Genomic DNA, 72,089 nt, shown 5'->3' with positions numbered 1-72,089 from the left:
ATAATTTATCAGAGGATTACCCCCACTCTATTCCCAAAGAGGAGGAAGGTCAAAAATAAAGCAAAACACGTGTAGTAGAGTTTTCTGGCAGTACTACCTAGGTATGTTCTGATTGGTCACATTATAGTTTCACATGCAAGCCTAACCTTACCCTGGCGCTGGTTCGGAGCCGCAGCAGTCACATGTCAACCATCCATTCAACCTCGTTTTCTTGATCGGGCTTGGGGGAAATCTCACAAACCTCTCCTTGATCCATCTTTCTCTTGTTGGATTTGAGGTCGTCCCCTGGCTTTGTTATCTATTCAACAGCATCCGCTTGTTGCCCTCCCATACTGAGATCCGAATTGTAAAGTTGTGCGTGTGTGGCCGTTGCACAACTCGCTCCCTCTGCCGACGTGATTAACCCCCCAGGCTTCTGCTTGTTGATATCATTGATATCACAACGGCGAATTCTACTTGTCAATGACACTACCGCCTCTCTGGCTTGGATCTAGTTTTCATATGAGGGACAGAAATTTCGAAGGCATTTACGATTTGACAATAATAGCCCAACCGGGCTGGGCATAATAAGCCCATCGCCGTCCTCATAACCCAATTGGCAACCATCCGATCGCAATCACATTCCCAAGCGGCTTTCACGTGCTAGAGAGAGGAATCGGGCTTGTCAAGGGAACCTATCAGGGGGACCTATTAACTACGCCACGATTGCTAGCCGAATATGACATCGCAAACGGAGGATTCGCCTCTTCCTCAGCTTCCTCCGTATCCTGATCGCACTGTTCAGCCTACATCTACAAATACTACTGCGGCCACTTCTTCCGGATTGTTGACTGCGACTCTCTCAACTCCTGCCAGAATGGTAGTTTCTGGTGGCCCTACTCAAAGGAAGATGGATAACGAGCAACGCAGCCGCCGGGCGACTAGTGCACTTTCGATGGATGACATTGAGGCGGCCCAGGCGCTGGAAGGCCTTCGATCAGGTCAGTTCACGGCATTGATTCAATTCATGAAACCAACGAAAATATTTAATTCTGACTCTGCCTTGATTTTCATAGATTTTGTTCACTCTCCAGCATCGTCTCGTGGTATGGACCCGTCCTCCCAGCCAACAATACCTCCGCCTGGACAGCAGCGACAACAACCTCCATCTCCGGAGCCATTACTATCACTCCTCACATCATCTCACCCCCTTCTTTCTTCCGCCATAAACAGCTCCGTTTCTGTCTATACGTCATCCAAGTCTTACTCTCCAAGGTTCAAATACGGAGCTGAATTTTTGGAGCGAAACATCGGATCTCCTGTGGTGAAAAAAGTTGGCTCCGTCGGCAAGAAGACTGGTGTCGAAGGGGGCATTCGTTGGGCACTGCAAAGGCGTCGGGCTGGTGACGACACTGCTGCCGATTCAGAGATTCCCGACAAACGGCGGAAGATTCGAAATACCAGCACAGACATGATAGACGTAGAGAGAGGGATGGCAGAGCTAACCCCATCCCACACAAGGAGATCGTCCACTGCAGAATCCCTCCCGCCATATGACGATCTTTCATCTCCGAATTATGAAGAGCTGGCCCGGTTGGATAAAAAAGCTTCAAACAACAACCAATCTACGTGGCAAAGCCGACTTATGATCTCTACCTCTGGTCTTGGCGTTGCCATGAGCGAAGAATCCCTACGCAGCTTAACTTATTGTCTAAGCTGGCTTCGATGGGCGAACGGTCGTCTGGGTAATTCAATAGTATCCCTGAAAAAGGTTCTTGAAGAGTACGACTCTTCAAAGAAGGATCAGTCGTTGGACGACGCTGCGAATGCCGAGGATAGATCACGTAATTCCACACGCCTTTTAGAGCAGATACAACAAGTGAAAGGAGATATATTACGCACCCTCAGACAAGTGGTGGATGTGGTTTCTAAATATGCGGGTGGCGCACTTCCCGAAAATGCTCGACATCTTGTCCGCAGACATCTCACATCCCTCCCCCAACGCTTTCGGCTTGCATCCACCATAACCACACCCGCAGATGGCTCTGGCACAGAAGCAGATATGACGACTAGTGCACAGCGTGTTCTAGTTCTCGCAGAGGAGGGATTGGATATGATGGCTCAGGTTAGTGGCGTGGTCAATGATACACTCGTCAGCGCAGAAAGTTGGTGCGAAAAGTTGCGCCGCCCCAAGCCCTCAAGAAATGAACCGACGTCTGCATCTGATCAAGCTCCGATGGCGTTAGATAGCAAAACACCCGTTCCTGGGTCTTCGCCACCGAAGGACGTTGAAATGACCGGTGTGACGGAGAAGTGTTGAGTCATTTGGCGATCGACTTGTTGGCGTACACAAAAATACCTTCCAACCTCAAACCACCTAACCCCGACACCAACAAAAGAACTACATACGCTGAATCCAGCTAGGCTGACGTTCTTCGCGACTCCTCTTCATCATCTAATACCCATCTTACCACATTTATTATGCTCCAAGCTCCGCCCGCAATAAAAACAAGCCTCGATACAATGCTAGACCCATTTTAATCCCCACAAATATTTACCACTCCATCATCCCTACAAATTTCGCGGATGGCGCATAAAATATCCCCATTGCCGCCTCAATTCAAATAAAGCCTCCTACTTTTATCCCCGCTTTTTAACCAAACCGAACCTACCCCAGGCATCGTGACGTTTCACTTCATTCTATGTTGCGCAATTCTGTTTAACCATGTGGCAAATGGGCGAATTCTTCTTTTTATATATATTTTCCGTTTTACTTCATTTTACAGTATCGACTATTCGTGGATTTCGGTTTTTTTTTTTTTTTTTTTTTTTTTTTTTTTTGGCGATTGTGATTCCAAACGAATATCTGGGGCCCTATACACTCATTTCTTTTCTCCACCGTCCTTCCGGATTATGCACACTCTGCTATTCGTTGTGGTCAGCCTCCCGCTCATGCTTTCTCATTTCCTTACATATATGATAAATATTCGTTTTGCCTAAAAAAAAAAAAAAAAGAAAAAAAAAAAAAAAAAAAGAGAGAGATAAGGATACAGGTATGTATGCTGTTTGCTACAATATGGGATGATGTAAGAGTGTTGACTCTCTGGATACTTAGAATGGTTCTTCAAATGACAGATTTACACGAACTCGCAGTGCATACCTACCTGACCGCCAGCTTTTAATAACGTAATCATATTCTTCGTTATAGAAAAGAAGAGAAAGAATTGCAAAGAGAAAAAATCTTTCAAATCTCAAGAATAGAAGACTTATTATTAAAGTCTTAAACAGAGAGATTCAGCAGATATAAAAGCTGAACTCAAATCTTATTTTCAAAAGTAGAAATAAAATTAATCAGCAATTCTTCACTCAGCTAATAGTGATATTTAAACTGGCCGTCAGGACCATGAATTTCATGTTTAATCTCATTTAATCTGATCTCATACATTTCTTAGCATGAATTCTGCTGAGACTAGTTATTAAAAAAACATATAAAGTGACTATATATCAAATCTCAAAATGAAATCATAACTTGAAAAAAATGAGAAAGTGATCTTATTTAATTTCATTTAGTCTCATTCTTAGTGTAAAGTTATAATTTTTAGATATTTTAAGGTTTTTTTTAGACTATTTTAAATTTTTTAGAAAGTAACACTTTTTGATAACACTTAAATAAGATTTAAAGTCATTTAAAGTCATAAAAATAATTTAAATTGAGAAGTGAAAATTATAATCTTATTTGAAAAATATAATAAGAGTAGATAGTAAGTCTTACTGAGATAGTATAAGACTACTATTTAATATTAAAATCATGTAATAAGATTAGTTGAATTGATAATAAAACTATTAAAAATTCTGGTTCTAGTCTCAGACACAGTCACAGAGTCAGTTTAGTAATATTAAAGTTTAAAAATCAGTTGTAATTTCAATTGAATTTTATTTCTTTAATCAATGCTTCTATATACATTTTTCAAATATCAGTTATTATATTTCTGCCTTTAACTTCAGCAGTTTCAACTTCAGCAGTTTTAACTTTATCAAGTATGTAGTATTTTTAAGTGAGATAATCAATGTAAATAATGATGAAATATATAATGAAAAAAATAAAAGAACTGAATACATAATTTTATTATTATTTACATTCAAACTTGCTTGTAAATTTTATTCTAAATTCACTGTTAAATTCTTTATTGATTTTACTGTTTAATTTTCTATTAATTTCACTATTAAATTGTTCATTAATTTTATTATTAAATTCTTCAGTAATTTCACTATTTAATTTTTTCTTAATTCTGCCATTGAATTTTTCATCAAATTACTGTTGAAATTTTTATTGAATCTGCTATTAAATTCTTGATTTATTTCACTGTTAAATTTTTTATTCATCTGCTGCTAAATTCTTCATTAATTTCACTATTAGATATTTTATTAAATTCATCATTGAATTCTTTATCAATTTTAATGTTAAATTTTTCATTAAATCTACTATTAAATACTTTATTAAATTCTGTCAGATTCTCTCTCTACAGGCTGAGTGCTTTTGTATAAGTGAGGTGTTCACTGATCACTTAGCAAATACCTACATATATAAAAAATAGCATAATAGATAGATCTTGATAATATAATTAACTACTATATAATATCATCTTTATCAGATTATATCTCTTTTATATATAAGAATTTACTCTAATTTGCTATATTCTTATACTTTATGCTTTTAAATTGAAGACTTAATTACAATTCTGAAATGCTGTATTAGTGATTCTGTAATCACTCATTACAAATTAAAAAGAACTCTGTTAATTTCAAAATTAATTAATATACTACAGACTTCTATAACAAGTCTGCAAGTAATCTCTGTATTCTCATATAATGTAAGAATAAGTACTCGCAGGCGATTATTCAGGTGTTTGCAGCTTGGCATGATATGTACTATTAACTACTAGAAGTATTCATAAAAGAAAGATAAAAATGTAGAAGTTAAATGTATAATAGTGTTCAAGCTGAGTTGTGAATAGTATTCATGAACTTCAGTCTATATAGTTGTGTGTAGTCAAGGGGCTGCTAACCCTATTAATTATATTGTGATTCAAAGGTTGCTTGAGCCAGCGTACGATTACAGGCGTACGCCGGCTTCTTATATACATTATCTAAATTAATTAGTGGCCGCTATGACCCCTTTACATTCATAAGCAAGTTTGAAAGTGGCTGTGTTATTATCTGACAGTCATACATTCTTCTGTACCACATTCTCTCTCACCAGATTCAGTCACACTCACATGATCATGACATAGACCCTAGCTTCATGCAGATTAGTGCATTACTAGCATTCATGATTATATAATCTATGTCTGATTCAGCTAGTATTCTGTGTACATTCTCACAAAGAAACTTTTACTATATTATATTACTTATTCACTAACTTTTATCATTCTCTAATCATCTTCTTCATTATTGTCATCATTGAATATTATTATCTCATTCAAGATTTCTGCTTCTTCTTCTGTTCAACATCTTCTATCTGTTTATTTATTACATTATACACATTTCTGATAATGACTCTCTGTTCTTATAATAAGTATTATCATAGTACTTATACTGAGCAGTTTATTAGCAGTAAGTGTGATACATTGTGAAACATGACTGAGACTTGTTTATCTTCTAATAATTATTAGAATATATTATTATAAATGATACATCTTCTTCATCTTCTTATACACTCTTAATTATTTTTCTTCTTAGTAGACTTCTGATCATATCTTCTGACATAATTTTATATAAATACAGATACTGATATATTTATTTTTATTCACATAGAATATTCATACATTGACAGATCTGCATCTGCTAATGATAGTGAATGTCTCAATGTTGAATTATTACTTAAAAACTTGAAGAATGTGATAATGAAGAAATTACTTATATAATATATAACTGAGTCTTCTGTATCTCTCTCTATCTCTTCTACTGCTGTTTCTCTCTCTGTCACTCTCTCTCAATCTTCTATTCTTATCTCTGTTTTCAGTTCTCTCACTTTCACTATCTCTGTTCTTACAATTCTCACTCTTACTACTTCTGCTTTCTCTGCTTCTACTGTCTCTGCTTTTATTATCAGCTCTCTCTGTTTCAAGAAGATATTGTATAGACTTAATAAATCATATTTCTCAGTGTGTATACTCTTACTCTTCTTCCTGATCTCTAGAATAATCTATTGCATGAAGACTGTGTATAACACAACTATTTAAAGCTCAGTCACAAATGCTGATTATTACATTTATCTCAAATATTTGTGATGAGACAATTATTTATTCATATTAAAGAATCACTTCTCTTCTCAACAGTGTTAAGATTATAAGTTTTTTCTTTTTTCTCTTCTCTTCTAACACTAATTTTTCTAGAGAAAATCATTATAAGTTTTATTGTATATGAAGTCATGATATTCACAGACATTAAGAAACTTTTTACAACTATTAGATTTAATATTATAAGTACATTCACTCTGATAAATATTATCAGAATAATCAACTCATATCAGTCTATTCTCTGATATTTATTATCTGACTTCATGATACAGGTAAATAATGTTCATGATTTCAGAAACAGAAATGTGAATATTATACTCTTTTACACCTGTAAGTGTGAGACTTGTATATCTTATCTGAGATGTTATTATGAGAATGAGCTATTTATATACTGCATTCTGCTTTCTGTATTTTCTTATATCTCTCTCTCTCTTTCTGAGAAGTCTCATGTGTGTTATAATTACATGTATAATTCTAAGATCAGTAGATGTTCATTCAGTAACTATTATCTCTACTTTTACAGTTTTATACTCTAATAATAGTTCTTAGTTACTTCAGCATCAGAGATTATTTTAATCAAAGACAATAACACTGCTGAGACTATTCTCTCTTATTCTTAAGCTTCTCTCATCACTTTCTCTTTCTTCTCTGCAGAAAAGATTGTGCATACATCAGATTATAAGTGTTTAGTCTCAGATGACTCTCATCATTATTTATCTGATTCTGTGTTCTCTTCTTCTTTCATTTCTTTCATCTCTGTTCTTTCTGTCTTGACTTCTGATTCTGTAAGTTCTGTGCTCTTCTTTCATTTTTCTACACATATGTGTACATATTTCTATATTGGCATTTCAGTCAATCTTGTGATAAATGATATTAATGTCATACACAGAGCAGTAGAGAAATCAGAGACATGCACAGTGTTATTATAAGAGTAGCTTACAGCTCTTGAATCTCTTACAGATCTCAAGTTTTGAGATTTCCTTTGTTTTTAGCATTTTTCAGGTGATATGATGTTGGAAATAGATTAAATATGTGACATATGAAAATGAATAAAGTGTGTATGATAATATTTGTCTTTTACAGCTGACTCTTACAGTTGATAATTAATTCATTATCTCTTCTCTTTTCTTACACTTTTTCTTTGTCTGCTAGTCACTACTCTTACATAATCTCTATATAATACAGCATTCAGTAACTATATTCAGCAGCTTTTATTTCTTATAATTTTGTCTCATATATTATACTATCTCTCTTCACTCACTTAGACTACTACAGTGAATAGCTTATTAACACTAATCTCACTCAATCTCTGAGTATCTTCAGAAGTTGAGATGACTTAGTCTCACATATCTACAGATGTTTCAGATGATTCATTCTCTGTAATCTTTACAATTGAACTGATATAAACAGTTGAATTCAACTCTGAATCTCTTTTTCTTCTGTGATTTGACTTATATATAAGTCTGCTACTTTAAGACTGCTCTTTATCATGTTGCATCTACTATCTACAGTGTGTTATCATACAATCAGCTACAGTCTCATTACTTATTAAAGCATGATGTTCATCTGATTTCTTCATTTCTTCTCATTCTTTTCATATAATTGTGAAAAGATCAGAATAAGTAAGATTATCTGATTTATAAACATCTATGATTTCTCTTACTTTATATAACTTTTTAATTATAAGCTTCTTCTTTTTCAACACTGATGATAGTGCTGTAGATAATTATAATTCACTCAAGTTCTACATCTTCATCTTCATAAAATGTGAATCATTTATCAAGTTATATAAGACTCATATCTCTGATTTCTTCAATGTGTAAGTTCTCAGCAGATGTGATTTGAGTATTTTATAGAGCTTAAATCACCTAGATTGAAACTTCTCAGAACTCTCATTACATACAAGAACTCATATTCTTATCTTGAGACTTGATTTCTTAACTAGTGAGTCTCATATTCTTTTTGATTGAATTGCTTGCTTCAGAAGTAACTTATTAGCTTTTGCATATATGTAGCTGATCTCTTTTGATCTTGATTCTATGTCTGCAACTGTTGCATCTGCAACTGCTGTTTTCTCTCTCACCTCTTCTGAAACATTCTCTGGAATGCGCGCCTGCAATTCATACAATAGGTAGAATGATGAACACTTGAAGACTGTATACTGTCAAATTTGTGTGGCTAATAGTGCCTGACTGAGATATTCATCTCATAATTGCATCAGCTTACTCACTAGATATTTTATCAGCATGTTGCTCAAGATTTCATTCAAGTGATTCATCTTCTCATTTATCTATGAATGATATGACATTGTTCTACAATGTCTTGTCTGTAACTGACTCATGAAATGCCTTACTACTTCTTTTACAAGATTCACACTGTTATCAGTTAGAATCTCATGTGACATTTAATAGTTAATATAGATCTCATTATGTAGAAACTTCATCATCATCTTCTCTGTCATCTCTGAAACTGCTTTCACAACTGATCAGTCAGTAGCATAATCAATCTCAGTGATTATTCATCAATTTTCATTTGATGTTCACAGCAGTATGTCTATGAGGTTCATCTCTAATTATTTAAACAGTTACATTATACATTTTATCTGATGTTGTACTTTCTCATGTTCTAACCCTTTCTTAGATTCTTTTGTAACCTGGTAATTCAGACACTTGTGAGCATACATCTGAATATTCTTGATCATACTTGATCAGTATACTCTTGATTTGAGTACACTTATGAGTTCAGAGCTTTCTAAGTGACTGAATTCCTTGTGCATGTGAGTCATGAAGTCACATCTAAATGAATATTATTGTTTAAAAGATGACAGGTGCATTTATCAGACTGAATAATATTATCAGGAATTTGAACTTCTCTCATTGTGTATTAAACATAGTTCACAGTACTGACAGTTTATCTACACAGATCTGTCAGTATTTTGAGAGAAGATTAATCTTTAATAGATATTAGGTGTTTTCAACTGTATTCAACTGTTGTTGAATTCATGACAGTGAATATTCATTTTTGATTGTGAGCTTGTTCAGTGCTCAATAATTAATGCACATTCATCACTTCTCATCTGCCTTTTTCATAAATAGAACTGGGAAACCTCACACGCTTGATAAGAGTGATATGAGACCATATTCTAGAAGGTCTGTGATCTGACACTTCTGTTCTTTGAGATGCATTTGTGACAGGGAGTATGCATTCTGATTCACTCGTTTCATGTCCCTCATGTCAATCTCATGTATGAATCCTAATTTCAGCAGCAATTTCAGTGAAAGATCTGTTTGAAAGACTCTTTCATACTTCTTCAGAAACTTCTTCATATGCTTATCCTTCTGCATATTCTTTATCTTGGTTTTCTCCACTTCTGAGTCTCATATAACATACAGAATACTTTCAGATGAGGTCTTACAAATCATTCTCTTTGCTTGTTAATGTATAAGCAGATTTAATCCTTCTATATCAGAGGTGTGAAATGTTCTTCTCATATTAGTTAGTAGAATTGTATGAACTGTTTTCTTCTTATCAGTCAATTACATATAATATATATGTCATTGAATCTGCAGATTGAACCTTTGAAATCAATTAAGTCTGAGAATAAGATTGTATTTCATGTTCTGCAGCTCTCACACTCAAAAATAGCAAGATCATTCTCTGAAGTGCAAGGAAACTCTTACTCTTGCAGATGATATTAAATATTGATTATCAGATAATCTTATGCATTAAGAATTCTCTACTCAGCAGATCTCTTGCAGTTTTTGAATTATATAATTACTAATATATTGTGTAGACACTTCTGTGTCTGCTAATACTTTTGCAGCTATATTTTGATTCTTACTCAAGTGTTCTTTATACATTAACATTTCAGGTCTCAAGATATTGAGGTGAGTATTCACTTTATCCTCACTCACATCTCAGTCAGAAGCCTGCTTTCTCTTGATATTCACACAGATTTCAGAGAGTCATCTAATATGAACATCTCTTTCACTTTGAAGACTTTTTATAGAATATCAGTGTAAGGGGCCTATGCCGAATAGATCGGTATAATATATAGGTCTTATATAACAAAGAGAAAAATGTTAGAGAAGGAAAGGAAAGAGAAAGTGTGAGAATCAGTGATCAAAGTGAATATTTATACATGTATGTGGTGGCCGAGAATCGGTGATCAAGAATGACTGAGAATCAGAGCATATATATTCATAGCAGCCGAGGATCAGCAATCAAGAATGACTGAGAATCAGAGTGTATGTATTTGAGAATGAAGCAGTTGAAATCTGTGAAGTGTAACAGAATAGTCTATATAATTGATTAGATGCAGCTCATCACATTAGTCTCTCTCTTTCAGAAGCAGTTCTCATCAGTCAAGAGTCACTGTTTCAGATAACACAGAACTCAGAGTTCAGATCAGTTGATTATAGCTGACTCATTTCACAAGATATTATTGACTGCAGTCACAGAGTCTCTTATCAAGAATATTCTCAATCTCTTACTCAAGCTCATTATCTTCTTCTATGATGCCTGGTGACTGTCAGTTGAAAGTCAGTTGAGAAGAGAACAGGTCAGTGACAGCACAGTGAAGCAAGCTTGTGTGAAAGACATCATGAATTTCTGATAATATATCAAGACAGTAGTTATGACTATCTAGAACTTCTATCACTTTATATCTGATGTGATGATAATCTAGTGTACAAGATGAACATGTGATTCATATGTTCTTGAGATTCAATTATATAAGGTCTTCTATCTTATACTGCTCTGTGAGATCTCATCAGATGTTGATTTAATCTTCTTGATCTTGTTTCACAATCATCATGAAGGCCTCTGCTCAGTCATAGATATCTCAGTGCTTTGTTACTATATTATCAGTGATTTGAATCAGACTGCAGAGGTTCAGTGTGAACTGTATAATCTCTAGAAGATTCAACACTTTTATATGATATCTGTGTGTAAGAAAGAACAGACTTATATCTGTTAAAACAGCATCTCAACTGTTGATAGCAATCTCTGCATGTAGAAGAAGATTATGTTAATCATTTTATAAGTAATTGTAGAACTTATGAAGATAATTCTTCACAGTCTGAATTATTGATTCTGATGCATTATCAGTCTTGAAGTGATAGATAGTTGACAGACAGTATATAATCTTGAGAACTTGACAGATTCTTATTCAGAGAGTGCTTATGAATTAATAGTTCTGATCTGATACTATCAATCTCAGTAACTCATGCATTCAATAGAATGAACTTTATAAAAAGACTTTGATAACTTGTTTAGTATTTATTTTATCACAAGATTTCAATATTACACTCTTACTTAGTCAGTCAACAATAATCAGAATGTTTCTACAATCTTTACTCTCAGATAGATCAACAGCAAAGTCAATTACTACATCTTATCAGATTCTATCAGAGATATTGAGTGATTTCAGTAGATCTTTTCTACAGTTCTTTTATAAGATAATGAAAGAACAGTGATTGCAGTTTCAGACAAAGTATCTAATGCTGTTTAATATCTCAGATTAATAGAACTCTCAGAAGATCATTCTATACAGTTGTTCACAGGCTGAATAATCAGTCATATATGAATCATGCATCTCTTGCATTATTCAGATGTATAAGAGATCAGAGTGAGAAACTCAGCATCATTCATGAAATTATAGAGTATTATTATCATCAATTGAATATTCTGAGATGTTAATTCTTACACATAGTTCTGCAGAAAATCAGAGTGCTTCTTATCATACTGCTTTAGTAAGTGCTTAGAGAAGTTTATCTGTTTGAGCTGCTGTATATCATAGCTTATCTAATGTAGATTCAGAAGAAGTTGAGATATCAGTAACAGTTCTAACTGAAGAAGTATATATAGTTCTAATCAGAGAAGCATATATAGTGTCATGAGCTGTTCTATCTTAATCAACTAGTATCTTCAGATTCAAGAGTCAGTACTCTCAGTTCATTCAGTAAGTATCTGTTACATCAGATAACATATCTTGCTCTCATTATGAGAGAGCATCTGTCATCGAGTTCTGACTGCTAGAACAAAGTGTATTATAAAATGAAAGTGACTTAAGAACTCAGATCATTACATCTGTCATTCAGTGAGTTTACAGATAGTTATGAAGTATTTGAGATTCTTATAATCTGTGATTATTTCAAATTCAGAGACATTTCAAAGTTCAGAGTTTCATTCTTCTAAACAGTATATGATTATGAGAAGTTTCTTATCATAGATCTCATAATTGCATTCAGCAAAACTCAGTTTCTTAGATATGAAGACATATAATTATAGAACATCTTTATCATCATATTACAATATCACTTCTTCTGTTATATAGTCAGAGAAATCAGTCTTAACAACTGTCTTATAATCAGAATCAAAAATTATCAGTAGAGAAGTATTAATGAATATCTTCTTTATCTGTGTAAATGCAGCTTCAGCATTCACTGATTATTGAAATACTGAGTCTTTCTTAGTAAGATCTGTAAGTGGTCTCATGATATCTGAGAAGTTTCATATAAATTGCTGATAGAAGTTAGTCAATTCAATGAAGTATTGTACATCTTTCACAGTATATGAAGCTTCTCATTTGAGAATGACAGAGATCTTCTCAGAATTCATTCAAATTCCCTTGCCAGCTTCTATGATGAAATCTAAGTATTTAGTACTCTTAACTTTGAAATCATACTTGTTAATATCAATTGATAGTTCTGCTTCTTATAGTTATTATAATACTCTTCATATATACTCTTGATGTTCTTTTCTGAATTCATCAGTGAAGATGAGAATGTTATCTAGATAAGTAGATATAAACTTATCAAGAAAATCTTGAAGTGCTCAGTTGATATACTTCTGAAATATACTGAGAATGTTAGTCAGTTCAAAGAGTGTGACTATTCATTCAAAGAGATTATAACATGTTCAGAATACTGTAAGTCATTCATCTTCTTCAGTGATACAAATCTTATGAAATGTAGTAATAATATCTAGCTTTGTAAATCATTAAGCTCATCTGATTCATACTAGGGTTTCATTGATAAGAGATAAGAAATATCAATCTTTCTTTATCAATCTGTTCAGATCTCAGTAGTTCACACAGAATCAGAGTTCTTTATCTGACTTCTTTACAAAGAGAATAGAAGCTGCATTAGAAGAGTTACTAATATGTATAAATTTCTTATCTAACAGATTATTGAGTGTCTTCTGAAGAAGAAGAAGTTCATCTTGAGACATATTATAAAGAGAGTCTCACAGTGACTCAGAGTTCTTATCATTTTTCTTTTCTAACTTGATACTGTGATTCACTTCTGAGTCTTGTAAAGAAGGTATATTTATAATATTATCTTGTTAAAAGATATCTAGATAATCATGATATTATTGAGAAAGTTTCATACAAGAATCTGTTATTATAACACAGAATAACTTTTCTAGAGTCTTCTTAATATCAGTCAGACTGACAGAATAGATTGATACATGATTCTACTGTCAGTGATCTTGTCAGTGACTTCTTTTTCACAGTATTTCATAAGTATTAACAGAGATCTGTGTAAGATTCATAGTCTTATGAATATTATCTTCATGAATCCTATCATTGTTAGAGAATATCAAGCTCCTGTTTTAATCATTTAATAAGATGCCTTGTTCAGGTAGACAGACAAGTCTCAATATAAGATTATAATCAAGATTGTCAACTTCATATATATAGACATCTTCACATTAATGTTCTTTCACATCTATGTTTAGTTTCATCATATAACAGATACAAACATCTTTTGAGTTATTAAATTCTGTAAGAAGTCAGGGTTTTAATAAGAGAATACACTGAAGGTTATAATATCTTACAACTGAAGATTTTATCATTGTATAGTAATATAGATCACTGTCTATCATGACTTTCATATTATACATGTGATCAATCACAGTAGTGTGGTTCGGAAGAACGTAAGACCGTCGGATAATAACGCGGCCGCTTCCGAACTACTAGCGTACGCGTATGAATGTAAAGGGGCCATAGCGGCTGCTAATTAAATTAGTGTACAATATTACAATATATAAGAAGCCAGTGTACGCCTGTAATCATACACTGGCTTAAGCAACCTTTGAATGACATCTGATAGCATGTCTAAAAACTGGTGAGAAGCACAGGCTTCTTCAGAGCATGATAATTCTGCCTATGAAGTGATTTGTAGTTATCATGCCAGTGTGATCCTAGAACACCTCAAAAAAGATAGCATATGAAGAACAGTAAGTGAAAGAGCATCTGATTGATACTGCTTCACTTGTTGAGGGAAAACTCCACGCTCAGGTGAATGCCATGTATGTGAATGAATGAGATGTGAGAAAAGAGATGAGAGTGATAAACCAGATTCAAAGAAGATCACTCTTCACTCAAAGAAATAAAAGAAGGAAGTGGTCACCACCAGAGTCATACAATGATAACAGAAATCATATAATGATATAGTAATAGAATGATATAGTGATATAATAATACAGTGATATAGTAATATAACAATACAGTAATATAATGATAGACATTATACAATTAATAAGAAACTACTGAAATGAATATCTCTTCTAGTTAATACAAATAACATCCTTCTCTGCTATCTGAACTGAAAGATATGCAGAACCTCTCAGAGGGTTTACTCAAAGCAGTAAGAAAAGCAGTCAAGATCACTGAATCAGAATCAAAGCTCTGTATGCATATAAGAATTCTAAATGAGATTGAGGTCTTGCATACACAGTGACAGGCTAAGATGAAAGCTAAATAACAATTGACATTCACTGCAGATCAAGTATTCACTATAAAGAGCTTCATCAACACAATCATCATCATCAATAAGAATAGAGAAAATCAGATCTTAGGCCTGCAGCAGAAGATCAAATGTTTACACAGACAGATAACTACACTGAATCTGAAGATCTCATCATGATTATTCACAACCTCTTCAGAAGTATATATATTATCAGAGATCACTGCACAGGATGAGAATCTGAGCATGAAATATATCAAGTCAGAAGATCTGCTGAAGTTATTAAGCTTTAATAGCAACTGAAAAAATGATGCTGCAATCAGCTGACTAAGTCAGATATAATCATATTATCAGATTGAACATGAACTCACAGACAGACAGTTAATGAAATTTCAACAAGTCTTAAGATCTGCTGTGTTTCTACACAGAAAAGTGAAGTCATTATAAATAGCTGATGAAAAGATGAACCTTGCAGACCTGAAGTGATATTCATTCTCATAAATATGAAATGAGGTTTTCAAATGAATCTTGCACAACTTTGAGAAAGTGAATATATAAGACAAGTGTTATGAATACTTCACTGAGTGTAGACAAGTGAGCAATCTTATATTATACTTCATATACTTCAGTTTATACTATCTCATATTGAATGAAGAGCTTTCAATATCTTTCTGTTTACAGATCTTCATTCATGATCTTACACCTGAGTTGAGAGTGGAATGAAAATGCTTAACCTCACAGCCAGACACAGTGAAGAAAGCATATAACATTCTCATTATACAGAAACAAGCAAGTCAATTGCAACAGAAAATACTGCAATTGAGTATATCTTAACAGAGAACAGATAATCAGACTTCTATAACACAAGTCACACACCTGAATGTGATGAATCTAGATCTGAATATCATTGCTAAAGTACTGAATTCTCTGAAAAAGGAATTCCCTGGGTGAAAACCTTGATATTGTGAGCATCAAGCTTGCTTCAACTGCAGATGTCAAAATCATGATGCAAAAGATTGCACTCAGCATGCACAGTCAAGAGAAGTAAGGAAGTTAAAAAACTAGCAGAATCAGTGAGCTCAGAGACACTCACTGATATTCTATGAAAAGTCTTCAAAGTGAAAGAGATGCTCATGTTAGATAACTCTCTGAATTCTGTGAATACAAAGAAGAAGCAGACTTCTGAATAAGATATAGACAAGAATGATGAAGTGAACACTCATCTCAATGTCTTGAGACCTGAAATGTTAATGTATAGAGAGCACTTGAATAAGAATTGAGAGATGGCTACAAAAGTGTTAGCAGACACAGAAGCTTCTACATAATATATTGATAATTATATGATCTGAAGATTGAAAGAGATTCACTGAGTGAAGAATTCTCAATGCATAAGATTATCTGATAACTGATATTTAATATCACCTGCAAGAGTAAGAGTTCCCTTGCACTTCAGAGAATGATCTTGCTATATTTGAGCATAAGAGCTGCAGAACATGAAATACAACCTTATTCTTAAACTTGATTGATTTCAAAGGTTCAATCTGCAGATTTAATAGCATACATGTCATATGCAGTTGACTGATAGGAAGAAAATGATTCATACAATTCTATCAACTGATATGAGAAGGACATTTCACATCTCTGATATAGAAGGGTTAAATCTGCTTACATATTAATAAGCAAAGAGAATGATTTGCAAGATCTCATCTGAAAGCATCCTGTATGTCATACAGGACTCAGAAGTGAAGGAAACTAAGATAAAAGATATGTGAGAGAACAAGTGTATGAAGAAGCTTCTGAAGAAGTATAAGAAGGTCTTCTGAACAGATCTTTCATCAGAATTATCACTGAAACAAGGATTTGTACATGAGATTGACACAGAAGACACAAAACCAGTCAACCAGAATATGTACCCTCTGTCACAAATGCACCTTGAAGAACAGAAGCATCAGATCACAGACCTTCTAGAACATAGTCTCATATAACCCTCATCAAGTGTGTGAGGCTTTCCAGTTCTATTCATGAAAAAGGCAGGTGAGAAGTGACAGATATGTATCAATTATCAAGCACTCAACAAGCTTATGATCAAGAATGAATATTCACTGTCATGAATTCAATAACAGTTGAATACAGTTGAAAACACTCAATATCTATCAAAGATCAATCTTCTCTCAGAATACTGGCAGATCTGTGTAGATAAACTGTTAGTCTCACACACTGTGTTTAATATACAATGAGAGAAGTTCAAATTCCTGGCAATGTCATTCAGTCTGACAAATGCGTCCATCATCTTTCAAACAATGATGAATACAATTCTTCATAAACAGAATGAAATCTCATATCTTATATATCTCAATGACATTCTAGTCTTTTCAAACTCATACAATGAACATCTGAAGCATCTCAATGAAGTGCTTACAACTCTGACAGAGTATAAGCTCTACATCAAATCAATCAAGTGTGTATTTAAAACAGAAGAGTTGAAGTTTGTAGAATATATAGTGAGTAGTGACTGTATACACCTCATTCTGAAGAAATTGAATGTCATAGTGAATTGACTGTGACTGAGAAATATACATTATATACAACAGTTTCTTGAGTTGATCTCATACTACTGCAGATTCATCAAGAATTTCACATAAATATCTGCATCACTCTCAGATCTCTTAAGAGAAACAGATACAAATCTGCAAAAGAAGAAGTTTTATTCCATTATCTGAAATACTGTGTATGAAGAGGCTTTTCTCACACTGAGAAAATGTGTAACAACATTCTCAGTGCTTATTCAATCAGATTGTGATAAACCTTTCTACATAGAGACAGATGCATCTGAATGAGCTATCAGAGATACTCTTCTACAGATGAGCAAGAACAGCAAGCTGCACTCAGTGATATATGATGATAGAAAACTATCAGATGTCAAGCTCAATTACTCAGTGTATGAAAAGAAATTGCTAGTAATCAAGCATGTGCTGGTGTTGTGAAATAGATATATTAATAACAGGTATATAATAACAGTGATCACAGATTATAAAAGTCTTATCTATCTACAATTAATAACAAAACCTTTCAAACACTTAGTACATTGAATCTCAGAGTTCTAAGTGTACAATCTTCATATCAAATACTGAAAGAGATTGAATATTGTGATGTCTGATACAATCAGTTGCAGACTCAATTTCATGAGTGAGAGTTCTGCAAATCAGGCACAAGGGACATTTGTGTTAAACATGCTGAGAGAATACAAGGAATCAGAATGAGTGAACATCATAATCTCTCACTTGAAGAATGATAAGATGTCAGATAACAAGTGTCTTGTGAGAGTAGTAGAAGAGATGCTTTCAAACTTCAAGCTGAGAAAATTAAGAAATGAAAACAACATTGTGCTTTATCATGATCTGGGATACATAGAAGCTCTCTATCTAGAATCTTCATTTAGACATGACTTGATGACTTGCATGCACAAGGAATTCAGTCACTTAGAAAGCTCTAAACTTATAAGTGTACTCAAATCAAGAGCATACTGGCCAAGCATGGCTGAGGACATTCAGGCATATACTCACAAGTGCCTGAATTGCCAGGTTGTGAAAGGATCTAAGAAAGGGTTAGAATATGAAGAAGTATAATATCAGGTGAAGTGTACTATACAATCATTCAAACAATGAGAGATGAACCTCATAGACATATTATCACAAATGTTAAATGAAAATTGATGAATAATCACTGCTATTGATTACACTACTGACTGGCCAGTCATGAAAGCAGTTTCAGAGGTGATAGAGAAGGTGATAGCAAAGTTTCTACATAATGAGATCTATGTCAACTATGAAATACTGTGTAAGATTCTAACTGATAACAGTGTGAACCTCATAAGAGAAGTGATGAGGCATTTTATGAGCCAGTTACAGACAAGACATCATAGAATAACATTATATCATCTGTGAATGAATGAAAAGATGAAACACTTAAATGAAATCTTGAATAACATGCTGACAAAATATCTAGTGAACAAGTCTACAAGACTATGAGATGAATATCTTGAGCAGGCGCTATTGACCACACGGATTTGACAGCATGCAGTCTTCAAGCATTCATCATTCTACCTGTTGTATGAATTGCATCCGCGCATCTCAGAGAATGCTTCAGAAAAGGTGAGAAAGAAAGCAGTTGCAGACGCAGCAGGAACAGCAGTTGCAGATGCAGCAGGAACAGCAGTTACAGATGCAGTAGTCACAGACACAGAATCAAGATTGAAAGAGATCAGCCACATACATGCAAAAGTTAATAAGTTACTTCTGAATCAAGCAATTCAATCAAAAAGAATACAAGACTCACTTGTTAAGAAATTAAGTCTCAAGATAAGAACATGAGTTCTTGTATACAATGAGAGTTCTGAGAAGTTTCAATCTAGATGATTTGAGCTATATAAGATACTCAAATCACATTCTCTGAGAATGTACACATTGAAAGAACCAGAGAGACAGATCTTATACAACTTAATAAATGATTCATAACTTATGAAAGTAAAGATGCAAGATCTGAGCAGATTATGATTATCTACAGCACTATTATCAGTGTTGAAAAAGAAGAGACTTATAATTGAAAAGTCTTATGAAGTAAGAGAAATTATAGATGCTTACAAATCAGATGATCTCACTTATTCTGATCTTTTCACAATTATAAGAAAAGAATGAGAAGAAATGAAGAAATCAGATAAATATCACACTTCAATAAGTGATAAGACTGTAGCTGATTGTATGATAATACATCACAGACAGTGAGTGTAATGCAGTAAAGAGCAGTCTCAAAGCAGCAGACTTACACATGAGTCAGATCACAGAAGAAAAAGAAATTCAGAGTTGAATTTAACTGTTTACACCAGTTCAATTGTGAAGATCACAGAGAATGAACTATCTGAAACATCTGTGAATATGTGAAATCAAGTCATCTCAACCTCTGAGAACACTCAGAGATCAGGTGAGATTAGTTTTAATGAGCTGTTCACTGTAGTGATCTGAGCAGGTGAAGAGAGACAGTATAATACACAAGACAGAATCATAAAAGATGAAAGCTGTCAAACCTAGTCACTGAACACTGTATTATATAGTGGTTGCATAAGAGTAGTGACTAGCAGATAAAGGAAAAGTGTAAGAAAAGAGATAATAAATTGATCATCAATTGTAAGAATCAGCTGCAAAAGCTAAATATTATTATACACACTTTATTCATTTTCATGTCACACATTTAATCTATTTCCAACACCACATCACCTGAAAAGTGTCAAAAACACAGGAAATCTCAAAACTCAAGATCTGCAAGGAATTCAAGAATTGCAAGTCACTCTTATAATAATATCATGCATGTCTCTGATTTCTCTATCACTCTGTGTATGACATTAATGTCATTTATCACAAGATTGGCTGGAATGCCAATATAGAAATGCACATGTGTATATATAGAGAAATTAAAGAAGAGTGCAGAACCTGCAGAATCAGAAGTCAGAGCAGAGAAAACAGAGACAGAAGAAACAGAAGAAGAAGAAGACACAGAACTAGATAAATAACAGAAGCCACTCAGAGCTGAACACTTATGACTCAGTGTGCACACAACCTTTCTTACAGAGAAGAGAGAGAAAGTGATAAGAGAAGCTTAGAGATAGAAGAGAGTAGTCTCAGCAGTGTTATTATCTTTAATCAGAATAATCTCTGATGCTGAAGCAACTAAGAATCATTGTTAGTATATGAAAATCACAAAATCAGAGATGAAAACAGTTATTAAATGAACACTCACTGACCTTAGAGTTGTACATGTAATTACAACACATACAAGACTCCTCAGAAAGAGAGAGAGAAACACAGGAAAATACAGAAAGCAGAATGCAGTGTGCGAACAGCTCATTCCCACAACAACATCTCAGACAAGATATACAAGCCTCATGCCCGCGGGTGTAAAAGAGTACAACATCTGTGTTTCTGTTTCTGAAAACACAGATATCTTTTGCCTGCATCACAAAGTCAGACAACAGATATCAGAGAATAGACTGATACAGATTTATCATTCTGAAGAAATTCATCAGAGTGAATATTCTTACAATGTTGAATTTTACAGTTGTAAAAAACTTCTTGATATCTGTGAATACTATAACTTTGTGCACAGTAAAACTCATAACAATTTTCTCTAAGAACAGAAAAATCAGTATCAGATTGAAAAGATGAAAAGAAAAAGACTTATAATCTCAATACTGTTGAGAAGAGAGATGATTCTCTGATATGAATGAATAATTATCTTATCATAAATATTTAAAATGAATATAATAATCAGTGTTTATAACTGAGCTTTAGATAGTCATGTCATACACAGTCTTCATATAATAAATTATTCTGAGAGTTGATAAGAAGAGTAGAAGTATACATACTGAGAGATATAATTCATTAAGTCTACACAATATCTTCTTGAAATGAGGAGAGCTGGTAACAAAAGCAGAGACAGTAAAACCAGGAGTGGCAGAAGTGAGGGTTGCGGGAACAGAGGTAGCAGGAGTGGGAGAACCAGACACAGGGACAGATGTAGAAGATTGAGAGAGAGCAGCAGAGAAAGAAACAGAGAGAGCAGAGAGAAATGTAAGAGATTCAGTCATACATGACATGAGCAATTTCTTCATTATTGTATTCTTCAAGTTCTTGATCAATAATTCAACATTGAATTCACTATTATCAGCAGACATAGATCTGTCAACATGTGAAGATTCTACATGAATAAAAACAAACATATCAGCATCTGTGTCCATGCAAAATCATGTCAGAAAACACAATCAGAAACTCACTGAGAAGAGAAACAGTTAAGAATGTACAAGAAGATGAAGAGAGTGTATAAGAAGATAAAGAAAATGTGTCATTCATGATAATACATTCTGACAATTGTTAGAAGATAAACAAGTCCTGATCATGTATGTTTCACAACATATTACACTTACTGCTAACAAACTGCTCAGTATGAGCACTATGATGATACTTGTTATGAGAATGAGAGGCCATTGTCAGAAACACATATAATGTGATAGATGAACAGATGAAAAGAGTTGAATAGAAGAAGAGGTAGAAATCTTGAATAAGATAGTAGCATTTAATAATGATAATGATGAAGAAGATAGTTGAAGAATGAGAAAAGTTAGTGAATGAGTGATGTAATATAGTAAAAGTTTCTTTGTAAGAGTATACACAGAATGCTAGCTGAATCAGAGATAGGTCACACAACTGTGAAACACTAGTAGTGAGCTAATCCGCATGAAGCTAGGATGTACAATATGATCACATGAGTGTGACCAAATCTGGTGGGGGAGGATGTGGTTCGGAAGAATGTACAACCGTCGGATAATAACGCGGCCGCTTCCGAACTACTAGTGTACGCGTACAAATGTAAAGGGGCCATAGCGGCCGCTAATTAAATTAGCGTATGATATTACAATATATAAGAAGCCGGCGTACGCCTGTAATCGTACGCTGGCTTAAGCAACCTTTGAATGACAGTAGATACAAGAATTGCATTCATTATCATTTTCTCTTTAAATCATTATCATCTAATCTTTTCAAGCTTCTGTTTACAAATTTGAATAGAAGCTAATCTTTTCCCTGTTTCATCAGAGTATTTTTATAGTTATCTTCTGAATCTTTCTTCACTGCAATGTGATTAATGCAGACAGGTATTGATTTATCTTTCAAATAAGAAGACACTGATCTTTCTCTTGATTGAGAAGATACATAGGTCAATTGACAGTTGAAAGCAATGTGCTCTGATCAGTTACAGTTGATACATACTTCTTATTATCATCAATTAGTGACTTCTTCAGAAGTAATCTCAGAAACTCAGAAGCCTGTTCAGACAGTGAAGACTCTTGCTTATATATAGATATTCAAGTCTACTCAATTCATGACATCTGTATTATTATTATTTCTCAGTATGAGTGTATGAGTTATTGAAGTATAACATCTTCTATCACTGTTCTATATACTCTTGAGCTTGATAAGACAGTTATTCAATATTCAGAGCTGTGTATAGAAGTCTTCATAAGTCTGATCTTTCACTACACTTACAAGGGCCTGTAAGAGTTTGAAAGTTAATGTCTTCTTAAGTATACTAATCTTTATTCAATTCTCTCAAGATTGATTATCTGCTTCTAAGATCTTGATGTTGAAGTCAGAAATGAATGTTGTAAGAGAAATATTCCTCTGTCAGATACTCTGTAATCAATCTAACATCTTCTATTACATGACAGTGTCTTCAAACAGAATATCAAGATATTTCATAATATTATCAGGCATTTACAACACTGATTTGTATGCTTTCATTCAGAGATGAAACTTCTGTTTCATGCAATTCTTTAGTCATTCATTGATATATCAATCTTGATTGATTAATGAACTGATGACATCTTCATCTACACTCAGTTTCATAAGCATTTTCATTCTTCATGATGAGTAGAGAGTGAGATCAGAAGTATTGAAATATATAAGAGTATCTAAACATTCTTTCAGTGCTTTTGTATTCAATTCTGTAGAGATTGAAATTACATGAGTTTCTTGTTATGATAATCATTGAATCTCTTCATATTAGCATTGTTGAGTTGTATACATATCAGCTATTTATTATTGTTATAGTTTTAACATTGCTCAGAGTCACTGTGACACTGTGTCTATACTTGTGTTCAGAGGTTCTTTCATATTATCATTAGACATAATTATATCATTTATCAGATGTATAATATCTGTGAAATCTGAAGAAGTGTAATTATATGAATATCTCATATATCTGAGTGTCAGAACTCTCAGGTCTTTCACTGACATTCTCTTTGTAAAATCTTATTGCAGGGCCAGAGTGACTGGCAAGCAAGCTTCTATCTGAGAACTCAGTATTCACTTAACTATTTAACTGTTTCTCTATTTCTTACATGTTATTACATGTTCAGATATCTCTTAATAAATAATTGTTTCTGCTGAGAAGATGATGCATGAATAATTATTTTCTAATTAGAAGACAATGAACATTTTTCTAGTGTAAGAGGTCTACACTGAATAGATCAGTATAATATATAGATCTTATATAATAAAGAGAAAAACATTAGAGAAGAAAAGGAAAGAGAAAGTGTGAGAATCAGTGATTAAAGTGAATATTTATACATGTATGTAATGACTGAGAATCAGTGATTGAGAATGGCTGAGAATTGGAGCATACGCGTTCGTGGCGGCTGAGGATCAGTGATTGAGAATGGCTGAGAATCAGAGCATACGCGTTCAAGAATGAAGCGGTTGGAATCTGTGAAGTGTAATGAAATAGTCTATATGATTGATCGGGCGCAGCCCGCCACAATCAGTGACTGTCTCTAAGCTCACTGATTCTGCTAGTTTTTTAACTCTCTTACTTCTTTTGACTGCATACACTGTGTGTAATCTTTTATATCATGATTTTGACATCTGCAGTTGAAGCAAGCTCAATACTCATAATATCAAGGTTTTCACTTAGAGAATCTCTTTTTCAGAGAATTCAGTGCTTTAATAATAGTATTCACATCTAGATTTGTTACATTCAGATGTGTGACTTGTGTTATAGAAGTCTGATTATCTGTTCTTCACTGAGATATACTTGATTACAGTATTTTCTATCACAGTTGACTTACTTGTTCTCATACAATGAGAATGTTATATGCTTTCTTCACTGTGTCTGACTGTGAGATTAAGCATTTTCATTCTATTCTTAACTCAGGTATAAGATCATGAATGAAGATCTATAAATAGAAAGATGTTAAAAGCTCTTTATTAAATAAGAGAGAATATAAGCTGAAGTGTGTGAAGTATGATATAAGATTGTTCACTTATCTACACTCAGTGAAGTATTCATAATACTTATCTTATACATTCACTTTCTCAAAGTTATACAAGATTTATTTAAAAAACTCATTTTATGTTTATGAAAATGAATATCATTTCAGGTCTGTGAGATTTATCTTTTTATCAGTTATTATTCACAATGACTTCACTTTTCTGTGTAGAAATATAACAGATCTTAAGACTTGTTGAAATTCTGTTGACTGTCTGTCTGTGAGTTTATATTTAATCTGATAATATGATTGTATCTGACTTAGCCAGCTGATTACAGTATTATTTTTTCAGTTATTATTGAAGCTTGATGACTTCAGCAGATCTTTTAGCTTGATATATTTCATGCTTATATTCTCATTCTGTGCAGCAGTCTCAGATAATGTGTACACTTCTGATGAGATTGTGAACAATTGTGATAAGATCTTCAGATTCAGTGTAATTATCTGTCTGTATAAACATTCAATCTCTCACTGCAGGTCTATAACCTGAGTTTCTCTATGCTTATTAATGATGATAATTGCATCAATGAAGCTCTTCATAGTGAATACTTGATTCACAGTGAATATCAATTATTGCTTAACTTCTGTCTCAGCCTCTCATCATGTACACAAGGCTTCAATCTCATTTAGAATTCTTATATATGTACAGAGCTTCAATTTCAGTTCAGTGATCTCAGCTGCTTTTCTTACTACTTTGAGTAAATTCTCTGAGAGCTTCTGCATATCTTCTAGTTCAGGTAGCAGAGAAGAGTGTTCATATTAACTAGAGAAGATATTTATTTCAGTGATTTCTTATTAATTATATAATGTCTATTATTATATTACTATATTGTTATCTTACTATATTATTATATTACTATATTATTATATGATTTCTGTTATTATTATACAACTTCAGTGATAATCATCTCTCTTTTATTCTTCTAAGTAGAGAACAGTCTTCTTTGAATCTGATTCACTGCTCTCATCTCTTTTCTCATATCTCATTCATTCACATACATAATATTCACCTGAGTGTGAAGTTTTTCTTCAACAAGTAGAGCAGTATTAATCAGATGCTCTTTCACTCATCACTCTTCATACACTATCTTTTGAGACATTTTAGAATCACACTGACATGATAACTATAAATTGCTTTATAGATAGAATTATCACACTCTGAAGAAGTCTGCACTTCTCACTGATTTTTAGACATGCTATCAGATGTGATTCAAAGATTGCTTGAGTCAGTGTACGATTACAGGTGTACACCGGCTTCTTATATATATTATCTAAATTAATTAGTGGCCGCTATGGCCCCTTTACATTCGTAAGCAAGTTCGGAAGCGGCCGTGTTATTATCCGACGGTCGTACGTTCTTCCGAACCACAATATGAGAGATAGAAATAGAGGTAAAGAATTCATGAGAAGTGAGATTTCTTACATATCTCTTTCTCTCTAAGACTTTATTCATGAAGTCTTTCACTGAGTGATTTCATATAATCAGGCTCAGTACTGCAGTGATACTCACTAAAAACCCCTTATATCTATATAAAAAAAAACCTCAGTGAGGAAAAAATCCCTTATTATTATAAAAAGAAAAGAGTCTGTTACTCAGTTTCTTATTCTATGAGATTCTTTATAATCTGCAGATGTTTCTCTGACTATTATACAGATTTATCTTGCATCTTCTATACAGAAGGGTTCTGATTGACTCTTAATCATTTTCACAAGATTCTTGTATAATTATCACACAGATTCATTCTACATCTTTCAATCTGAAGAATTTCAGTTGATCTTCAATTATTTCTTCATGAGATTCTTGTGTGATCATCACACAGATTCATCTCACAGATGAATTACTTTCTGTGAGATCACTCTCATCAAAGAGAAGTATTTACAAGTTAATCTTTTACTCATTTTTATAAATCATCATTCTTTAACACTGTAGAATTGTGAGGAACTTTTCATTCTTTTATTAACTTTGTAGAATTGTAGAATCAAGATGTCTGTGATCTGCAATCACTCTTTATAATTATATAGAAAGATTCAGATCTGTAATTTATAATCACTCTTTATTTATTAGAGTGATCTGACTATTCTATGAGATTACTCACAGTGTAAATAAATCTCTCTAGAGTAGTATAAATATCTCAGATCTGTCTATGAAATCTCATCTTCTTTTCTCTTTTTCTGTAACAGCTCTTATTCTTATAAACTGTGAGTATTCTCATTCATCTGTGAAGTATTTTCACTCAGATAACAGAGAGAGAGTATTTCTAACAATATTCATATATTGATTCAAGATCTTCTCAAGAATAAAAGTTTTTTCAATTTCAATATCTTCATAAATAATGTCTGACTACTGCTGAGCTTTTTGTGAGTGTTTCTATAACTTCTCTGATCACTTTTTACTGACTGATGAAGCAGAGTCATCACTGTTTATAACAGTGTCTTCATCTCTTTCAGTTCTGTCACTGCATCTGATCTTCAGGCCAGCAGTCAATCTCATACCTTTCTCAGATCAGCTTCTGGCTACAGTTCTGCTCTTTGCTGTAAGTCTTCTTATAAGTAATTCCTTACAGATTCTAGCTGACAGTTCTTACAAAGCTCTTAATATTGTCAGTGTCTTCTGCAGCTCTGCAGATCTATAATCATCTCTCTTCTATCTTCATAATCTCTGATTGAGTATATGCAAATATGCCTAGATTCCCTACTAACAGTTCTTGTGCCGCGGCGCATTTTCACAATTTCAATATCAATAAGAGATGAGTTCTCAGATACCTGTAAAATCCAGATAATTAAGATAATGTGAATATTATGAATTTGTGATAAGGGTTGATCTGAATAGATAAGCTCTCTCTCTGTATCTCAATTATTTCTGAGCTGAATACTTCAGTATAACTGAGAGAGTGAATACAGCTTTATAAGAGATATCTAATTATATATACAGATGAGCAGTTCTCAAGACTCTGCTGCAACTGTGTGTATTCTGATATCTGACTCCTCTGAAGTCTGTGCATTTCTGATGATCTTTATATCAAATATAATAATTATCGGTACTACAGGCATGATGCTCTCTGCTTCTTTAAAGAGAAAAATTGACAGTTGTGAAGAAGTTGAATATTACAAGTATTAAAAATATAAGTGTGAATTTTCTTTATTTTTTCTTTATTAGTCTCTAAATTATGTTCATGATTCTGTTTTTATTCTCTTTATTTTAACTTTAATAAAAATATGATTTCTTCTTCTCTTTGTATACACTGTGAACTATTTATCTCAGTAGAAACTCATCATCTTATAGATTAGAATTCATAAATAACAGTGTTAATGTCTTTATTATAATCAGGTTCTTAGTGAAGATTATATCATTCTGACTTATCAGAATTCATGATATGAAAGTTATATCTTAGCTTTCACAGATATCTTATCTGCTCAGATAATTCTTAAGTGAACTTATTCATCTTATCAGAATACTCTTATCACTGAATCTTGAATCAGAGCTCATAATCTCACTTCTCTGAGTTAATAATCTCTTTAATCTGATATTCTCTTTCATACTCTAATACTTCATGAATAGAGTGATGAGTTACAGAGTTCTCTTCTAAGAATTTCTTATATTTACAGAGTAAAGAGATATGAAAAATATTCTATATCTATAATTCAGATAACAGTTTTAATCTATAGAACTGTGAGCTAACTTTCTTCATAATCTTATAAGACTCTGTCTATAAGAGATTCAGCTTCTTACTAGATCTCTGTATAATAATATTTTCTAGACTTAGTCAGACTCTATCATCTTTCTTGAAACTCTTTATAATATACTTGAAGTCATAGTATCTCTTCTGATACTCTTAAGTCTTTCTCAAGGAATTCACAGACTTTCTCTCAGATATTCTGAAATTCTCTCAGCTCATTCACAGGATATTATCACACTCTATAGTATACTCTCACAGATTCATCAAGATTATTCATAAGTGAGTCTCAGTGAGTATTTCAAAAAGAGTTTTATCTGTACTGACATGCTTTGAGTTATTGTATATGAACTCTGTAAGTAATAATCAATATATTCAGTTATTCTGATTATAATTGATAAAGTATTACAGATACTATTTTAATATACTTATCAGGTATTCTATTCAATCATCTGTCTATTAATAAAACACTGTACTTAGATTTTATAAGATCTTCAGTATAGTTATCAGATCAGATCAGAACTCTTCTATGAAGATTAATTCTCTATCTGAGTCAATGTTTATAGATTACTCATACAACTGAATTATATGATAGATGAAGATATGAGTTAAATTCTTTAACTTTAAGTTCTTATAGATGAATATAAAGTATGTCATCTTGATAAAGTAATCTACTATTATCAGCACACTATTAAAACAGGTATTATATATATTCTTACTTTCAGAGAGACTAATGACAGTGTTTATTTCTAACTATTCTCAAGATTTCTGTGAAATGAATAGAGAAGTAAGTTCTTCATATAATCTGAATCACACTATTTATAAACTCTGATAAATAGTATAAGAATTCATTATCTTCTTTATAAATTCTTATATCTTCAGTTAGAAGTATTTTCTTATAAGCAACTCATGAGTTCTAGTGTCTGTAAAATAACTCACTAGAGAAGAGTTATAATATCTTTTAATAAGTTCTATATATAGAAACTTATTTACAGATATATAAATCTGATTCTCTTTTTACAAGAAATTATTTAAGTCTCTTTAACTCTTTATTTCTACAGAGTTGATCCCTGCTGTGAGCAGTTTTTAAACATACTAAGTATATTCATTCTTCAGTTGTAGTTCAGACAATCTGAATAGAAGATTTTATAAAGACTTATACTCTGTTTCTTCTTATATCAGATCTTCTATGATGCTTCTCAAAGCTTACAAACTCTTCAGATTATAGATACCATCTTCAAGAATTCTTATGAAGATTCTCAGAGTGTTAACTCTCAGTATTATAGAGAGTAGTTGTACAGGCTTCTTCTCTCTCTTCTCTCTCTTCTCTTACAGAGAATTAAGAGACTCTTCAGTCAATCTCTTTATAATACTCAGTCTGAGCATTCTGTGAAGCTTTTCTGTCTTCTCTAGTCTCTCTATATCTGTTATTCTAGTCTTCTAAACATAGTCTGATCTGTGAGAGAATCTGTTCACTGAGTTCTTAATTCTCTTAATATACTCTATCTTGAATCAGAACTCACTTAGTCTCTAAGCTCAGCAGATCTGCTGCTGTGAGAGTTTCTTGATTAAAGTAAACTGTTATAAGCTGTTATAATCAGTTCTAACAGTAATCACTGTTACAAGGTTCTCAATGTAGTGATATCAGTGATGAAAGAATTTCACTATTATAAGAAGCTCTTGATTATAAATGTTATAGTTGATCTCTGCAAGTTATATCTTCTATGAGAAAAAGATCACTGAAACTCAGTTTTCATTTAACTGTAGTTATAAGACTATTTCTGAAATTGTAAAGAAGAAGATATCTATCTTTAATCTGATTAAGAGTAAGAGATCAAAGTGAAATAGTATCACTGTATCTATGAATATCTGTTTTAATCTCATAAAGATCTCATGAGCTTCTAAGATAACAATATTCTCACAGCTCTTTCTTCTCAATAATCTTTTCATTCTCTGTTTATAAGATAACTTCTTCTTATTTTCACTCTTCAGTATATCTATAAGAGTCAAGAAGATTCTTATAAACACAAAGATAAATTATCTATAGAAATTCACAAAGCTCAGAAAGATCTGAATCTTATGAATACTAGTTAACTTCAGTCATGATAGAATAGTCTCAATCTGCAAAGATTTCATCTGAATATTATCTGTGATAATTACATATTCTAGGAAATTAATCTGACAGGCACTGAAGTTGTACTTTGTAAGCTTAATATACAGTTCTGTCTCATCTAAGGCCTTCAATACACTTTGCACATGCTTAGTGTGTTCTTCCTTCTTCACAGAGTACATCATCACATTATTCAGATATATTATTATAAAGACATTCAGATATATATAAAGTATTTTATTAATAAAAGACTGGAATATTATGAGAGTATTAGTCAGATTAAAAGACATCACTAGATATTCAAACAATTTCAGTGCAGTTCTAAAGACAGTCTTTTATTCATTCTCAGACTGTATTCACAGCTGTGTATATACATTGATCATATTCAGTTATGTGAATATAACAGCTTCTGTGAGACAGTTAATTACATTCTTAATCAGAGACAGGGAATAGCAGCTCTTTGTTATCTTGAAGTTCAGGTCACAGTAGTCTACACACAATCTGAGATCTTTATTCTTCTTCTTCATGAATATCACAGAGACTTTCACAGAGACCTGTGAAGGTCAGATGAAGTCATTCTTCAGATTCTTCTTTATATAGATCTGCAAGACCTCTGTCTTGTAATGAGAGAGCTTATAGATTAGTTCTTAGAAGAGTTTCTGCTCTTCTATCAAATCTATTATCACATTCTTCTTATAATGAGAAGAAAGCTCAGCTGTCTTTGCTGAGCTGAATATCTCTGTGAGATCTCAGTATTTCTCTAATATCTGAAGCTCAGTTTTCATGACTGTGAGATTCTCAGATACTCATAAAGTCATTATATAGATGAGCTTGTCTTCTCTAATTAACTCTACAGCATTAACTGATTCTATCTTCATAAGTGAGTCTATCAACACTGATTGAAAGTATAAACCTGACTCATGAACAGCTATGTGCGGATTGTGTCTTTAAAGTCATACAAGTCTCAAGTACATGTCATCTATGATGTCTGTGATAATCACAGTTTCTGCAAATCTTCTCCAGATTTCAGAGAGATCTTGTAATTCAAAGATAACTCTTGTAAGTCTCTCAGTTCTCAGGTCTGAGTTCTTATACTCTGCTTATTGCAAGAGCAGGTTTTCAGTCTTCATCTTTCAGCTTATTCACTTCATGAGCTTTAGAGACATCACAGTGACCTGAGATTCTGAGTTCATCAATACTTTTTATGCTTGTGAGACAGCAGTACTGCAGTGCAGTCTCTCTCTATAAGTAAGCATTTTCATTGAGAGAGTAACAGATTCAGATATCAGCTTCAAGACTCTTAACAAGGCTGTTGCTGACTCTGTCTATAACTTCTTAAAATTCTATTTTAGTTTGTTCAGACAGTTTATATGAAGATGTTCTGATTTAAAATAGATGAAGCAGAGTCTCTTTTTCTTGATCTCTCTGTTATACACTCTGTTCATAGAAGCTTATAAAACTCTCTCTCTCTGCTCAGTAGTCAGATATGAATCTCTCTGTGTCTTGTCATCTTTTTCTGATAAATCTGTTCTCTGTTATTCTGGCTCTTGTAGAGCTGATTAATAGTTCACTCTTCACAGGTCTGTGACTCTCACAGTGATTTGTAAGTGATGAATGAGAGTCATCAGTTTCTTCAGAGTCAAGAACTTAAAGTCTTATTCAATGAGCTTGTTCTGCATGTCTTTATTCAGTCTCTTTATGAATATCATCATTCAGGTCTTGTTTCAGAGCCCTGTTTTCACAGATCTTAATTCATATCACAATTTCATGAAGCACTGTAAGTAGTCTTCATCAGATTTCTGATCTCTTTTTCTAATATTGATGATTGCAGCTCAGATATTCTCTGTCTGACTTACAGAGTCTCTTAACTTATTCTCTAGATAGATCTTGAGAACAGACTAGTGAGATCTCTTATAATCATTCTCTAGATGATTCAGTCAGTTCTTGACTTCAGTGTAATAGAGATCTGTCATTGTATAGATAACAGCTTCTTTATCTTTTATATCACACAGTCAGGCTTGTGAGTCAATTTCAAATACAAACTTACAAAAGCTTTTATAGATTGTGATTTAATAAGTGACCTTAAGTGATTGTAGCTTAAGAAAGTTTCTTTTCAGTTTGCAGATATCTCTGAAGATTATGTCTAGAGACTCACTTTGAGAGTGTTTACAGACAGTAAGCATTTCTTATAGAAAAATAGCTTGATTCTGTGAAAGATGCTCAAGAATGTTCTTCACTGAGATTGATTCATTTGTGAGTTCAGAGGGTTTCTCTGTCACAGATGTAGAGAATGATGTCTCATGAGTGATTGATAAGTTCTCTGAGACTTCTTTCACAGAGATTATTCATAATTCAGATAGCTGCTCCTGAGTGTCTGTAGTAGAGTTTGCAGGGATTAAAGCATGTAAGTTTCTAGTTCTTTCATTTATAATGAGCAGTTGCTGACTGACTGAGCTTGAAATGTAAGAATAAGTGCTTACAGGTGATTATTCAGGTGTTTGCAGCTTGACATGATATGTACTGTTAACTACTAGAAGTATTCATGATAGAAAGATAAAATATAGAGGTTAAATGTATAATAGCATTCAAGCTGAGTTATGAATAGTATTCGCGAACTCCAGTCTATATAGTTGTGTGTAGCCAAGGGCCGCTAGCCCTATTGATTACACAAGAGATAGGAATAGAGGTAAAGGATTCGCGAGGAGCGGGATTTCTTACAGAGACAGTAATTTATAAATATATATAGATGAATTATCTGTAGAAATTTGCAAATTCTAGAAACACCTGCATCTCACAGTATATTCACAGTGCTGGTCAGTTCTCAATAACAGAGATCTGACTTCTGTTCATTGAAATGCTGTTCATCTCAATAATATAACCTAAGAAATCAATCTCCTACATATAGAATGAACATTTTTCAGTGTTTATATAGAGTTGATACTGTCTTAAGTGACTCAACACTTCTTGAACATGAGTATCATGTTCTTTCTTCACTTTTGAAAAGATTAGAATGTCATTCAAGTATACTATGCAGAAGACATTAACAAGGCCCTGCAGCATCTCATTTATATAGATCTGAAAGATGACTGAAGTGTTTCAAAGTCAAAGTTAATTCAGACTTTGAAGATGTTAAAACTGTCACTTTCTCTAATAAAATGAGTTAACTGTTTTATGTCTAAAAGAATCATACAACTTTTCTTTGATGAAATGAAATAAGACAAGACAGAGATAAAAATAGAAGTACTATAAGAATCTTCAATCTCACTTATTTTATTTGCAATATACACTGCCTATCTATTCAAAAATACAAATATGAAAATAGTGCAATCTCTGAGTTATGTAGATGATATTGATCTAGTTTACAGCTCAAAAACTATTAAAGAGAATTTAAAAGTGATTGAACAAGCTGCAAAGAAAATCTTTGTTAGAGCAGATATCAATTAAATTCAATTTAATATAAATAAAACTGAGTTAATTTATTTCTTTTCTAGATTCAATGAGAAAGAAATATCTCTAACTCTTTTAAATAGAGAGATTAAACTCAGTTTAAATGTCAAATAATTAGAAGTATGATTAAACTCCAAGTTGAATTTTAAATATCATATTCAACAAAGAACTGTCGCCAGTGTGACTCAGTTGATAAGACTGGTAATCAAGACCGCATACATTAGAGGTGTATGGGTTCAAATCCCATCACTGGCACCTGCCACTTCTTACCCATGAAAGCTCTCATGTAATAGAGGCTGAGCCTAATTAGTAAGGCTTGATACAGGGTAGAACTCCCTACTGCAAGTCAAGTCACTAGTTAAGTGAGATTCTGTGAACACTCATCAGAGCTGATATGAGATGTCAATGTCTCACTATTCTACTATACACCCGTCAAGGTTCTAATGATATAGAGCCAAGCCTAATGTAGTTATTATATACTACTTAAGCAAGTCTCTAACTAGAGCTGTCATCAGAGACTAGCTTTCTCTCAAATACAGAGAATGATTTTGAAAATCATCTGACTAGCAGGTCTAGATATATATCTAGGCTCTAGACAGAGCACTCTGATAGACTAGAGTCTGTAAGCTCTCTGTCAAGCTCTAATACTGGCAGAGAGAACTGCAGTCATTAAGTCTATGATTAGTCTCTAACACAGAGTGAGACTATGACAACTGATTAATAGGCCTATGAGTATCTAATGAGGCCGAGATCAGCAACTGAAAGCTTGGTGTGTACATCATTAAGTGAGCAGTGACAGTCACTAACTAATGTCTCTGGAAATTAGTGGCTGGCCTGAGAGAACAGACACAGTGATCAGTTAATTATAGAGAATTAAATGTAATTAGTTTAAGATTCATTCTGCAGGTGACTAGCACCTGTAGTCTCATAAAAGAGAAAATAGTTTGAAAGAGACATGAACATTCTCTGATAGTCAAGCTGCTTTAAAAAGACTTAGAAATAGTTAGATTTATAATAATCAAATAAATCTTGAACTGATCTTAAACTCTGTTTTGAAAATTCAAAAGAAAAGAACATTAAAGCTAATAATTCATCTACACTAAGTTCCTGCTTATATGAATATTCATGATAATGAATTGGCTGATTCAGCTGTAAAAAAGAGTGCAGAATTAAGCAGATCTATTCAAAAAATTATGTTCTGATCTTTTATAAAGAGAAAAATAAAAGAATCTTGTTTAGATAAGTGAAATGAAAGCAGACAGAAATAAAAGAAGAGTATACATTATTCAAGATTTGAAACAAAACTCAAGTGGAAATCTTGTTCAATTAAATGTAAAAAGAAAATATTCTCATCTATAATATAGCTGAAACTAGAACATGACTATTTCAAATTTTATATGCAAAGATTTGATGATAGATTTGATTCAATAGAATGCTTATTCAGCAATGTAAATGAGAATTCTGAGCATATTATAATGCACTGTGCATTATACAATAATCTCAGAGTCAGATTGAAAGAGAAGTATGATCTGAATTAATTAAATATGAGATTCTTATTCTCAACTGAGACAGGAATTAAATACTTAATAGACTTTCTATCAGAAACTCACGCAGCTACAAGAAAATGACTGAATTCAGAAATATCTGAATATGAAGAGAAGGACATTGATTAGATATAGTCTGTTAAAACAGCTATATACTATCTTTTAATAATTTGTTTTGTTACAGTCTCTCTTTACTTTACTTTACTTTTTTCTTTCTATTCTTTTCTATCTATCTATTTAATGTGTCTATCTTTAAGACTGTGTTCTCTTTTCTTTTGTCATGATATTGTCAAATGATTTCAAAGTATCAGAAGATGTTAAAATACTGCAATTTGTAAACAGTTTTTGTATTCTGAGCTGGAATTTTCTGACTTTGCATATCTGAAATTGATGAATGTATAATAGTTAACTTTATAGATATAGGAAAAACCCTGAGAACTTTTAGTTCTCAGGTAGATGTCTTAGTCTCTGACTGCATACATCTATAATTGAAGAATAATAATACTAATAGTGAAGCTTCGGGGTGAAAGAATAGAAATTTCATGAGTTTTCAGCTAAGAATCAGTGACTGAGAATTGAAGCTTTCAGCTGAGAATTGATGACTGAGAATTGAGATCTCAGTAGAAATCTGTGAAGAGTAATGAAATAGTCTATATAATTGATCAGATGCAGTCTGTCACATTAGTTCTCTTCTTCTCTGATTATATGTAGTTCTTATCAGTCAAGAGCTGTGGTCTCAGATAACATAAAACTCAGAGACCAGGTCAGACAATTATAGCTGACTGATTTTACAAGATATTACTAGCTGCGGCTGTAGAGTCTCTTATCAAGAAATGTTCAAGTTCATTATCTTCTTCTATAATTTCTGACAGCCGTCAGTCAGAAGTCATTTGAGAAGAGAATGAATTAATGATGATACAGTAAAGCAAGCTTATGTGAAATATATCATGAATTTCTGATAGAGTATTAAGATAATAGTTATGACTGTCTAGAATCTCTATCACTTTGTACTTGATATGATAATAATTCAGTGTATAAGATGAGTATATAATGTGTATATTTTTAAGATTCAATCACATCAGATCTTCTATCTTATATTACTTAGTGAAGTCTTGATAAACATTGATTCAATCTTCTTAATCTTGTTTAGTGCTTGTCATGAAGGCCTCTGCTCAATTACAGATATCTCAGAGCTTTATTACTATATTATTAGCAATCTGAATCAGACTGCAGAGGTTCAGTATGAACTGTGTACTCTCTAGAAGATTCAACACTGTTATGTGATATCTGTGTTTAAGAAAGAACAGGCTTATATCTGTTAAAATAATATCTTGATCATTGATAGTAATCTCTATATGTAGAAGAAGATCATATCAATTATTTCATAAATAATTATAGAACTTATAAAGATAGTTCTTTATAGTCTGAATTATTCATTCTGATGCATCATCAGTCTCAAAGTGATAGATAGTTGATAAATAATGTATAATCTTAAGAACTTGACAGATTCTTATGCAGAGAGTACTTACAAATTAACAGTGTTAATCAGATACTATAGATTTCAGTAAGTTATACATTCATCAGAATGAGCTCTGTAGAGAGATTTCAGTGACTTATTCAACATTTATCTTATTATAAGACTTCAATATTACACTCTTACTTAATTAGTCAATGATAATCAGAACATTCTTATCACTCTTACTCTCAGAGAGACTAATAGTGAAGTCAATTACTACATCTTATCAGATTCTATCAGAGATATTAAGTAATTTCAGTCAATCTTTTCTATGATTCTTTCATAAAATAATAGAAGAATAATAGTTACAGTTTCAGATAAAACATCTGATGCTGTTTATTATCTCAGATCAGTAGAACTCTTAAGAGATTATTTAATACAGTTATTCATGATCTGAAGGACTGATTATATAAGAATCATACATCTCTTGTATTATTCAAATGTGTAAGAGTTCAGAGTGAGAGACTCAGCATTGTTCACAGAATTGCAGAGTATTATTATCATCAATTAAGTATTCTGAGATATTTATTGTTATATGTAGTTCTGAAGAGAATCAGAATGCTTCTTAATATACTACTTCAGTAAGTGCTTGAAGAAGTTCATCAGTTTAAGCTGTTGTATATCATAATTTATTCAGTGTAGATTTAAGAGATATTCTGATTAATGAAGTATATATAGTGTCATGAGTGATCTCATCATGATCAACTTATATCTTCAGGTTCAAGAGTCAGTGTTCTCAGTTTGTTCAGTGTATATCTGTCATATTGAATGATATATTCTGCTCTTGTTATGAGAGAGCATCTGTCATTAAGTTCTAACTGTCAGAGTGATAGTGTATAGTGAAGTGAAAACAGCTTAATAGCTCAGATTATTATATCTGATATTCAGTAAGCTTGCAGGTGATTATGAAATGCTTAAGATTCTTATAATCTGTGATTATCTTAAATTAAAAGATACTTTGAAGTGCAGAGTCTTATTCTTCTAGACAGTATACGATTGTAAGAAGTTTCTTATCATATATCTCACAGTTGCATTCAACAAAACTCAGTTTCTTAGACATGAAGATGTATGATTATAAGATATCTTCATTAATATATTATAATATAGCATCTTCTGTGATATAGTCAGAGAAATCAGCTTCAATAACTGTCTTATAATCAGAATTCAATGTTATTAATAGAGAGATATTAATGAATATCTTCTTTATCTGTATAAATGCGGCTTCAGTGTCTGCTGATCATTGCAATACTGAGTTCTTCTTAGTGAGTTCTGTAAGTAATCTTGTGATATCTGAGAAGTTTTATATAAATCACTGATAGAAGTTAGTAAATCTGATGAAGCTTTGTACTTCTTTCACAGTGTATAAGACCTCTCATTCAAGAATAGCAGAGATCTTCTCAGAATTCATTTGAATTCTCTTATCAGCTTCTATGGTAAAGTCTAGATATTTTGTACTTTTAATCTCAAAATCACACTTATCTATGTCTATCAGTAGTTCTGCTTCTTGTAGTCATTGTAATATCTTTTATACATGTTCTTGATATTCTTTCCTGAACTCATCAGTGAAGATGAGAATGTCATCAAGATATACAGATGTGAATTTATTAAGAAAATCTCAGAGTACTCAGTTAATATACTTCTCAAATGTACTGAGAGTGTTAGTCAGTCTGAAGAGTGTAACTACTTATTTAAAGAGATTATATTATGTTTAAAATACTGTAAGTCACTCATCTTCTTCAGCAATGCAGATCTTATGAAACATGATAATAATATCTACTCTTGTAAATCATTGAACTTGTCTGATATGAGCAATAATTTCATTGATAAGAAATAAAGAATAGTGATCTTTCTTTCTTAATCTGTTCAGTTCTCAATATTTCACACAGAATTGAAGTTCTTCACCTGATTTCTTTGTAAAGAGAATAGAGACTGTAATGAAAGAGTTGCTAATATGTATAAATTCTTTATTCAACAGATCATTGAGTGTCTTTCAAAGAAGAAGAAGTTCATCTTGAGACATATTGTAAAGAAGACCTTATAATGATTTGAGATTTTTATTATTCTTCTTCACTAACTTGAGACTGTGATTCACTTCTGAGTCTCATAAAAGACCTATATTTGCATTATTATCTGATTGAAAGATATCTAGATATTCATGATATTGTTGAGAGAGTTTGATATAAGAATCTGTTATTGTAGTATAAAATAACTGTTCTAGAGCTTTTTTAATATCAGTCAGACTAATGAAATAGATTGCTACATGATTCTGCTATCAGCAATCTTTTCAGTGACTTCTTTTTCAGAGCATTTCATAGACATTGATAGAGATCTGTGTCAGATTCATAGTCTTGTAAATATCATCTTCCCGAACTCAATTATTGTTAGAGAATATTAAGCTTCTGTTTTAAGCATTTAGTAAGATGTCTTATTCAGATAGTCAGATAAGTTCTAATATAATATTATAATTAAGATTATCAACTTCATATATATTGACATATTCACATTAATGTTCTCTGACATCTATATTTAGTTTTATTATATAATAGATGTAAACATCTTTTGAATCATCAAATTCTGTGAGAAGTTGAGGTTTTAATAACAGAATACACTGAAGATTATGACATCTTACAACTGAAGATTTAATCATTGCATAGTAATATAGATCACTATCTATCATAGTCTTCATATTATATATATTATTTATTACAGTAGATACAAGAATTGCATTCATTATCATCTTTTCTTCAAATTGTTATTATTTGATTCATTCAAGCTTCTGTTTACAAATTTGAACAGAAGTTAATCTTTTTCCTGTTTCATCAGAGTGTTCTTATAGTTATCTTCTGAATCTTTCTTTAATACAATGTGATTAGCACAGACAGATGCTGATTTATTCTTTGAGTGAGAAGACACTGATCTTTCTCTTAAGTGAGAAGATATATAGGTTAATCAGCAGTTTAAAGTGATGTGTTCTGATCAGTTATAATTAATGCATATCTTATATTAATATTAGTCAGTGACTTCTTCAGAAATGATCTCAGAAACTCAGAAGTCTGTTCAGATAACAGAGACTCTCACTTATGTGTAGATATTCAAGTCTACTCAGTTCATAACATCTACATCATTGTTGTTATTTCTTAGCACAGGTGTATAAGTGTCTGAGATATAATATCTTCTATCACTGTTCTGTATACTCTTGAGCTTGATAAGATGATTATTCAATGTCTGAAGTTGTATGTAGAAATCTTCATAAGTCTGGTCTTTGTCTATGCTTACAAGAGTCTATAAGAGTTTGAAAGTTAATGTCTTCTTAAGTATACTAATCTTTATTCAATTCTCTCAAGATTGATCACCTGCTTCTAGAATCTTGATGTCAAAGTTAGAGATGAATATTGTGAGAGAAGTATTTCTCTGTCAGACACTCTGTAATTAAACTAATGTGTAAGAGGCCTACGCCGAATATATCAGTATGATATTGATAGGTCTTATATAACAAAGAGAAAAATGTTAGAGAAGGAAAAGAAAGAGAAAGTGTGAGAATCAGTGATTGAAGTGAATATTTATACATATATATGATGGTGTATGCAGTGAAGCTTCGGGGCGGAAGAATCTATACATGTTCATAGTGACTGAGGATCAGTGATTGAGAATGGCTGAGAATCAGAGTGTATGTGTTACGGCCGAGAATCAGTGATTGAGAATGACTGAGAATTGAAGTGGATATGTTTGAGAATGAAGTGATTGGAATCTGTGAAGTGTAACAGAATAGTCTATATAATTGATCAGGCGCAGCCTGCTACATTAGTTCCCTTCTTTCAGAAGCAGTTCTCATCAGTCAAGAACTGCTGTTTCAGATAACATAAAACTCAGAGTTCAGGTCAGTTAATCATAGCTGATCTATTTCATAAGATATTATCAGTCATGACTGTGAAGTCTCTTATTGAGAATATTTTCAATCTCTCACTCAAGCTCATTATCTTCTTCTATGATGTCTGGTAGCTGTCAGTCAGAAGTCAGTTAAGAAGAGAACAGATCAGTGACAGTGTGATAAAGTGAGCTTGTATGAAAGATATTATGAATCTCTGATAATGTATTAAGACAGTAGTTATGACTATCAAGAACTTCTATCACTTTATACTTAGTATAATAGTAATTCAGTATATAAGATGAATGTGTGATCTGTATATTCTTAAGATTCAATCACATCAAGTCTTCTATCTTATATTGTGTAGTGAGATCTCAGTGAACATTGATTTGATTCTCTTAATCTTGTTTTGCAGTGATTATGAAGATCTCTACTCAGTCACAGATATCTCAGAGCTTTATTACTATATTATCAGTGATCTGAATCAGACTGCAGAGGTTCAGTGTGAACTGTGTAGTTTCTAGAAGATTCAACACTTTCATGTGATAACTGTTTGTAAGAAAGAACAGGCTTACATCTATTAAAATAGTATCTTATTCATTGATAGTTATCTCTGTGTGTAGAAGCAGATCATGTCAATCATCTTATAAGTGATTGTAGAACTTATAGAGATAATTCTTTACAGTCTGAATTATCTATTCTAATACATCATCAATCTCAGAGTGATAGACAGTTGACAGATAGTGTATAATCTTGAGAACTTGACAGATTCTTGTTCAGAGAGCACTCACAAATTGACAGTCTCAATCTAATACTATGAATCTCAGTAATTTCTGTATTCAATAGAACAGACTCTGTAGAAAAGCTTCAGTGACTTGTTCAGCATTCATCTTATTATAAGATTTCAATATTACACTCTTGCTCAATCAGTTCACAATGATCAGAATGTTTCTACAACTCTTACTCTCAGAGAGATTAATAGTGAAGTTAATTACTATATCTTATCAGATTCTATCAGAGATATTGAGTGATTTCAGTAGATCTTTTCTACAGTTCTTTTATAAAATGATGAAAGAATAACAGTTACAGTTTTAAACAAAACATCTGATGCTGTTTAATATCTCAGATCAGTAGAACTCTTGAGAGATTATTCAGTATAATTGTTCATGACCTGAGTAATTAGTTATATATAAATCATACATCTCTTGCATTATCTGAGTGTGTAAGAATTCAGAGTAGAAGACTCAATATCATTCACAAAACTGCAGAGTGTTATTGTTATCAATTGAGCATTCTGAGATGTCAGTTCTTATACATAGTTCTGAGAAGAATCAGAGTGCTTCTTGACATACTGCTTCAGTGAGCACTTGAAGAAGTTCATCAGTTTGAGCTGTTACATATTATAATTCATTCAGTGTAGATTCAGAAGAAGTTCAGATATCAATATCAGTGTCAGTATCAGTGTCAATGACAGTTCTAATCAGAGAAGCATGTATAGTGTTATGAGTTGTTCTATCTTAGTTAACTAATATCTTCAGTTTTAAGAGTCAGTGTTCTCAATTCCTTCAGTGTATATCTGTCACATTAGATGACATATCTTGTTCTCATCATAAGAGAGTATCTGTCATTGAGTTCTGACTGTCAGGGCAGTAGTGTATCATAAAATGAAAGCAGCTTAGAAACTCAGATTATCATATCTGTTATTCAGTGAGTTTACAGATTATTGTACAGTATTTGAGATTCTTATAATCTATGATTATCTCAAATTCAGAGACACTTCAGAGTTCAGAGTCTCATTCTTCTAGAAAGTGTATAATCATGAGAAGTTTCTTATCATAGATCTTGTAATTGCATTCAGCAGAACTCAGTTTCTTAGACATGAAGACACATGATTATAAGACATCTTCATCATCATATTGCAATACCGCTTCTTCTATAATATAGTCAGAGAAATCAGCTTCAATAACTATCTCATAATCAGAATTGAATATTATCAGCAGAGAAGTATTAATGAACATCTTCTTTATTCATATAAATACAGCTTCAGTATCTGCTGATCATTGAAATACTGAGTCTTTCTTAGTGAGTTCTGTAAGTAATCTCACAATATCTGAGAAGATTCATATAAATTGCTGATAGAAATTAGCAAATTCAATGAAGCTTCATACATCTTTCACAGTATATGAAGCTTCTCATTCAAGAATGATAGAGATCTTCTCAGAATGCATTTGAATTTTCTTACCAGCTTCTATAATGAAATCTAAGTATTTAGTACTCTTAACTTTGAAATCACACTTGTCAATATCAATTGATAGTTCTGCTTCTCATAGTCATTGTAATTAGACTGACCGTGTGACCGTGTCTGGGACCAGGACCAGATTTTTTGATAGTCCCATTACCAATTCGACTGATCCCATTACACGGTTTTAACATTAGATAGTAGTCCCATACTGTCTCAGTGGGACTTACTGTCTACTCTTGTCACATTTTCCAAATGGGATCATGATTTTCACTTCTCAATTTAAATTATTTTTATTGCTTTAAATGACTTTAAATCTCATTTGAGTGTTACCAAAAAGTGTTACTTTTTAAAAAATTAAAAATAGTCTAAAAAAAACCTTAAAATGTCTAAAAATAGTAACTTTATGCCAAGAAGGGGACTAAATGAGACCAAATGGGACCACTTTCTCATTTTTTTCAAGTCATGGTTTCATTTTAAGATCTGATATATAGTCACTTTACATGTTTTTTTGATAGCCAGTCCCAGCGGGATTCACGCCAAGAAATGTATGAGACCAGACCAAATGGGACTAAATGTGAAATTCATGGTTCCAGCGGCCAGTCTAATTGTAATACTCTTTATACATACTCTTGATACTCTTTTCTGAATTCATTAATAAAGAGAAGAATGTTATCTAGATAAGCAGATATAAACTCATTAAGAAAATCTCAGAGTACTCATTTAATATACTTCTGAAATCTACTGAAGAGATTAATCAGTTCAAAGAGTGTGACTACTCATTTAAAGACATTATAACATATGCAGAATGCTGTAAGTCATTCATCTTCTTCAGTAATACAAATCTTATAAAACATAGTGATAATATCTCACTTTGTAAATCATTGAGCTCATCTGATATATGCTAGGATTTCATTGATGAGAGATAAGAAATAATGATCTTTCTTTATCAATCTGTTCAGATCTCAGTAGTTCACACAGAATCAGAGTTCTTCATCTGACTTCTTTACAAAGAGAATAGAAGCTGCAGTGAAAGAGTTGCTAACATATATAAATTTCTTATTCAACAGATCATTGAGTTTCTTCTGAAGAAGAAGAAGTTCATCTCAAGAAATATTATAAAGAGAATCTTACAGTGACTTGAAGTTCTTATCATTCTTCTTTTCTAACTTGATACTGTGATTCACTTCTGAGTCTTGTAAAGAGAGTATATTCATAATATTATCTTATTGAAAGACATCTAGATATTCATGATATTATTGAGAGAGTCTTGTGTGAGAATCTGTTATTATAGTATAGAATAACTTTTCTAGAGCTTTCTTAATATTGATCAGACTGATAAAATAGATTAATACATGATTCTGCTATCAGTGACTTTGTCAGTAACTCTGTCAGTGATTTTGATAATGACTTCTTTTCCAGAGTATTTTATAAGTGTTGGCAGAGATCTGTGTAAGATTCATAGTCTTGTGAATATCATTCTTATGAATTCTATCTTTATTCAGGAATATTAAGCTTCTGTTTTAAGTATTCAACAAGATGCCTTGCTCAGATAGTCAGACAAGTTCTAGTATGAGATCATAGTCAAGATTCTCATCTTCATATGCATAGGCATCTTTATGTTGATATTCTTCAACATCTATATTTAGTTTCATCATATAACAAGTGTGAATGTCTTTTGAATCATCAAATTCTGCAAGAAGTCAGAGTCTTGATAAGAGAATACACTGAAGATGATAATGTCTTACAATTAAAGATTTAATCATTGTGTAATAACATAGACTGCTGTCTATCATGACTTTCATATTATACATGTTATCAATTACAGTAGATACAAGAATTACATTCATTGTTATTTTCTCTTCAAATTATTGTTATCTGATCTCTTCAAGCTTCTGTTTATGAATTTGAACAGAAGCTAATCTTTTCCCTGTTTCATCAGAACATTCTTATAGTTATCTTCTGAATCTTTCTTCACTGCAATGTGATTGATGCGGACAGGCACTGATTCATTCTTTAAATAAGAAGACACTGATCTTTCTCTTGAGTGAGAAGATGCTGATTCTTCTCTTCAGTGTGAAGACACATAGATTAATCAGCAGTTGAAAGCAATGTGTTCTAATCAGTTACAGTTGATGCATATCTCTTGTTGATATTGATTAGCAACTTCTTCAGAAGTGATCTCAGAAACTCAGAAGCCTGTTCAGACAGTGAAGACTGTTGCTTTAGGTGTAGACATTTGAGTCTACTCAATTCATAGCATCTGCATCATTGTTGTTCTTCAGCATGAGTGTATGAGTGACTGTGTAATGTCATCTGCCACTGTTCTGTATACTCTTGAGCTTGGTAAGACAGTTATTCAATGTCCGGAGCTGTGTGCAGAAGCCTTCATAAGTCTGGTCTTCATCTACACTTACAAGAGCCTGTCAGAGTTCAACAGTTAATGTCTTCTTGAGTGTGCTAATCTTCATTCAATTCTCTCAAAATTGATCACCTGCTTCTAGAATCTTGGTGTCAAAGTCAGAGATAAATATTGTAAGAGAAGTGTTTCTCTGTCAGACACTCTGTAATCAATCTAACACTTTCTGTTACATGGCAGTGTCTTGGAACAGAATATTGAGATGTTTGATAATATTATCAGATGTTTGCAATGCTGGTTTACATGTCTTCATTTATGAATAAAACTTCTGTTTTATGTGATTCTTCAATTATTCATTGATATATCAATCTTGATTAATTAGTGAATCAATGATATCTTCATTCACACTCAGTTTTACAAGCATTTTCATTCTTCATGATGAGTAGAGAGTGAGATTGAAAGTATTAAAATATGTGAGAGTATCTAAGCATTCTTTTAGTGATTTTATATTCAATTCTGTAGATGTTGAAATTGTCTGAGTTTCTTGTTATAATAATCATTGAATCTCTTTATATTGATGTTATTGAGTTACATGCATATCAGCTATTTATTCCTGTTGTAATTTCAACATTGCTCAGAGTCACTGTGATATTACTTCTATGCTTATGTTTGAGAGTTCTCTTATATTATTATTAGACATGTTATTCATTAAGTGTATAATATCTGTGAAATCTTGAAGAAGTGTAATTATATGAATATCTTATATATCTGAGTGTCAGAACTCTCAGGTCTTTTACTGATATTCTCTTTATAAGATCTTATTACAGGGTCAGAGTAACTGATGAGCAAGCTTCTATCTGAGAACTCAGTATTCACTTAACTATTTGACTGTTTCTTTATTTCTTACACATTGATACATGTTTGAATATCTCAGTGAGTGATCATTTCTAATGAGAAGATGATACATGAATAATCATTTCTAATAAGAAAACAATGAATGTTTTTCTAGTGTAAGAAGCCTACACTGAATAGATCAGTATGATATTGATAGGTCTTATATAACAAAGAGAAAAACATTAGAGAAGGAAAAGAAAGAGAAAGTGTGAGAATCAGCAATCAAAGTGAATATTTATATGCATATGTAGTGGCATATGCAGTGGAGCTTCGGGGTGGAAGAATCTATACGCGTTCATGATGGCTGAGGATCAGTGATTCAGAATGGCTGAGAATCGGAGTGTACGCGTTGCGGCTGAGGATTGGTGATTGAGAATGACTGAGAATTGAAGTGTACGCATTTGAGAATGAAGTGATTGAAATCTGTGAAGTGTAACGGAATAGTCTATATGATTAATCAGGCGCAGCCCGCCACATAATGCTTTCTGTTGCATGACAGTGTCTTAGAACAGAATATCAAGATATTTGATAATATTATCAGATATTCACAATGCTGGTTCATATGCTTTCATTCATGAATAAAACTTCTGTTTCATGTAATTCTTCAATTGTTCTTTGATATATCAATCTTGATTGAGTAGTAAACTTATAGCATCTTCATCTACACTTAGTTTCATAAGCATTTCCAGCCTTCATAATGAGTAGAGAGTGAGATTGAAAGTATTAAAATATATAAGAGTATCTAAGCATTTCTTCAGCACTTGCATTGTGTTTATATTCAATTCTGTTAATGTTGAAATTAGACTGACCGCGTGACTGTGTCTGAGACCAGGACCAGATTTTTTAATATTCTCATTACCAATTTGACTGATCTCATTACACAGTTTTAACATTAAATAGTACTCTCATACTGTTTCAGTGAGACTTACTGTCTTCTCTTATCACATTTTTCAAATGAGACCATGATTTCCACTTCTCAATTTAAATTATTTTTATTGCTTTAAATGACTTTAAATCTCATTTTAGTGTTATCAAAAAGTGTTACTTTTTAAAAAATTAAAAATAGTTCAAAAAAAACCTTAAAATGTCTAAAAATAGTAACTTTATGTCAAGAATGAAACTAAATGAGACTAAATAAGATCACTTTCTCACTTTTTTCAAGTCATGATTTCATTTTAAGATCTGATATATAGTCACTTTGCATGTTTTTTTAATGACTAGTCTTAGCAGAATATATGCCAAGAAATGTATGAGATCAGATCAAATGAAATTAAATGTGAAATTCATAATCTTAGCAGTCAGTCTAGTTGAAATTACAGGAGATTCTTACTGAGTTAATCATTGAATTTTCTTATCTTAGTGTTATTGATTTATATACATATCAGCTATTTATTATTATTGTAATTTCAATATTACTCAGAGTCACTGTAAGATTACATTTATATTTAGCCCCGGTGGCTGAATGGTTAATGCGGCCACCCGGTAGCACCTTGGCGTGGGAAACCAAGGCGCGTGGGTTCGAAACCCGCAGGGGATACATTAAATCCGGAACTCAAGCATCTCAGGTTTTTAATAAATACAGAGGTGTACAAATCGCTCTAATGAATTGCTCTATGTTCCTGAGCTGGGAAGTTATTATCGCATGTATCTAATTGTCACTCCTTTGTATTTTCCTATGTTCTTGTTATCTTGGCATGGTCTCAACACCTGTATTTCCTTCTGTATAATCAACACTTGACCTGTATTTAACATCACGCAAGGACTCATCATAAGCTCCGCTTGCATATGAGTATAATGAAAGAATACTAATAATAATAATAACATTTATACTTATATTTAAAAGTTCTCTCATGTTATCATTAAACATGATTATATTGTTTATTAAATATATAATATCTGTGAAATCTGAAGAAGTGTAATTATATAAATATCTTATACATTTAAACTGTCAGATCTCTCAGATCTTTCACTGACATTCTCTTTATAAGATTTTATTCTCTTTGTAAAATCTTATTACAGAGTCAGAGTGACTGATGAGTAAGCTTTTATCTAAGAACTCAGTATCTACTTAACTAATTGATTATTTTTCTATTTCTTACATATTGTTATGTGTTTAGATATCTTCTCAATAAGTAATTATTTCTAGTAAGAAGATAATGAATGTTTTTCAAGTGTAAGAGATCTATACTGAATAGATTGATATAATCAGTATGACTCAGTTAATAAGACTAGTAATCAAGACTGTATACATTAGAGATGTATGAGTTCGAATCTTATCACTGACATCTGTCACTTCTTATTCATGAAAGCTCTTATGTAATAGAGGCTGAGCCTGATTAGTAAGAATTGATATGAGATAGAACTTCTTACTGTAAGTCAAGTCACTAGTTAAGTGAGATTCTCTGAATATCTACTAGAGCTGATATAAGATATCAATATCTCACTATTCTACTATGCACCTGTCAAGGTTCTAACAATATAGAGTCAAGTCTAATATAGTGATTATACACTACTTAAACAAGTCTCTAACTAGGGCTGTTATCAGAGCCTAGCTTTCACTTAAATACTGAGAATGATTTTGAAAACTATATGACTAGTACACTTAGATATATATCTACACTCTAGACAGAGTACTCTGATAGGCTAGAGTCTGTAAGCTCACTGTCAAGTTCTAATACTGGCAGAAAGAACTGCAGTTATTAAGCCTATAATTAGTCTCTAACACAGGGCAAGGTCATGACAGCTGATTGATAGGCCTATGAACATCTAACAGGGCCGAGATCAGCAACCGGAAGCTTGATGTGTGTATGTCATCAAGTGAGCAGTGGCAGTCACTAACTAACACTTCTGGAAATTAGTGGCTGGCCTGAGAGGACGGACACAGTGATCGGTTAATTATAGAGGGTTAAATGTAATTAGCTTAAGATGTATTCTGCGGATGACTAGCGCCCGTAGCTCTCTTTACTTTACTTTTTCTTTTCTTTTTTTTGTTCTTTTCTATCTATCTATTTCATGTGTTTATCTTTAAGACTGTGTTCTCTTTTCTTTTATCATGATATTATCAAATGATTTCAAAGTATCAAAAGATGTTAAAATGCTGCAATTTGTAAACAGTTTTTGTATTCTGAGCTAGAATTTTCTGATTTTATATATCTGAAACTGATAAATGTATAATAGTTAACTTTATAGATATAGGAAAAACCCTGAGAATTAAAAGTTCTCAGGTAGACGTTATAGTCTCTGACTGTATACATCTATAATTGAAGAATAATAATAATAATAATAGATTGACATGATATTTATAAATCTTATTTAATAAAGTGAAAAACATTAGAAAAGGAAAAGAAAGAGAAAGTATGAAAATCAGTGATCAGAGTGAATATTTATACATGTATATAGTAAAGCTTCAGAGCAGAAGAATAGAAATTTCATGAGTTTTCAGCTGAGAATTGGAGCTTCTGACAGAGAATAAGTAACTGAGAATCAACACCTCAGTAGAAATCTATGAAGTGTAATAAAATAGTTTATATGATTGATCAAGCGCATTCAGTCTCACTCTACACTTACTTAAAATAGTCTTAATCAAGATAGCTCTGTTAATGAGATTACTGAAATAATAACATGCTTTGCTATTTACAAGAAGCAGAGTTCTCTGAAGTAGATATGATGAAAATCATCTATGAGCAATACTTACAGAAATAGAGAATAAATCTCAATCTCACTGCAAAGTCAGCTGCTAAAACAGATAAGATCTATAAATTCGAGAACAATTACAGTTATATTAAAATGAAAATTATTCCAAAGCTCTCAGAGCTGAAAGAGTATAACATCTAATATTTTAAAATTGAATTAAAAGTGATTTTAATTAACATGTCTCACATTCTAACAGATAAACAGCTTTTCTCAGATACTTAGCTTATAAGTAATGATTTAAAAATCTGATGATATAAAGAAAGCTGATTATAGAAGTGTATATAAAACTCAATGAAAATAGATCTATAAATAATTATTTAATTAAAACTGAATTAACTTAACAATTACAGTATTATCAAGATGAGATGCTCAGTCATACTATAATAAGTGATTGAATTGAAATATTAAATACACTGATCAGATCTTCAATTCAAATTATACAATAAAATCACTACTATATTAATTGATGATTATGAAAATGATGTTATACTATATACAAAGCACTGATAGATAATTAGACTGGCCGTGTGACCGTGTCTGAAATCAGAATCAGAATATTTGATGATCTTATTATCAATTTAACTGATTTCATTACACAGTTTTAACATTAGATAGTAGTCTTATACTGTTTCAGTGAGACTTACTATCTACTCTTATCATATTTTTCAAATGAGATCATGATTTTCACTTCTTAATTTAAATTCTTTTTATTTCTTAAAATGACTTTAAATCTCATTTGAGTATTATCAAAAAGTGTTACTTTTTAAAAAATTAAAAATAGTCTAAAGAAAACCTTAAAATATCTAAAAATAATAACTTTATATTAAGAATGAGACTAAATGAAATCAAATAAGAATATTTTCTTATTTTTTCTAAGTCATGATCTCATTTTGAGATCTGATATATAGTCACTTTGCATGTTTTTTTAATAATTAGTCCCAGCAGCATTTATGCTAAGAAATGTATAAAACCAGATTAAATGAGATTAAATGTGAAATTCATGGTTCTGGCGGCCAGTCTATGAATAATAATGAATGAAATTAACACATGTAGCTGGTTAATATTCAAAGACTTTCTCACTTAATGATTTATTCATGATTTGAAGACTTATGTACAAACATTGTGTAAGAATAAGTGCTCGCAGGCGATTATTCAGGTGTTTGCAGCTTGGCGTGATATATACTGTTAACTACTAGAAGTATTCATGATAGAAAGATAAAATGTAGTGATTAAATGTATAATAGCATTCAAGCTGAGTTATGAATAGTATTCGTGAACTTCAGTCTATATAGTTTGTGTAGTCAAGGTCTGCTAACTCTATTGATTATATGAGAGATAGAAATAGAGATAAAGAATCTGCAAGAAGTGAGATTTCTTATATATCTCTCTCTCTCTAAGACTTCATCCGTGAAGCCTTTTACTGAGTGATTTCATAGAATCAGGCTCAGCACTGCAGTGATACTCGCTAAAAATCCTTCATATCTATATAAAAAAAAACCTCAGTGAGGAAAAAATCCCTTATTATTATAAAGAGAAAAGAGTCTGTCACTCAGTTTCTTATTTCATAAGATTGTTTATAATCTGCAAATCATTCTCTGACTATTATATAGATTCATCTCACACCTTCTATACAGAAGAGTTTTGATTGACTCTCAATCATTTTCATAAGATTCTGATGTAATTATTACACAGATTCATTCTACATCTTTCAATGTGAAGAATTTCAGTTGTTCTTTAATCATTTTTTTATAAGATTCTTGTGTGACTATCACATAGATTCATTCTGCAAATGAATCACTTTCTGTGAGATCACTCTCATCAAAGAGAAGTATTTGTGAGTTAATCTTTTACTTATTCTTGTAAATCATCATTCTTTGACACTGTAGAAAAATATGAGGAATTTTTCATTCTTTTACTAACTCTGTAGAATTGTAGAATCAAGATATCTGCAGTCTGCAATCACTCTTTATAGTTATATATAAAGATTCAGATCTGTAATTCATAATCATACTTTATTTACTAGAGTGATCTGACTGTTCTGCAGAATCACTTACAGTGCAAATAAATCTCTTTAGAGTAGTATAAATATCTCAGATCTATTCACAGAATCTTATCTTCTTTTTTCTTTTTCTGTAATAGCTTTTAATATTATAAACTATGAGTATTCTCATTCATTTATAAAGTGTTTTCATTCAGATAATATAGAGAGAGTGATTTTAATAATATCTGTATATTGATTCAAGAACTTCTCAAGAATAAAACTTTTTTTAATTTCAATATCTTTACAAAGAATATCTGATTACTGCTGAGCTTTTTATAAGTATTTCTATAACTTCTCTGATTACATTTTACTAGCTGATGAAGCAGGAATATCATCACTTATAATAGTGTCTTCACTCTTCTCTGCTCTGTCATCACACTTGATCTTCAGGTCAGTGATTAATCTCATGTCTCTCTTAGATCAGTCTCTGACTTCAAGCAGCACAGTCTCACTCTTTGCTGTAAGTCTTTTGATAAGTAATTTCTTACAGATTCTAGCTGACAGTTCTTACAAAGCTTTCAGTGTTGTCAGTGTCTTCTGCAGCTTTACAGACCTATAATCACTCTCTTTCTACTCACACAATCTCTGATCAGATATATGTAAATATGTCTAGATTCTCTATCAACAGTTCTCATACTGCAGTGCATTTCTGCAATCTCATTATTAATGAGAGATGAGTCTCTGAGTATCTGTAAAATCCAGGTAATTAAGACAATAAAAATGTCATGAATTTATAACAGAAGTTGATCTGAACAGATGAGCTCTCTCTTCACATCTTAATTATTTTCAGGCTGAATACTTCAGTATAACTGAGAGAGCAGACACAGCTTCATGAAAGATATCTGATCATATGTATAAATAGCCAGCTCTCAAGACTCTGTTACAACTGTGTACACTCTGATATTCAGCTTCTCTGAAGTCTGTACATTTCTGACAGTCTTCACATCAAATGCAACAATTATCTGTACTACAGATATAATACTCTCTACTTCTCTGAAGAGAGGAATTAATAGTCACAGAGAGATTAAATGTTACAGATATTAAGAATATAAGTGTAAGTTTTCTTTATTTTTTCTTTATTAATCTCTAAATTATATTCACAGTTCTGTTTTTATTTTCTTTATTTTTTAACTTTAATAAGAATATGATTTCTTCTTTTCTTTGCATACATCATGAACTGTTCATTTCAGTAGAAACTTATTATCTTATAGACTAGAGTTTATAAATGATAATATTAATATCTTTATCACAATCAGATTCTTAGTAAAGATCACATTATTCTGACTTATCAGAATTTATAGTATAAAAGTTATGTCTTAGCTTCTACAGATATCTTATCTGCTTGAATGATTCTTAAGTGAACTTATTCATTTTATCAGCATACTCTTATCAATGAATCTTGAATCAGAGCTTGTGATCTCACTTCTCTGAGCTAATAATCTCTTTGATCTGATATTCTCTTTCACTCTCTAGCACTTTATAAACAGAGTGATGAGGTACAGAGTTCTCTTCTAAGAATTTCTTATATTCACAGAGTAAAGTGATATAAAAAATATTATATATCTATAATTCAGATAATAGTTTCAATCTGTAGAACTGTGAGCTAACTTTCTTCATAATCTTATAAGACTCTATCTGTAGGAGATTCAGCTTCTTACTAAATTTATATATAATAATATTCTCTAGACTCAGTCAGACTCTATCATTTTTCTTAAAACTCTCTATAATATACTTAAAGTCATAGTATCTCTTCTGATACTCTTGAGTCTTTCTCAAGAATTCACAGACTATCTTTCAGATATTCTGAATTCTCTCAGCTCATTCACAGATATTATCACACTCTATAGTGTACTCTCACAGGTTTATCAAGATTATTCACAGATAAGTCTCAGTGAGTATCTCAAAGAGAGTTTTATCTGTACTGACATACTTTGAGTTGTTGTATATATACTCTGTAAGTGATAATCAATGCACTCAGTCATTCTGATTATAATTGACAAAGTATGACTGATACTGTTTTAATATACTCATCAGATATTCTATCTGATCATCTGTCTGTTGATGAAAAGTCATACTTAGATGTCACAAGATCTTCAGTATAGTTATCAGCTTAGATCAGAACTCTTTTACAAAGATTGATTCTCTGTCTGAGATAATATTCACAGATAACTCATGCAACTGAACTAGACTGACCGTGTGACCGTGTCTGAGACCAGGATTAGATTTTTTGATAGTCTCATTATCAATTTGACTGATCTCATTACACAGTTTTAACATTAGATAGTAGTTTCATACTGTCTCAGTGAAACTTACTGTCTACTCTTGTCACATTTTCCAAATGAGACCATGATTTTCACTTCTCAATTTAAATTATTTTTATTGCTCTAAATGACTTTAAATCTCATTTGAGTGTTACCAAAAAGCATTACTTTTTAAAAAATTAAAAATAGTCTAAAATAAACCTTAAAATGTCTAAAAATAGTAACTTTATGCTAATAATGGAACTAAATGAGACCAAATGAAACTACTTTCTCATTTTTTTCAAGTCATGGTTTCATTTTAAGATCTGATATATAGTCACTTTGTATGTTTTTTTAATGGCAAGTCCCAGCGGGATTCACGCCAAGAAATGTATGAGACCAGATCAAATGAGATCAAATGTGAAATTCATGGTCTCAGCGGTCAGTCCAAACTGAACTATATCATAGACAAAGATATAAGTCAAATTCTTTGACTTTAAGTTCTTACAGGTGAATATAAAGTGTGTTGTAACAGGCCTACGCCGAATAGATCGGTATAATATTGATAGGTCTTATATAACAAAGAGAAAAATGTTAGAGAAGAAAAGAAAGAGAAAGTGCAAGAATCAGCAATTGAAGTGGATATTTATACATGTATGTGATGGTGTACGCGGTGGTGCTTCAGAGTGGAAGAATATACACGCATTTGTAGCAGCCGAGGATCAGTGATCAGAACATACACATTCATAGCAGCTGAGGATTGATGATCAGGAATGAGGTGATAGAAATCTATGAAGTGTACAGAATAGTCTATATAATTGATCAGGCACAGCCTGTCACATTAGCCCTCTCTTTTCAGAAGCAGTTCTCATCAGTCAAGAACTGTCATTTCAGATAATATGAAACTCAGAGTCCAGGTCAGTTGATCATAGCTGACTCATTTCATAAGATATTATTAACTGCAGCTGTGTGATCTCTTATCAGAAATATCTTCAATCTCTCACTCAAGCTCATTATCTTCTTCTATGATCTCTGGTGATTGTCAGTTGAAAATTAGTTGAGAAGAGAACAGATCAGTGACAGTGCAGCAGAGCAAGCTTGTGTGAAAGATATTATGAATTTCTGATGATGTATTAAGACAGTAGTTGTGACTATCTAGAACTTCTATCACTTTATACTTGACATGACAGTCATCTAGTGTATGAGATGGACATATAATTCATATATTCTTAATATTTAATTATACTAGATCTTCTATCTTATATTATTCAGCAGAGTCTCAGTGAACATTGATTTGATTCTCTTAATCTTGTTTCACAGTTGTCATGAAGACCTCTGCTCAATTATGAGTATCTCAGAGTTTTGTTACTATATTATCAGTGATCTGAATTGAACTGCAGAAGTTCAGTATGAACTGTGTAATCTCTAGAAGATTCAACATCTTCATGTGATAACTGTGTGTAAGGAAGAACAGGCTTATATCTGTTGAAACAGCATCTCATTCATTGATAGCAATCTCTGTATGTAGAAGCAGGTCATGCAAATCATCTTGTAAGTAATTGCAGAACTTATAAAGATAGTTCTTTACAGTCTGAATTGTCTGTTCTGATGCATTATCAGTCTCAGAGTGATAGATAGTTAACAGACAGTGTATAATCTTGAGAACTTGACAGATTCTTGTTCAGAGAGCACTCACAAATTGACAGCTCTGATCTGATACTATAAATCTCAGTAATTCATGCATCTGATAGAACAGGCTTCTTAGAAAAGCTTCAGTGACTTGTTCAGTATTCATCTTGTCACAGGGTTTTAATATAACACTCTTACTCAATCAGTTCATAATGATCAGAATGTTTCTATAGTTCTTACTCTCAGAGAGATCAATAGTGAAGTTAATTATCACATCTCATCAGATTCTATCAGAGATATCAAGTGATTTCAGCAGATCTTTTCTACAGTTCTTTCACAAGATGATGAAGAAATAACAGTTACAGTTTCAGATAAAACATCTGATGCTGTTTAATATCTCAGATCAGTAGAACTCTCAGAAGATCATTTAATACAGTTATTCATAACCTGAATAATCAGTTATATATAAATTATGCATCTCTTGCATTATCCGAGTGTATAAGAGTTTGAAGTAGAAGACTCAACATCACTTACAGAACTATAGAGCATTATTATCATTAATTGAGCATTCTGAGATGTTAGTTCTTATACATAGTTCTGGAGAGAATCAGAGTGCTTCTTGATATACTGCTTCAGTAAGTGCTTAGAGAAGTTCATCAGTTTGAGCTGTTATATATTATAATTCATTCAGTGTAGGTTCAGAAGAAGTCAAGATATCAGTGTCAGTGTCAGTGTCAGTTTGAAGAGAGAGTGTTTTAATTGAAGAAGTGTATATAGTATCATGAGTTATTTCATCTTGATCAACTAGTATCTTCAGATTCAAGAGTCAGTGCTCTTAATTCATTTAGTGAGTATCTGTTATATCAGATAACATATCTTACTCTCATCATAAAAGAGCATCTGTCATTAAGTTCTGGCTGTCAGAACAGTAGTGTATTATAAAATAAAAGTAGCTTAAGAACTCAGATCATTGTATCTGTCATTTAATGAGTTTATAGATAGTTGTGAAGTATTTGAGGTTCTTATAATCTATGACTATTTTAAATTCAGAGATACTTCAGAGTTCAGAGTCTTATTCTTCTAAACAGTGTATAATCATAAGAAGTTTCTTATTATAGATCTCATAATTGCATTCAGCAGAACTCAGTTTCTTAGATATAAAGACACATGATTATAGAACATCTTTATCATTATATTATAATATTGCTCTCTCTGTTACATAGTCAGAGAAATCAGCTTCAATAACTATCTTATAATCAGAATTGAATGTTATCAGCAGAGAGATATTAATGAACATCTTCTTTATCTGTGTAAATGCAGCTTCAGTATCTACTAATTATTGAAATACTGCATCTTTCTTAGTGAGTTCTGTAAGTAATCTCATAATATCTGAGAAGTTTCATATAAATTACTGATAGAAGTTAGCAAATTTGATGAAGCTTCATACATCTTTCACAGTGTGTGAGACCTCTTATTCAAGAATAGCAGAGACCTTCTCAGAATTCATTTAAATTCTCTTATCAGCTTCTATGATGAAATCTAAGTATTTAGTACTCTTGACTTTGAAATCACACTTGTCAATATCAATTAATAGTTTCACTTCTCATAGTTATTGTAATATTCTTTACACATGCTCTTGATATTTCTTTCTGAATTTATCAGTGAAGATGAGAATGTTATCTAGATAAGTAGATGTAAATTCATCAAGAAAGTCTCAGAGTGCTCAGTTAATATACTTCTGAAATGTACTGAGAGTATTGATCAGTTCAAAGAGTGTGACTACTCATTCAAAGAGATTATATTATATTCAGAATGTTATAAGTCACTCATCTTCTTCAGTGATGTAGATCTTATGAAACACAGCAATGATATCTAACTTTGTAAATCATTGAGCTTGTTCAATACAAGCTAGAGTTTCATTGATAAGAGATAAAGAATAACAGTCTTTCTTTATTAATCTGTTCAATTCTCAATAATTCATACAGAATCAGAGTCCTTCACCTGGTTTCTTTGCAAAGAGAATAGAGACTGTGGTGAAAGAGTTGCTAATATGTATGAATTCTTTATTCAACAAATCATTGAGTGTCTTTTAAAGAAGAAGAAGTTTATCTCAGAACATGTTATAAAGAGAATCTTATAATAGTTCAGAATTCTTATCATTCTTTTTCTCTAACTTAATACTGTGATTCACTTCAGAATCTCATAAGAAGAGTATGTTTATAATATTATCTTGTCAGAAGATATCTAGATATTCATGATATTATTGAGAGAGTTTTATACAAGAATCTGTTATTATAACACAGAATAACTTTTCTAGAGCCTTTTTGATATCAGTCAGACTGATGAAATAGATTGACATATGATTCTACTGTCAGTGAACTTATCAGTAACTCTATTAGTGATTTTGATAATGACTTCTTTTTCAGAGTATTTTATAAGCATTGACAGAGATCTGTGTAAGATTCATAGTCTTGTGAATATCATCTTCATGAATCCTGTCATCATTAGAGAATATCAAGCTCCTGTTTCAAGTATTCAGCAAGATGCCTTGTTCAGATAGTCAGGCAAGTTCTAATATAAGATTATAGTTGAGATTATCAACTTCATATATATAGACATCTTCACATTGATGTTCTCTCACATTGATGTTTAGTTTTACTATATAACAGATACAAACATTCTTCAGATTATCAAATTCTGCAAGAAGTCAGAGTTTTGATAAAGAGATACACTGAAGATTATAATGTCTTACAACTGAAGATTTTATCATTATATAGTAGTATAGACTGCTGTCTATCATAGCTTTCATATTATACATGTTATCAATCACAGTAGATATAAGAATCACATTCATTGTTATTTTCTCTTCAAATCATTGTCATCTGATCTTTTCAAGCTTCTGTTTACAAATTTGAACAGGAGCTAATCTTTTCTCTGTTTCACTGAGACATTCTTATAGTTATCTTCTGAATCTTTCTTCACTGTAATATGATTGATGTGAACAGACACTGATTTATCTTTTGAATAAGAAGACACTGATCTTTCTCTCAATTGAGAAGGTATATAGATTGATCAGCAGTTGAAAGCAATGTGCTCTGATCAGTTACAGTTAATACACACTTCTTATTGATATTGATCAGTGACTTCTTCAGAAGTGATATCAGAAACTTGAAAGCCTGTTCAAACAGCAGAGACTCTTGCTTATATATAGATATTTGAGTCTACTCAATTCATAGTATCTGCATTATTGTTATTCTTCAGTGTGAATATATGAGTTACTGAGATATAACATCTTCTATCACTGTTCTGTATACTCTTGAGCTTGATAAGACAGTTATTCAATGTCTGAAGCTGTGTACAGAAGCCTTCATAAGTCTAGTCTTCATCTACACTTATAAGAGCCTGTAAGAGTTTGAAAGTTAATGTCTTCTTGAGTATACTAATCTTCATTCAATTCTCTCAAGATTAATCTCCTACTTCTAGGATTTTAATATTGAAGTCAGAGATGAATGTTGTAAGAGAAGTATTTCTCTGTCAGATACTCTGTAATCAATCTAATACTTTCTATTACATAACAGTGTCTCAGAACAGGACATCAAGATATTTGATAATGTTATCAGGCATTTACAACACTGGTTTACATGCTTTCATTCATGGATGAAACTTCTGTTTCATGTGATCCTTCAATTATTCATTGATATATTAATCTTGATTAATTAGTGAACTGATGACATCTTCATCTATACTCAGTTTCATGAGCATTTTCATTCTTCATGATGAGTAGAGAGTGAGATTGAAAGTATTAAAATATACAGAAGTATCTAAGCATTCTTTCAGTGCTTTTATATTCAATTCTATAGATGTTGAAATTGTCTGAGTTTCTTATTATGATAATTGTTGAATCTCTTCATATTAGTATTATTGAGTTGTATACATATCAGCTATTTATTGCTGTTGTAATTTCAACATTGCTTGAAGTCACTGTGATATCACTTCTATACTCACATTCAAGAGTTCTCTCATATTATTATTAGACATGATTATTGATTATCAGATGTGTAATTGTATGAATATCTTATACATCTGAATGTCAGAACTCTCAGGTCTTTCACTGATATTCTCTTATAAGATCTTACTCTCTTTATAAGATCTTATTACAGAGTCAGAGTGACTGATGAGCAAGCTTCTATCTGAGAACTCAGTGTCTGCTTTAACTGATTGTTTCTCTTTCTTACATGTTGTTATATGTTCAGATATCTCTTGATGAATAATCATTTCTAATGAGAAGATAATGCATGAATAATCATTTCTAATAAGAAGATGATGAAAATTTTTCTAGTATAAGAGGCCTATGCTGAATAGATTGATATAATATTGATAGATCTTATATAACAAAGAGAAAAACATTAGAGAAGAAAAGAAAGAGAAAGTGTGAGAATCAGCAATCAAAGTGAATATTTATATGTGTATGTGGTGATGTACATGGTAGTGCTTCGAGGCGGAAGAATATACACGCGTTTGTAGCAGCCGAGAATCGGCGATCGGGAATGAGGCGGTAGAAATCTATGAAGTGTACGGAATAGTCTATATGATTGATCGGGCGCAGCCCGCCACATGTGTCATCTTAATAAAGTAATCTACTATCATCAGCATACTGTCAAAGCAGGCAATATATATGTTCTTACTTTCAGAGAGACTCATGAGAATGTTCATTTCTAGCTGTTCTCAAGGTTCTCATAGAATAAGTAGAGAAGTAAGTTCTTTATATAATCTGAACTGTACTATTCACAAACTCTGATAAATAGTATAAGAATTCATTATCTTCTTCATAAGTTCTCATACCTTCAGTCAGAAGTATTTTCTTATAAGCAACTCATGGGTTCCAGTATCTGTAAAATAACTTATTAAAGAAGAGTCATGATATCTTTTAATAAGTTCTATACATAGAAACTCATTTACAGATACATAAATTCAGCTCTCTCTTTATAAGAGATTATTTAAGTCTCTTCAATTCTTTATTTCTGCAGAATTAGTTCCTGCTGTGAGTAGTTTCTGAATATACTGAGTATATTCATTCTTCAGTTATAGTTCAGACAATCTGAACAGAAGATCTTATAAAGACTTATACTCTGTTTCTTCTTATATCAGGTCTTTCACAGTACTTCTTAAAGCCTGTAAAGTCTTCAGATTATAGATACTCTCTTCAAGAATTCTTACAGAAATTCTTAGAATATTGACTCTCAGTATTATAGAAAGTAGTTATACAGACTTCTTTTCTCTTTCTCTCTTCTTCTCTTATAAAGAATTAAGAGACTCTTCAGTCAATCTCTTTGCAATACTTAGTTTAAGCATTCTGTGAAGCTTTTGATTCTGTTCTAGTCTCTCTGTTTCTGTTATTCTGATCTTCTTAATATAGTCAGGCCTGTAAAAGAGTTCATCTGCTAAGTTCTTAGTTCTCTTAATATACTCTATCTTGAATCATAATTCACTCAGTCTCTGAGCTCAGCAGATCTGCTGCTGTGAGAGTTTCTTGTTTAAAGTAAACTGTTATAAGCTATAATGATCAGTTCTAACAGTAATCACTGTCATGAGACACTTAAAGTAGTGATATCAGTGATAGAAGCATTTCACTATTATAAGCAGCTTCTGATTATAAATATTATAGTTAATCTTCATGAGTTATATCTTCTGTAAGAAAAAGATCACTGAAACTCAGTTCTTATTTAACTGTAGTTATAAGACTATTTCTGAAATTGTAAAGAAGAAGATATCTGTCTTCAACCTGATTAAGAGTAAGAAATCAAAAAATCTTGTTTAGACAAGTGGAATGAAAGCTGGCAGAAACAAAAGAAGAGTATACATTATTCAAGATATGAAACAAAACCCAAGTGGAAATCTTGTTCAATTAAATGTAAAAAGAAAATATTCTCATCTATAATACAGCTAAAACTAGGACATGGCTATTTCAAATCTTATATGCAAAGATTTGATAATAGATTTGATTCAATAGAATGCTCATTCTGCAATGCAAATGAGAATTCTGAGCATATTGTAATGCACTGTGCATTATACAATAGTCTCAGAGTCAGATTGAAAGAGAAGTATGATCTAAATCAATTAAATATGAGATTCTTATTCTCAACTGAGACAGGAATTAAATACTTAATAGACTTTCTATCAGAAACTCAAGCAGCTACGAGGAAATGACTGAATTCAGAAATATCTGAATATGAAGAGGAGGAAATTGATCAGATATAGTCTGTTAAAACAGCTATATACTATCTTTTGAGAATTTGTTGCATTACAGTCTCTCTTTATTTTACTTTATTTTTTCCTTTTTATTCTTTTCTATCTATCTATTTAATGTGTCTATCTTTAAGACTGTGTTCTCTTTTCTTTTGTCATGATATTGTCAAATAGTTTCAAAGTATCAGAAGATGTTAAAACACTGCTGTGATTCGGAAGAACGTACGACCGTCGGATAATAACTCGGCCGCTTCCGAACTACTAGCGTACGAATGTAAAGGGGGGCCATAGCGGCCACTAATTAATTTAGTGTATGATATTACAATATATAAGAAGCCAGTGTACGCCTGTAATCATACACTGACTTAAGCAATCTTTGAATCACATCTAGTAGCATGTCTAAAAACTGGTGAGAAGCGCAGGCTTCTCCAGGGCATGATAATTCTGTCTACAAAGTGATTCATAGTTATCATGCCAGTGTGGTTCTAGAATGTCTCAAAAGATAGCATATGAAGAGTGATGAGTGAAAGAGCATTCAATTGATACTGCTTTACTTGTTGAGGGAAAACTTCATGCTCAGGCGAATGCTATGTATGCAAATGAATGAGATGTGAGAAAATGAATGAGAGTGATGAACCAGATTCAAAGAAGATCACTCTTCACTCAAAGAAATAAAAGAGAGGGGTGGCCATCACTGAAGTCATACAATGATAACAGAAATCATATAATGATATAGTAATATAATGATACAGTGATATAATAATAGACATTGTACAATCAATGAGAAATCACTGAAATGAATATCTCTTCTAGCTGATATAAATAACACTCTTCTCTGCTATCTGAACTGAAAGATATACAGAATCTCTCAGAGAGTTTACTTAAAGCAGTAAGAAAAGTGACTGAGATCACTGAACTGAAATCAAAGCTCTGTATGTATATGAGAATTCTAAACAAGATTGAGGCCTTGTGTACATAGTGGCAGGCTAAGATGAAAGTTAAACAACAATTGGCATTCACTGCAGATTAAGTATTCACTATAAAGAGCTTCATCAACACAATCACCATCATTAATAAGAATAGAGAAAACCAGATCTTAGACCTGCAGTAAGAGATTGAATGTTTACACAGACAGATGACTACATTAAACCTGGAGATCTTATCACAATTATTCACAATCTCTTCAGAAGTATATACATCATCAGAGATCACTGCGCAGGATGAGAATTCAAGCATGAAATATATCAAGTCAGAAGATCTGTCAGAGTCATTAAGCTTCAATAATGACTGAAAAAATGATGCTGCAATCAGCTGGCTAAGTCAGATGTGATTATATTATCAGATTGAATGTGAACTCACAGACAGATAGTCAACAGAATTTCAACAAGTCTTAAGATCTGCTGCATTTCTACATGAAAAAGTGAAGTTATTATGAATAACTGATGAAAAGATGAATCTCACAGATCTGAAGCAATATTCATTCTCATGAATATGAAATAAGTTTTTCAAATGAATCTTGTACAACTTTGAGAAAGTGAATATGTAAGATAAGTGTTATAAATACTTCACTAAGTGTAGATAAGTGAGTGATCTTATATCATACTTCACACACTTCAGCTTACACTATCTCACATTGAATGAAGAGTATTCAACATCTTTCTATTTACAGATCTTCATTCATAGTCTTATATCTGAGTTGAGAGTGAAATGAAAATGCTTAACCTCACAGCCAGGTACAGTGAAGAAAGCATATAATATTCTCATTATACAGAAACAAGTGAGTCAATTATAACAGAAAATACTGTAATTAAGTATATCTCAGTGAAGAACAGATAATCAGACTTCTATGACACAAGTCACACACTCAGATGCAATGAATCTAGATCTGAATGTCATTGTTAAAGTACTGAATTCTCTGAAAAAGGAATTCTCTGAGTGAAAACCTTGATATTACAAGCATCAAGCTTGTTTCAACTGAAGATGTCAAAATCATGATGTAAAAGATTGCATTCAGTATACACAGTCAAGAGAAGTAAGAGAGTTAAAAAACTAGCAGAATTAGTGAGCTCAGAGACACTCACTGATATTCTATGAAAAGTCTTCAAAGTGAAAGAGATGCCTGCATTAGATGATTCTCTGAATTCTGTGAATACAAAGAAGAAGCAGACTTCTGAATAGAGTGCAGATAAGAATGATGAAGTGAATACTTATCTCAATGCCTTGAGACCTGAAATATTAATATATAGAGAGCACTTGAGTAAGAATCAAGAGATGACTGTAAAAGTGTTAACAGACACAGAAGCTTCTATATAATATATTAATAATTATATAATCTGAAGATTGAAAGAGGTCTGCTGAGTGAAGAATCTCTGATGCATAAGATTATCTGATAACTGATATTTGATATTATCTGTAAGACTAAGAGTTCTCTTGCACTTTGAAGAATGATCTTGCTATATTTGAGTGTGAGAGCTGCAGAACATGAAATACAATCTTATTCTCAGACTCAATTGATTTTAAAGGTTCAATCTGCAGATTCAATGATGTACATGCTATATATAGTTAACTGATAGAAAGAAAATGATTCATACAATTCTATCAACTGATATGAGAAGAACATTTCATATCTCTGATATAGAAGAATTAAATCTGCTTACATATTAATAAGTCAAGAAAATGATTCACAAGATCTCATCTGAAAGCATTCTGTATATCATACAGAATCTGAAAGCAGAGAAAATCAAGATAAAAGATATGTGAGAGAACAAGTATATGAAGAAGCTTCTGAAGAAGCATAGAAAGGTCTTTTGAACAGATCTTTTATCAGAATTGCTGCCAGAATGAGAATTTATACATGAGATTGACATAGGGAATGTAAAACCAGTCAATCAGAATATGTACTCTCTGTCACAAACACATCTTGAAGAACAGAAGTATCAGATCACAGACCTTCTAGAATATGATCTCATATAACCCTCATCAAGTATGTGGAACTTTTCAGTTCTATTTATGAAAAAGACAGATGAGAAGTGATGAATGTGTATTAATTATTGAGCACTCAATAAGCTTACAATCAAGAATGAATATTCACTGTCACAGATTCAACAACAGTTGAATACAGTCAGAAATGTCTGATATCTATCAAAGATTAATCTTCTCTCAGAATACTGACAGATCTGTATAGACAAACTGTCAGTTCTGTGAACTGCATTTAATATGCAATGAGAGAAGTTCAAATTTCTGATAATATCATTTGATCTGTCAAATGCATCTGCCATCTTTCAAATAATGATGAATACAATTCTTCATAAACAGAATGAAATCTCATATTTCATATATCTTGATAACATTCTAGTCTTTTCAAACTTATATAACAAATATCTGAAGCATCTCAATAAAGTGCTTACAACTCTGACAGAGTATAAGCTCTACATCAAATCAATCAAGTGTGTGTTTGAAATGAAAGAGTTGAAGTTCATAGAATATGTAGTGAGTGATGACTGTATACATCTCATTTCAGAGAAATTGAATATTATAGTAAATTGACTGCAGCTGAGAAATGTACATCATATACAATAATTTCTTAAGTTAATCTTATACTATTACAGATTTATCAAGAATTTCACACAAATATCTACATCACTCTCAGATCTCTTAAGAGAAACAGATGTAAATCTGTAAAAGAAGAAGTTTTATTTAATCATCTGAAATACTGTGTGTAAAGAGACTTTTCTCACACTGAGAGAATATATAACAATATTCTCAGTGCTTATTCAATCAGATTATGATAAATCTTTCTATATTAAGATGAACACATTTAAATGAGCTATCAAAGACACTCTTCTACAGATGAGTAAGAACAGCAAGCTGCATCTGATGATATATGATGATAGGAAACTATCAGACACTGAGCTCAATTACTCAGTGTATGAAAAGAAATTGCTAGCAATCAAGCACATACTGATGTTATGAGATAGATATATTGATAATGAGTATATGATAACAGTGATTACAGATCATGAAAGTCTCATCTATCTACAATTAATGACAAAACCTTTTAAATGCTTAGTATATTGAATCTTGGAGTTTCAAGCATACAATCTTCATATCAAATACTGAAAAGAATCAGACACTGTGATGTCTGATACAATCAGTCACAGACCTGATTTCATGAGTGAGAATTCTGTGAATCAGGTACAAGAGATGTTCGCATTAAACATGCTGAGAGAATGCAAGAAATCAGAATGAGTGAACATCATGATCTCTTGCTTAAAGAATGACAAGGTATCAGATGACAAGCATCTCATGAAAGTAGTAGAAGAGATGCTTTCAGACTTCAAGCTGAGGAAATTGAAAAACAATGTTGTGCTTTACTGTAATCTAGAATATGTAGAAGCTCTCTATCTAGAATCTTCATTTCAACATGACTTGATGACTCAAATGCATAAGAAATTCAGTCACTTAGAAAGCTCTGAACTCATGAGTGTACTTAAATCAAGAGCATACTGGCCAAGCATGACTGAGAACATTCAGATGTACACTCACAAGTGCCTGAATTATCAGGTCATAAAAGAATCTAAGAAAGAGTTAGAATATGAGAAAGCACAATATCAGATAAAGTGTATAATATAACTGTTTAAATGATGAGAGGTGAACCTTATAGGCATATTATCATGAATGCTAAATGAAAATCAATGAATAATCACTGCTATTAATTACACTACTGACTGATCAGTCACAAAAGCAGTTTCAGAGATGACAGAGAAGATGATGATAAAGTTTCTACATAATGAGATCTATATCAACTATGAAATGCTGTGTGAGATTCTAACTGATAATAGTGTGAACCTTATAGAAGAAGCAGTGAGACATTTCATAGGCCAGTTACAGACAAGACATTGTAGAACAACATTATATCATTCACAGACAAATGAGAAGATGAAATGCTTGAATGAAATCTTGAACAACATGCTGACAAAATATCTAGTGAGCAAGTCTATGAGACTATGAGATGAATATCTCAGGCAGATGCTACTGGCCACGCGGATTTGACAGTATACAGTCTTCAAGTGTTCATTATTCTACCTATTGTATGAATTGCATCCACGCATCCCAGAGAATGCTTTGAAAAAGATGAGAGAGAGAACAGCAGTTGCAGACACAACAGTTGCAGATGCAGCAGAAACAGTAGTTATGAACACAGCAGTAGCAGTTGTAAACACAGCAGTCACAGACATAGAATCAAGATTGAAAGAGATCAGTCACATACATGCAAAAGCTAATAAGTTACTCCTGAACTGAGTAATTCAATTGAAAAGAATATGAGACTCACTAGTTAAGAAATCAAATCTCAAGATAAGAATATAAGTTCTTGTATACAATGAGAGTTCTGAGAAGTTTCAATCTAGATGATTTGAGTTATATAAAATACTTAAATCACATTCTCTGAGAATGTACACATTGAAAGAATCAGAGAAACAGATCTTATACAACTTAATCAATGATTCATAACTTATGAAAGCAAAGATGTAAGACTTAAGCAGATTATGATTATCTACAGCACTATTATCAGTGTTGAAAAAGAAGAGACTTATAATTGAAAAGTCTTACAAAGTAAGAGAAATTATAGATGCTTATGAATCAGATAATCTCACTTATTCTGATCTTTTCACAATTATAAGAAAAGAATGAGAAGAAATGAAGAAATCAGATAAACATCACACTTCAATAAGTGATAAGACTGTAGCTGATTGTATGATAATATATCACAGACAGCAGACATAACACAGTAAAAAGTGATCTCAAAGTGACAGACTTGCATGTGAGTCAGATTATAGAAGAAAAAGAAATTCAGAGTTGAATTCAACTGTTTATATCAGTTTAATTGCAGAGATCACAGAGGATGAACTATCTGAAATATTTACAGATATATAAGATTAAGTCATCTTAACCTCTGAGAACACTCAGAGATTGAGTAAGATTAGTTTTAATAAGCTGTTCACTGAAGTGATCTGAGCAGGCAAAGAGAGACAGTATAATATATAAGACAGAATCACAAAAGATGAAAGCTGCTGAACCTAGTCACTGAATACTGTATCATATAGAGATCATGTAAGAGTAGTGACTAGCAGATAAAGAAAAAGTATAAGAAAAGAAAAGAAATAATGAATTAATTATCAACTGTAAGAGTCAGCTGTAAAAGACAAATATTATTATACATATCTTATTTATTTTCATATATTACACATTTAATCTATTTTCAATATCACATCATCTGAAAAACATCAAAAACAAAGAAAATCTCAAAACTGGAGATTTATAAGGAATTTAAGAGCTGCAAGCTGCTCTTATAATAACACTGTGTATATCTCTGATTTCTCTATCACTCTGCATACAACATTAATGTCATTTATTACAAGATTGACTGGAATGCTAATATAGAAATGTATACACATATACATAGAGAAATTGAAGAAGAGTGCAGAACTCACAGAATCAGAAGCTAGAACAGAGAAGACAGAGACAGAAGAAATAGAAGAAGAAGAAGACACAGAACTGAACAAACAACAGTAAGAGTTACTCAGAACTGAATGCTTATAATCTGATATACACACAATCTTCTCTGCAGAGAAGGGAGAGAAAGTGACAGAAGAAGCTTAAGAGCAGAAGAGAGTAGTCTCAGCAGTGTTATCATCTTTAATTAAAATAACCTCTGACACTGAAGTAACTAAGAACTATTATTAGCATATAAAACTGTAAAAGCAGGGGTAACAATTACTGAACAAACACCTGCTGATCTTAGAATTGTACACATAATTACAACACATATAAGGCTTCTCAGAGAGAGAGAGAGAGACACAGAGAAATACAGAAAGTAGAATGCAGTGTGCAAACAGCTCATTCTCATAATAATATCTCAGACAAGATGTACAAGTCTCACATTCATAAGTGTAAAAAAGTACAATATCTGTATTTCTGTTTCTGAAAACACAGATATCTTTCATCTGCACTATGAAGTCAGACAATAGATGCTAGAGAATAGGCTAATACAGATCTATCATTCTGAAGAAATTCATTAGAGCAGATGTCTCTGTGATGTTAAACTTTATAATTATGAAAAGCTTCTTAATCTCTGTGAATATCATGACTTCATACACAGTAAAACCTATAATAATTTCTTCTAAGAACAGAAAAATCAGCATCAGAAAGAAAAGATGAAAAAGAAAAAGACTTATAATCTTAACACTGTTAAGAGAGAGAGTAATTCTCTGATATGAATGAATGATTATCTCATTGTGATTCAAAGGTTGCTTAAGCCAGCGTACGATTACAGGCGTACGCCGGCTTCTTATATATTGAATCTCGTACGCTAATTTAATTAGCGGCCGCTATGGCCCCTTTACACTTGTACGCGTATGCTAGTAGTTCGGAAGCGGCTGCGGTATTATCCGACGGTCGTACGTTCTTCCGAACCACATCCTCCCCCATCAGATTCGGTCACGCCCACATGACCATGTCGTATGCTCTAGCTTCATGCGGATTAGCTCGCCACTAGTGTTTCGCAATTGTGTGGCCTATCCCTGATTCGGCTAGCGTCCTGTGTACACCCTCACAAAGAAACTTCCACTATATTACATCACTTATTCACTAACTTTTCTCATTCTTCAATCATCTTCTTCATTCCATCATCATTGAACATCATCATCATTCAAGATTTCTACCCCTTCTTCTGTTCAACTCTTTCTATCTGTTCACCTATCACATTGTATGCATTTCTGGCAATGACTCCCTGTTCCCACAATAAGCATCATTGTAGTGCCCATACCGGGCAGTTCATTAGCAGTAAGTGTAATGCATTGTGAAACATGGTCAGGGCTTGTTTATCTTCTAATGATTGCCAGAACAATGTATTACCATGAATGATGACACACCTTCTCATACACTCTCAACTGTTTCTCTTCTCAGCAGGTTCCTGATCATGTTTTCTGGCATGATTTTGTGTGAATGCAGATGCTGATATGTTTGTTTTTATTCACATAGAATCATCACACATTGACAGATCTGCATCTGTCAATGATAGTGAACTCAATGTTGAATCATTGGTCAAGAACTTGAAGGATGTGATAATGAAGGAATTGCTCATGTCATGTGTGACTGAGTCTCCTGCATCTCTCTCTCCCCTCTCTGTTTCTTCCTCTGCCACTCCCCCTCAATCTTCTACACCTGCCCCTGTGTCTGGTTCTCCCACTCCCGCTACCCCTGTTCCCGCGACCCTCACTTCTGCCACTCCTGGTTTTGTCATCTCTGCTTTTGTTATCAGCTCTCCCCGATTCAAGAAGATGTTGCATAGACTTAATGAATCACATCTCTCAGTATATACACTCCTGTCCTTCTTGCCAACTCTCAGAACAATTTATTGCATGAAGACTGTGTATAACATGACTATCTGAAGCTTGATCATGAACACTGATTATTATGTTCATTTTAAATATTCATGGTGAGATAATCATTCATTTATACCAGAGAATCACCCCTCTCTTCAACAGTGTCAAGATTGTGAGTCTTTTTCTTTTCATCTTTTCAATCTGACACTGATTTTCCTATTCTTAGAAGAAATTATTATGAGTTTTACTGTACATGAAGTCATGGTGTTCACAGACATCAAGAAGCTTTTTACAATTGTAAAGTTCAATATCATAGAGACATCTGCTCTGACAAATTCCTTCAGAATGATCAATTCATATCAGCCTATTCTCTGACATCTGTTGTCTGACTTTGTGATGCAGGTGAAAGATATCCATGTTTTCAGAAATGAGAACACAGATGTCATACTCTTTTACACTCACAGGCATGAGGCTTGTATGCCTTGTCTGAGATGTCATCATGGGAATGGGTTATTCACACACTGTGTTCTGCTTCCTGCATTCTCTCATGTCTCTCTCTCTCTTCCTGAGGAGCCTCATGCATGTTGTAATTATGTGTACAATTCTAAGGTCAGTGAGTGTTTGTTCAGTAACTGTTCTCACCTCTGATTTTGTGATTTTCATACACTAATAATGATTCTTAGTTGCTTCAGTGTCAGAGGTCATTCTGATTGAAGATGATAATGCTGCTGAGACTACTCTCTCTCACTCTCAAGCTTCTTCTGTCACTTTCTCTCCCTTCTCTGCAGAGAAGGTTGTGCACACACTGAGTTATAAGCATTCAGCTCTGAGTGGCTTCTGTCATTCATTCAGTTCTGTGTCTTCTTCTTCTTCTATTTCTTCTGCCTTCACTTTCTCTGCCCTGGCTCCTGGTTCTGCGGGTCCCGTGCTCTTCTTCAATTTCTCTACATGTACACATGTGCATTTCTATATTGGTATTCCAGCCAATCTTGTGATCAATGACATTAATGTTATACACAGAGCAGTAGAGGAATCAGAGACATGCACAGTGTTGTTGTAAGAGCAGCTTGCAATTCTCAAATCCCTTGCAGATCTTGAGTTTTGAGATTTCCTTTGTTTTTAGTGTTTTTCAGATGATATGGTGTTGGAAATAGATTAAATGTGTGATATATGAAAATGAATGAGATGTGTATAATAATATTTGTCTTTTACAGTTAACTCTTACAGTTGATGATCAATTCATCATCTCTTTTCTTACACTTTTTCTCTATCTGCTAGTCACTACTCTTACATGACCTCTATATAA

General features: G+C 32.4%; 1 protein-coding gene and 1 pseudogene across 2 annotated transcripts; both read left to right on the top strand.

Annotated features, from left to right (window-relative positions):
- Positions 1 to 718: 718 nt before the first annotated feature.
- Positions 719 to 2,299, top strand: BDBG_01263 (clock controled protein; the record flags this gene model as incomplete). Its single annotated transcript, XM_002628309.2, has 2 exons — positions 719 to 980; positions 1,056 to 2,299. 2 exons carry the CDS (start codon positions 719 to 721, stop codon positions 2,297 to 2,299), a joined length of 1,506 nt encoding a protein of 501 aa, XP_002628355.1.
- A 45,699-nt stretch (positions 2,300 to 47,998) lies between these two features.
- BDBG_16341 lies at positions 47,999 to 48,087 on the top strand (annotated as a pseudogene). Its single transcript has one exon. The product of its transcript is annotated as a tRNA-OTHER (tRNA).
- The last annotated feature ends 24,002 nt before the right edge of the window (positions 48,088 to 72,089 follow it).

This window comes from Blastomyces gilchristii, assembly GCF_000003855.2.
Source record: "Blastomyces gilchristii SLH14081 genomic scaffold supercont1.2, whole genome shotgun sequence".
Lineage (NCBI taxonomy): Eukaryota > Fungi > Ascomycota > Eurotiomycetes > Onygenales > Ajellomycetaceae > Blastomyces > Blastomyces gilchristii.
This window is presented reverse-complemented; position numbering and strand designations above follow the sequence as displayed.